We start from the raw sequence: 71,599 nt of genomic DNA, 5'->3' as shown, positions 1-71,599 counted from the left end.
TTGATTTTATTGATTTTCTCGAAGGACCAATCTTTGCTGTTATTGATTCTTTCTATTGTTCTTTTGTTCTCATTCATTTAACTCTGCTTTAATCTTTGTTATTTCTCTTCTTCTGTTTGCTTTGGGTTTAGTTTGCTGTTCTTTCTCAAGTTCCTTCAGGTGATCAGTTAAGTCCTTGATTTCAGCTCTCTCTTCTTTTTTAATATAGGCATTTAGGGCAGTAAATTTCCCTTTCAGCACAGCTTTTGCCTCGTCCCATAAATTGTGATATGTTGTATTCTCATTTTCATTCATCTCCAGATAGCTGCTGATTTCTCTAGCATTTTCTTATTTGGCTCACTGCTTGTTTAAAAGTGTGTTATGTAATCTCCATAAATTTGTGAAAGTTCTTATTCTTTGATGGTTATTGATTTCTAGCTTCATTCCATTGTGATCAGAAAAAGTGCTTTGAATAATTTCAATGTTTTAAAATTTATAAAGACCTGTTTTAGGCTCCAGCATATGATCTATCCTGGAGAAGGTTCCATGAGCACTAGAGAGGAGTGTATATCCTGGTGTTTTCTGGTGTAACAACCTGTATATATATCTGTTAGGTCTAATTCATTTACCAAGTTGTTTACCTTCTCTGTTTCCTTGTTGATCCTCTGTTTGTTCTATCTATAGAGGAGACCGGTATATTGAAGTCTCCTCCTATTATTGTTAAAACATCTATAGCTCCCTTCAGTTGTTCCAACGTTTGTCTCATGTACTTTGGTGCTCCTTGATTGGGAGCATAAACTTTATGATTGTTATTTCTTCTTGGTGAAATGTCTCTTTTATTAATGTATAGTGTCCTTCTTAGTCTCCTATCATATCTTTAAATTTAAGGTCTATTTTGTCCGATATTAGTATAGCTACTCCTGCTTTCTTTTGGTTACTGTTTGTGTGGAAAATCTTTTTCAATCTTTTCACTTTCAATCTATTTGTATCCTTGTGTCTAAGATAATTCTCTTGTAAGCAACATGTAGCTGGATTCTTTTTCTTAATCCATTCTGCCAATCTGTATCTTTTAGTTGGTAAGTTTAGTATGTTAACATTCAAAGTTATTACTGAAAAGTTTTTTAATTTTTAATTTTTAATTAATTTTTAATTAAAAAATATGACAACAAACAAATGCAAATATTCTTAACTTATGATCATTCCATCTACATATATAATCAGTAATTCACAATATTATCACATAGTTGCATATTCATCATCATGACCATTTCTTAGAATATTTGCATCGATTCAGAAAAAGAAATAAAAAGACAACAGAAAAAAAAACATACATACCATACCCCTTACCCCTCCCTTTCATTGATCACTAGCATTTCAATCTAAATTTATTTTAACATTTGTTCCCCCTATTATTTATTTTTATTCCATATGGAAAAGCCATTTCTTGAAGCCATCATCTTATCCTTAGGATTTTATTTATTAGAGCTATATATATTCTTTTCCCTCTTTCTCTTTTTATCCTTTAAGTTACCCTTATGGATACTCTTCAGTTCTGTGTGCTTCTCCAGACCTCCCTCTCTTGTCTTTTTTTTCAAATGGCAGAACTCCCTTTAGTATTTCTTGTAGGGCTGATCTCTTGTTGACAAATTCTCTTAGCATTTGTCTGGTTATGAACATTTTAATCCTCCCTCAGTTTAAAAGGACAATTTGGCTAGGTACAGAATTTGTGGCTGGATGTCTTCCTCTTTCAGGATCTCAAAAACATCATACCATTGCCTTCTCACCTCCATAGTGCCAGTGGAGTTGTCCAAACCCAGTCTTATGTGATTTCCCTTGTATGTAGTAGATTGTTTTTCTCTTGTTGCTCTCGGGATTTTCTGCTTCTCCTCAACATTTGACAAACTGATTAGTATGTGTCTTGGGGAAGGCCTATTTGGATTTACTCTATTTGAAGTTCATTGGGTTTCTTTGATTAGTATATTTATGTCCCTTATAAGGATTGGGAAGTTTTCCCCCATTATATACTCCAGTAATCTTTCTAGCCCTTTACTCTTCTCTTCTCCTTCTGGGACACCAGTGAGTCTTATCATTGTGTTCTTTGTCTTTTCCATCATCTCCCTGAAATCCAATTCAAATTTTTCCATCTTTTTTGCCATTTGCTCTTTTGTGTGTTTGCGAACAGTTGTCCTGTCCTCTAGTTCCTTTATTCTTTCTTCTACCTCTTCAAATCTGCTGTTATGTGTCTCTAGTATATTTATTATGTTGTCCATAGCATCTTTAATCTGTGATATCTGCTATTTTTCTCTTTAGCCTTTCAAATTCCTCTTTATGCCCATCTAGTATCTCCTTGATCTCCTTTATGTCATTAGCCATCCCATTGATTTTATTTAGTACAGTTACATGAACATCCTTGATTTAGTTATTCCAAAGTGCATGTCTCCTCCAATGTTTTAATTTTGTCATTAGGCTCAGCTATTTCTGCCTCCATCCTTATAAGAGCTTAGTGCTCTTCTGTTGCCGTGAGGCATGTAAATATCTTGATGAGGTTACTTTAAAAGTTGATTTGTATTTGCAGGACAGCTGTGGAGCAGGATGTGGGCAGGGCAAAACAGCGTGGTGATGGGTTGTGGTGCAGACATAGGCACGGGCCAGGCATAGACACGGGTCAGGGATGCTATGCTGGTGCCTGTGAGCATGGAACTCAGGGCTCAGGATTGTGGAGGTGCGGTGCGGTTGCCATAAGCAGAGTTCAGATCAGCAGACCTTGGAGCACGGACGCAGGGTGCAGTCTGGGGAATACAGAGGTAGGGCCCAGCGGGAGGTAAATGGGGGTCTGCACGGATGCTCAGGGGCTGGTGTGCAGGCAGGATGTGGGTGGATGCGTGGAGTACGGGGGTCATGGATATCAGGGTGTAAGGTACGGGTCACAGAGGTTGGAGCACAGGGAGGGAAGGAGCAGGTGTGCCCTTACGCAGGGGGACAGGTCCGGGAGTCCAGGATGCAGATACGCAAATGTGTAGGGGTGGGGCACAGGTCACAGGACATGGGCCTGGAGTGGGTTATGTTAGGTGGGCAGGGCCCTGGAAAGGGTGCACAGGTACACACATTTGCAGTGCAGGTGCTGTGTACCACAGTTGTGCACATGATCACCAGCAGGTGTGGGAGCAAGGTGCTTGTGCTGGGGGTGGGCACGTGTGTGGGGCCGAGGTTTGGGGTGCACGCACAGGTCAAGAGGTGGGAGCACGAATGCGTGGGTGCCTGGTGGGGAGGATGCGGATGTGTTCCCCTGCATGTGTGCGGGCGTGTGTCTTTGGGACGGGCGCTGGCGTGCGCATGCGCAGAGTTCAGGCACAATGGGGCAGGTTGTGTCTGCGTGGGCTGGGGGCAAGTGTGGCCCGGATGCAGAGGTCAGCACTTGCCCAGAGCTAGGGGGGTGCGCACATGCATGTCAGCGGATCTGGGTGGCCAGATGCTGATGCACGTGTGCGCAGAACTCAGGGGTTGGGGGTGGGTGTGCCCTGGGCATGACTATGAAGGCCCGCAGCCCAGATGTGCTCAGGACCACCTGCAGTAGGCAGGGAGGGGCAGGTGGGGGTGGAGCGTGGTTCTTAGGAAGAGCGGGGTGAGACTGTGCGACCCTGCAGGAGAGGTGGATAGGGCCCGGCAGGCATGCGTGCCTGGGCCGGGCAGAGTTGTAGGGCCGGTCGCAGGGTGGGTGGGGGCAGGGGTGCTTGGAGCACGGTTCTGTGCGGGGCGGGTGATAGGGTTCAGGTGCTCGGGGGTTGGTGGGAGTTGTGGGCCGTGAGGTGGGGTGGAGCGTGTGGGTGGAGCTCGTTCAAGGAACACTGCTTGGCTTACTTCCTAGTCCCTGTCTCCCTGTCCGCGCGCTCCTGTTAGGTGGAAAGTAGGTAGGGAGGGGTGGAGGAGGGTGCCGAGGTGGGGGCTGTGAGGTTTGGGCTGAGACTGGAGACAGAACATTCTGAACCAAACCACTGAGCCACACAATTCCATCGAAGACAAGATGACTTGGTCAGTTATTGCAAGGGGGAGCGATGGGGAGCATGCGCAGTACAGAAGGCCACTGTTGTGGGGCACACCGAAAGAGACCACAAACTCCAAAACTGCAAGCCAATTTGGAGTCTTTATTAGCCAGCGGGCAACTGCCTCAGAAACCCTCAAGAAGGAGAATTCAGAGAGCAGCACCATGGGGCTTGCAGGGTGGGCTTCTAAAAGCTGAAACCACAAGCTTATTCACCGAAGCAGAGAAGTGGCGTTAGTTTCACAGACCCACGTCCTAGTTTTGCAGCTGTAAGCAAGCAAACTTATCTATGGAAGCAAAAAGTGCTATTAGCTTTTGCAAAAACAGATTCGTGTGATTCCCACATTCCGGCCCATTACTGGGTGTTCTTCATGGGCCTGGGATGGATTTTCCACTCAGCCGGGGTTGAGCTCCTGATCCCTTACAGCCATGTCAGCGTAAGCATGTGCGGTACATGAGGCCACGTCAGGACGAGCACGCGCGGTACATGAGGCCAGGTCAGCACGAGCACGCGCGGTACATGAGGCCAGGTCAGCACGAGCACGCGCGGTACATGAGGCCAGGTCAGCACGAGCACGCGCGGTACATGAGGCCACGTCAGCACGAGCACGCGCGGTACATGAGGCCAGGTCAGCACGAGCACGCGCGGTACATGAGGCCACGTCAGCACGAGCACGCGCGGTACATGAGGCCACGTCAGCACGAGCACGCGCGGTACATGAGGCCACGTCAGCACGAGCACGCGCGGTACATGAGGCCAGGTCAGCACGAGCACGCGCGGTACATGAGGCCACGTCAGCACGAGCACGCGCGGTACATGAGGCCAGGTCAGCACGAGCACGCGCGGTACATGAGGCCAGGTCAGCACGAGCACGCGCGGTACATGAGGCCAGGTCAGCACGAGCACGCGCGGTACATGAGGCCACGTCAGCACGAGCACGCGCGGTACATGAGGCCAGGTCAGCACGAGCACGCGCGGTACATGAGGCCACGTCAGCACGAGCACGCGCGGTACATGAGGCCAGGTCAGCACGAGCACGCGCGGTACATGAGGCCACGTCAGCACGAGCACGCGCGGTACATGAGGCCAGGTCAGCACGAGCACACGCGGTACATGAGGCCAGGTCAGCACGAGCACGCGCGGTACATGAGGCCACGTCAGCACGAGCACGCGCGGTACATGAGGCCACGTCAGCACGAGCACGCGCGGTACATGAGGCCAGGTCAGCACGAGCACGCGCAGTACCTAAAGCCGCTCAGCGTATGCATGTGCACTGTGCCCAATGGCGACAGTAGAAAAGGGTCTAATTCTGGAAGGTAGGCGCTAGCTTGCTTGGGCTGAGCCCACCTGAAAGGGTGCTGTGCCTGCTGATGCCCGGCCTTGCCTAATAAAGCTGATTTCTGAAAGCCGCCTGCAAGACCGACAAAATTCTTTTTGCCGCTGCTTCACTGAGGTGCTCCTCCTGGGTGACACCCCTGAGGACACTGGGCCTCTGTTCGGAAAGGGGGGCATTAGGCTGTCTGCACCAGCTTGATGGGCTCCAGCTCCCTGCGTCTCAGGTCCTCAGCTTTTGCAGCCAGGGCTTCCCCACATGATACAGAAGACCCTCCCAGGCCACTTCCACCCTGGAACTGCCATCCCAGCTGCCTTCCCGTTCCTTCTCTAGCTGTTCTTGGAGCAGGGGTGAACCTGACCTATCCTATTCCACCATCTTCCTGGAACCCTTAACCATTTTTTTTTCTTCTTTTCATGTGAACTCTAGCATGGACGCACGGATCCAGATGGTATCTGACCAGAGTAGAGTCAAGCGCACGTGTGGTTTCTTGTGACTTGTACTCAGCACTCCTACTCATGCAGCCCAAATGTTGGCTTTTTTAGTGGACACGTTACACCATAGGCTCACGTTAAGCCTGTGATCAACTAAAAACCCCAGATTCTGTCCACATTGATGTTGTGGAGCCAGATTTTCCCCATTCTCTATTTGGGCAGTGGATCTTATTGCACCTCAGTGCTGAAGCTAACACATCCCCAATGGATTTCATCTTGTCAGCCTAGGCCCAGTATTGCCACCTGTAAAAATAATTTTTTTCTTAATTCTCTCATCTTACTTTACCTACTTGGTAGCCTCCTTTTTGGTACCGAAACAATCCAAAAGGGTGGCTTTTTGTTTTGTCTTTCTCGAATCACAATGAACTCATAATTTCTCATTAGCTACACAAGGATTCAATTATAATGCATGACAGTTTGTTTAAAATAAGTACCTCAAAAGCAGAACCAACATCATAGATCTATGTCTGTCATTTTATTTTTCACAATCAACACAGACATAGCTCAAATGCATAAAAAGTTGTTAAAAGTAAACACTGTCATTTAATTTTGCTTCATGGTTATAGCCACTTTTTAATGTATTTATGTTTAAAAAATGAGATTGATGAGAAGAGAAAATATACACAATATCACTGAAACTCAAATATTTCAGATGATAGGGTTTTCTGTTAAATTTTTATTCTAATTTCACTTTCAGTGGGGATTCTTTTCTGGAAATTCTAAAAGTGATTTATTGTAACCTTTATATACTAACTACTTTATTCATAATCCAGTCACATCCCACGTCTCTATTGAAAAGTCGTTTGAGTCTGCCCAAACCAACCCTGGTCTTTCCCTTTCCTTAAGTTTGGATGCAGAACTGCAGCGCCCGTTCTCCTCAGTTCATGGAATAGCCTCCTTAGTTTGTGCAAGATCTCTTTTCTCTTTCACCCTCCATCCCTGATTCCCACTTCCCTCCCTTCTCTAGCCTTGCCATGTCTTATGTATGCCCTTCCCAACCCAACGTGTATATGTTTATTTAATTAAATGTGCAGCTATAAAACCTACCTGTCTATGTTTTTAAATTACGTAAAAAAAACATGTGCGCTAAATCTTATTTCTTACTTTAGTTCTTCTCCATTATGGTTTCTGTGTTGATTTTATTAAAATTTTTGTTTTGAAATACTTTCAAACTTACAGGACAGTTTTAAAAATAATACCAGACCATGGTGGCTTAGCAGGCAAGGACACTTGCCTGCCATGCCAGAGGACCTGGGTTCGATTCCTGATGCCTGCCCATGTAAAAATAATAATAATAATAATAATACCAACCCATAGAGAACTCCAACATGACCCCCTACCTAAATATCCAGATCTGTGAACTCTGAAGTCCTATAGTTCTTGGGTTTTTTTTTAATTCTAGTAACATATATACCTAAAATTTCTCCTTTTAGCCAGAGGATAGATATAATTCAGTGGTGTTAATTATATCTGCAATATTGTGCTTCCATCACCACCCCCCATTACCAAAACTTTTCCTCCCCAAATAGAAACTGTAGTCATTGAGCATTAATTCCCCATTCCTTACCCCCACCGTAGCCCCTGGTAACCTACATTCTAGTTTCTGGCTCTATGAATTTGCTTATGCTAATTATTTCATATCAGGGAATCATACAATATTGTCCTTTTGTGTCTGGCTTATTTCACTCAACTTGATGTCTTCAAAGTTTGTCCACATTGTCACATGTATCAGGACTTCATCCTTTTCATAGGTGAATAATATTCCATTGCATGCATCTACCACATTTTGTTTATCCATTCATTGGGTGATGGGTACTTGGGTTGCTTCCATCTTTTAGCAATTGAGAATAATGCTGCTATGAACATTGGTGTGGAAATATCTGCTCTCCAACATTATGTTTTGAGAATTATCCATGAAATCGAGTTTAGCACTTCTGCGTACTGCATATTATCCCATCAAAAGCAGACACCAAATGCCCTTGTCCATACACTTCAGAATGGACTATCAGGTTGCCTCCAAAAACACTTCCGTGAACATCCTTGTAAATTCACTCTACTTACACTGTACTCAATGCCAGCTAGAGAAACTTTCTGTAAAGAGAAAGTTACAGTTTCTATATCTTATGGACTCTTTGTCTGAGATAGGTACCCAGGAGGGAGATTGTTGAATCATATGAACACACATATATAATTTCAATTAAACTTGCCAGATTGCTCCCTAGAAAAGCTGCAGCAGTTTCTCTTCTGTAAACACTAAACCTTTCCAGTTGTGCAAAGGTTTTGTTTCAGCTTATTCTTGTCAGCACTTGGTGTTGTCTGATATGTTTTTGCCGATCCCCCGGATGTGAAGAATAATCTCAGAGGTGCTCTACTGTGCTCTTCTCCCATGGCTGGTCAGGTTGAACATCTAACTCTTCATATGATTATTAGCCATTCAGGATCCCTTTCCGTGATGCTTGTGCATACCTTTTGTCCATTTTCCCCACCATTTTTCTTCCTTCCTTTTTCTTGCCTACTTGCATTCATTCCCTGTACATTCTGGATATTAACATCTTAAAGGTTTTAGGCATCACACATATCTTCTAGATGTCACCAGTCTATAGTGCCCTTCATTAAACCTAAATCTTTCACTTCTGATTAATTTTGAATTTATCACTTCTTTCTCTTGTTGCCTTGAGTTTTGAGACTTTATTTAAGAGATTTTTTTTTATCACCCATGGGAAACAGGTATTACCCTACATTTTCTTCTATTATCTCTAGAGTTTTATTTTCACAATTTCAAAATTTTATCCATTTGAGTTTTATAATGGGTCAAGATAGAGTTTCAACTTTATTTGTACCCATATCATGAGTCCACTTCTTCCAAAGTGTTTTCCAAATAGCCTATCCTCTTATTTACACATTTGACAGGCTGTGCCTATCATAAACTTATTTCTCATAAACATCTGGTTTTACTTGGGGACTTTTTATTCTTTCCATTGGTCAATTTGTCTGTTTGGTCCCTAAGCCTTATCATTTTAATTACCATATCTTTGTCAAATGTCTCATTTTCTCATCGAATAGTTCCATCTCTGGTTTTTTCTCTTTGTTTTAAAATTGCCTTGGTTACTCAAGAGCTCTTTTACTTCCATATAAAATTTAAACTCAGTTTATCAAAATCCCAGTAATTCCTGCTGTGATCTTGATTGGAATTGTAACGAACTGTAAAACAATATGAGGACAACTGACATTATAACAATGTTAAATTGCCCCAGTCATTTATTTAGATATTTTCTGTTGTCTTCTAATAAAGTTAGATTTTTTTTTTCTCAGCAATGGTCCTTTACAATCTTTATGAGGATAAGACCAGATTCTTCTATTGCTTTTGCAAATTTTATCTTCCTTTCTATTACATTTGAAGTTGATTTGTTGCTAGACTAAAGGAATTTAAATTTTTTAAATGATTTTATATACATAATCTCTACGGAAAGTTTTTTATTGGTTCTGGAGGCTTGTTGATTATGTTGAATTTTCTTGTATCACCTATAAATGTGGAGCTTTGTTTCTTTTTCAGACCTTATTCCTCACCTCTTTCTACTATTTTTGCCATTTCTATATATTTAGACAACAGTAAGCTTTACTAAATTTTTTCCTAACTTTCCTTCCTTCCTCTCTTTCTTCCTCCTATAGGGCATAAATGTACATAATATAGGGTAGTCATTGAGACCTGATCCCACTCACCATTTGCATGAATATGCCACTTATGAGCTGTATAACCCATGTGTTTTTCAGTTTCTTCATCTATAAAATGGGAGCTGATGGTCCTTATCTCATAGACTTGTGAGAAAATGAATCAAAATATGTCAGTGCCTAAAACAGCGCTGGCACACTGTATAAATGTTTCCTGTTATTAGTCATGGGCCTTCTTGAGCATATTCTCTAAGAGCTCCTTCAAAGAAGGTCCTGGTATTAGAAACTGTTCTTGACCTTGCAACCTGGAAATATTTTTTATTTTGTCCTCACCTTAACACAATTGTCCAGATAGTGGATATGAGACTATGTTCAAAGAGAAAACCTCTAGTGTTGCCCCTGGGGCTAATCTACCCTTAGTTTCTCACGGGGAAACTTCTCGTCCCTCTGCTGCAGACCCAACTATTAGTGGAGGCAGGACAGCCACGCACTGCCTTAACTGCCTGGCCCATGGGTTGGGGGCGAGAGGGAAGGAACATCAGGGACAAGACAGCCTGCCTGCACTCATCGCTATCAGCTAGATCACTTTCCTGAAGTACCTTCCCCTGGCCCGGCTACTTTTCTGTTCAGTAGGCCCTCTAGGCCAGCAATTTGCCTGGGGCAAAGTTGGGGAGACAGAAGGGCACAGCTGAAAGCTCTTCCTCAGCCCTTCATGGGCCAGTAGTCCCTGGACTACCCCCCACTCTCAGACCCTACCCTCACCCGTCTTCCCCATGGGTTCCATAGTTCTTAGGATGTGCTAAGCAAGAACCCCAGACCCGACAATTTTCCGACACTCCCACAGCCCCTCTAGGGTGACACTGAAGGGGAGGGAGCCAACAGCTGAAGGATTATCCTCTTGTCCCTAACCTTAATTAATCCTGCAGAGTCAAGTTCACCTTCAACGTCTTTAACCTGATGTTTTATCTGTGACTCATAGCCCAGTGCATTTATAATTTCAATTAAGATGGCCACTTGTAAATGATATTCCACATTGTTTTCCTCAAGACCTAGCCCAGTGCTCTATGCACAGACAACAGGAGAGAGAAGGCAGTGAATTTGGAATCAGAACATTTGAATATAATCCTCCCTCCACCTCTGACTCTGAACCAGCCTCATCCCTCTGAATCTCACCTTCCTTATTCTTATTTCAGGACTAATGAGATTGTCACAAAAATTAAAAAAAGGAGCTAGCTGCACAGAACTTGGCACATGGAAACAATGCCTGCTATTTGAATCTAAGGGCAAAAATTACTTAAATCAGCTACAGCCAAGAGAAGAGCAGTAGCAGGAAAGAATTATGCATTTTAAAAACTTCCCAATGATTAAAAATTGTTACCAAACTTACTCTAGGCCAGGACATCAAAGATGACTTATAACTGCGCCTTCAGAGACCAAGTGCTTTCATCAGAGTGTTTTAAATCGTGGCTGAGAGGGGAGGCTCTCACCCCCTTGGAGACTGCAGCTTACCCTGGACTTCGTTAAGCTGCCCATAAAATACTGGCTCTGGCGAGCTGGTCTTTTGGGTGGTGGAAGAAGCTGCTGGGGGCAATGAGATAGTCTTCCTCTGCAGAGAGATCATTTGAGCAGAATTCCAAACATTACCTAGAGTTACCTGCATTCAAATGCGAGTATGGCACATGTTTAGAAGTATAGTTGAAACAAATGAAAATCACTCTTCTCTCAACCTCATCTTATTGTTCCATAAAGGAAATACTGGGAGAAAAGGAATTAAAGAGTGAGTGTGTATTTGTAAGAGGTAGGACACCAAGGGAAGCGCTGCTAGGGGTCCCTGTAAACCCTTCCCAGCATACCAAAGCAGAAAGAGTAAAGGGCAGGCATTGAGGCTAAACCACACCAGCCATGGAAGGAAGAAGAGGGGTGGAAGGGGAGAAACCCCTTTAAAAAAAGAGAACTTGAAGAACAAGGCACACAGTTCCTGTGTTGAAAGACTCAAGTGCAATACTGGACACCTCCTCCAAGCAGCCGTCCTTGACTACCCTAGTAAAAGCATAACCTTCCCCTGCCCCTAGTTCCTCTATCATACCATCATGCTTTATAGTCCTCTGGGGACTTATCACTCACTGTCTTATATTAACTTGTTTATTTATGTGTTTGTTTCCTTATTGTTAATCCCACCCCTCTCATTTTATTTTTTGACAGAGAGAAAGAAGAGGATAGGATTAAAAAGGGAGGCAGACTTTTTCTTTTCTTGATGGACCGATAACACTAAAACCAGAAGGCTAAGCAGTTGGGGGTGTTAAAAATAAAATTACCACTCAGAAGTCGATGTAAATGTAGTTAGAGGCGATTACTGTATGTTCTTGGTGTCCCTTATAAGTGAATTGACCTTTAAAATAAAATTGCTCTCAATTTATTTTTAATCTCATTTTCTGTGCTTCTGAGATTGCTTGCAACTGTTATCTGTTTATCTATAAAATCACCAAATGTACCATTATGGATAGTGGTAACCAAAATTTTTTGGATTATTTTTCCCATGTATTTTAAAAATGTCCCTATTGCATATTTAACCATGGAGGCATGAACAAGCAAATTCTGGTATTGTCATAAAATAGAATATTATGCAGCCATTCAAGAATAAGTTTTTAAAGGATAGTTTAAGATATGTGGAAACGTTCATTATATAATCTTATGCTAAAAAATAAGATACAAAACCACACATAGAGAATGTTCTTCATGTGTGTTTTGTTATGCTTAAAATAATGATTGTGGGGTTGCGAGTGTGATTATAGGTGCATTTTATTTTCTTCCTTATACTGTGTAACAATTTCTTCATAATTTCTGAATTCTCTTCCATAAATATGTCATTTTTAAAATCAGGAAAAAATTCTTAAAATGTTCAGGTATCTTTTCAATAGACTTTGAGATACCTTTTTTGAGGTAGGCAAGGGAATGTTCATTATTTTTGTATTTAAAGTGGAAATATTAAGACGTCATGAAAAGTGCTGCCTCAACTCACATGATGCATGGCCAAGAACTGGAATCTAAAAGAGAAATCAACCTTTCCGATGGATAGGATTTTTCTCTGCCCTACTTACATAGGCGTGGAGAGGACTGCTCAGGGCTCATCTCTTCTTGATACCTCTTGGGAGCTGAGGCTAAGGGCTTACCTTCTTCTGGTGTGGAACCAGCCTCTTTGAGGCCCAGGAGTGAACTTGAGGCTCCCCCTTCCCTGGGAGAAAAAGAATCCTGAAGTGCATCTCTGGATTATCACAGTTTTCAAATAAGGGGATCTATCTGGTTGAGAGAATTTCAGATACAAATGCTTTAGCATAGGGTAACATTTCAGTTTTGAAATTGCTGCAAGTCTGACATCAGAATCTCAGGCCCCACTCTCTCCTTGAACTCTTCTTGAGAATAAAGACTATGCTTATTCTTTTCTAAGACTACTAAGCAAATGCTCTATCCAGAAATATCATGCTTGCTGTGGAATCTTTATAAATACTCATTAACTCACCAACCATCAGCCTTAGAACATAGGGCACTATTTCAAATTCACTCTGGATGTACCATATATATATATATATACACTATGCAACATCTTACACTCACCAAATGTGAGATCTCTAAGTTTCTATTTGGAGAATACATAAATCTTGTGATTTACTTTAAAACGGCTCTTGTAATGTTTTGAAGTACCAAATGACAGCTGTATTTTTAGAATCGTGACAAACAAATAAACAAAAATGATCTCTTGGGCTCCATGATAAGAGTTTTGCCTTCAACTGGTCCCAAGTTGGGCATTGGTAGTTTTAAAAAAATGCCCCCGGGCATTGGTGGTTTTAAAAAATCTCCTTTGACAATTCTATTATCTCCTCAACAATTCTGATTCTGGTTTAAGCTGTGAATCTTTGCTTCTACAACATATTTTGTATTATGATTTATTTGATGCCAAATCCTTGGTCAAGAATGCAGCATCCAATTATAACTCAGATCCCGTGGGAAAATAAAGTCAGTCTTAGAAATTTCCATGTGGTTTCAAGAAATGTATTGCAGAGAAGGGCAAGTATTGTTGGATATTTTATATTTTTCCAATACCCCAATACCTTCAAAAGAAGTTCCTGGAAAACACCCATTCCCTTGATGCTTTACAGGCTGTGGGCTGGATCCAGGACAAAAGACAATCTGGATCTCCTGCAAAAACCTAACATTTTATCAGTGAGGTGTGATTTAAGGTAAGAAGAACAGTCAGAAAAAGGAAAATAAGGTTACTGAAAAAATCACTGATACTTATAGTGAAGAGGGAAGCACTTTGCTGCTAGGCTGGCACCCTTCACCCAGGTGTCCTGGCTCACAGGGCCCCCCAGCCACCCAGCATCACTGTCCACCAACTGAACCCAGAATCAGTGCCCTGCCCCCCCCCACCACCACCCTATTCCCAAGTGTGGGAATCTGATTTTCTTCAGCATGGATCCAGATATTGGGAGACTGAGCCTATTCCGATTTGAGTTTTTGGAGGGGCCTGGAGGAAAGGCTGTTTAAGGTAAAGGGAGAGTCGTGGATAGAAGGATGCTGTGGGAGAAAGAACAAAGAGAGTTAAAAGACCATTTGGCAAGAAGGAAGAGAGTAAAAGAGACAATAATGCCTCAGAGGCCTGGACAAATGCAGGCTGTAAAATGTTAGTGATGTCAGATAAATACTGAAAGAGCCCTATCAGACAGAAACAAAGCTCAAGGAGGAAATTGGTGGACTTACTGCTTCAGGACAGGACATTGGACATGAAATAACCTTAGGGCACCTTTTCACATTTGGACAAGTGCCCCTTTACTGGATTAAGAAGAGAGATCCCGAGGCTGAGGGAGCATAAATGAGCCTGTGGAGAGTTGGAACAGGCTATTGAAGGCTGCCTCAGCTCCCTTTAGTTTAGCTAGCTTTAACTCTTCACTCTGTATTTCTGCAGTGTATGCAAACCTTACCCCATGGTCACACCCCCAACCTCCTGCCCTCCACAGAGTTTTTCTGCCCCACCAGCCAGCAGAGGGAGGAGAACCTTCCGATGACATGGGGCCAGGCAGCGCTGCCTAGGAGGCTGGCCTGCTGCGCAGTGCTGGTGACGGCCCATCACAGGAGGGAGGAGGGGCTTCCGGGAAACAGGCAGAAGGGCCCCTCCTGGGCCTACAAACTCTACAAGAGAGGGTCAACCTAATCGAACTTTGATGCCCTTTGGGAAAATGTGCATTCTCCACGATTCAAAGCTGTGACATGCAATGGCTGAGAGATTCCAAACAGAGTCAAGAGGTTATCCTGGAGGTTATTCTTATGCATTGAGTACATATCACCTTGTTATTCAAGATGTAGTGGAGAGGCTGGAGGGAACTGCCTGAAAATGTGGAGCTGTGTTCCAGTAGCCATGTTTCTTGAAGATGATTATATAATGACATAGCTTTCACAATGTGACTGTGTGAATGTGAAAACCTTGTGTCCGATGCTCCTTTTAGCTACTATATCAACAAAAGAGTAGAACATGTGGAATAAAAATAAATAATAGGGGGAACAAACGTTAAAATAAATTTAGTTTGAAATGCTAGTGGTAAATGATAGTGAGGGGTAAAGGGTATGGTATGTATAACTTTTTTTTCTCTATTATCGTTTTATTTCTTTTTCTAAATCGATGCAAATGTTCTAAGAAATGATGAATATGCAACTATGTGATGATATTAAGAATTACTGATTATATATGTAGAATGGAATGATATCTTATTGTTTTGTTTGTTGTTAAATTTTTTTTAATTAAAAAAAATAATAACTGAGGGCACTTTAAAAAAAAAAAAGCTGTGACGTGTCGCTACCCAGCAGCTGGACTAGGAATCAGCACCCCGCCCCCCACCACACCCTATGCCAATGTGGGGGTCCGGTTTTCCGGGGGTGTGCATGTGCCCAGATGCAGCTCTCCTGAGAAATGACGGAAGAGAGCTTGAGGAAGGTTTTTAAGATGAACCTACACGGTCACCTAAGACATCATGGAAAGTTCTATTTTAAAGAGCCAGGCCTTTGAAATACATGTTTTGGATAACCCCTGGTTTTTTTGTTTCGAAGCAAAACATTTCCGTACTTAGAGTTGATTCTTTCCTAGTAATATTCAGCTAAGGAAACAACACAGAGTGATGGAAAGGGAAGGGACACAGTGGCTTTGTCCCCTTGTGTGACAGCTTATTTCTGGTGTAGAATTCTCATTCCATAAATGCAGAGGCCTCTGTCAAACCAAAACTGGCCTAGGAATGAGATTCTATCCAACTCACTGCTCCCCTCCCTACTCAGCCGAGCTGGACTCTTAATGGCACTCAGCTCAGTTGTACACATTGCAGATACGTGGGAAAGAGACTCAAAGAGAAGCAACAAGACCTTGCCCAAGACCACACAAGCTCAGAGCAGTTCTGTTTCTTCTTCTATCTTGCCCTGGCCAATGCTCCCTCTTGGCATCAGCTCTGCCTACGGGTGGAAATGGGAGATGCACTTGGTCCAGGCAGCCCTGGCTGGTGAGTCAGGTGTGGCATTCCTGGCTCCTGTTCTCTTGGCATGCAGGGGGCCTGAGATAGGGGCACAGGGCTGCAACTCCCACAAGCCCGCCGCCTCCCTGATGTGCTCCTCCTTGGGGAACACGACATCTGGCAACCAGAGAAGGCAACTGAGAATGGCAAGGCATGGCATCCAAACCAGAGAGAGGCCCTCAATCTCCTTCCTGGGCTGCACAACCCCCTCTCCACTATGTGAGGAGCTGGAAACAGCCTCTAAAAGAGCAAGGTGATTTAAGTCACACATATTTCTGTGACATGGATGTCCAAACAGGAAGCCAAAGGAACCAGCTTCTCAGTTTTTGTTTTTCTAAGGGAGTACGTGGCTGGGACCAGATGAACCCAACCATTGCTGATATAACTCTAAATGTTTGCAGCCTAAGAAATCTACCAAGTATCGGGGTAACCTGATATAAAACAGCTTTCCGCATTTAAAAATTAAGGTTTCCCCACTGCTCATGGAATGTGAGCCTACGTTTCGAAGTCAACACAGGACCTTAGCTGACACTTCTATACCTGCCAAAAGCTGCTGATGTGAACCAGGTGGCCTGCTTCAAGCGGAATTCAATTACCCAGATGGCAACTGTTTCTTAATTCAAAACTTTAACAGTGCCTTTTTTTTCTTCTCCTTTATGAAAAATGAGATGGGGAAGAGAATACAATGAGCTTGAGCACTTCTGGTTTACGAGATTAGAGGCATGCAAGAGCAGCGGGTCTCCAGCCACCGCCAGCTCCCTACAGCTCCAGCCTCCCTCCAGTCACTCTACCTGCTCTGTGTGACTGCGGCTAATTCCTGAACAGAAGCAAGGGTCCTAAAATTCAGCCTCCTCTTGCCTGTTCTTAGGAAGCCCTCACTAATTAGCGACTGTACTTCTGTACTTGCTGATGGTATCTTTTTGTTTTTGTTTTGCAGCAAAAAGGAAAAATAAGAAAACATTTTAAACTGCATTTGGAAACAATGCTTGCTTCCCCCCCCCCGCCCCCAGGTGGTTGTGCTGCTTCAGCTACCTGCAGGGCAGATCCTGGAGGGTGAGGCTTCTCACTCTGAAGGTGAAAATCTCTAGGGTAGGCTGGAGCTCATGTTTTTGTAGGCTTCTTTCCCCGGCCCTCACCAGGGATTTGGTAATAACCAGGCCAGCTCAGATACGTGGAGTGTGGACTCAGCTACCCACCAAACTCCTTGCACGTGGCTGGCTGTGTGTTGGATAAAAGAGATTGGTGGGGGAAGAGGGAAGCTGGCATGAAGTAGACTATTTTCATGGATGCCTTGGCCTTCATCTTTCCTTCCCTTGGGTTTCTCTTTCCCAGGCCAAGTACAAATTTGAAATCATGACAAGCTAAACCTTTTTCTTTTCTTTTTTTTTTTTTTGTCTGCTGTATGGAGGGGTCACATTTTACTCTTTTTCCATGTATCACATTATTGCAGCATAATTTGTTGCATTTTTGTTCGTTGTTCATTTGCTTGTTTTTCAGGGACATACATGGGCTGGGAATCGAACCCAGGTATTCCACATGGCAGGTGAGAATTCTACCAATGAACTACCCTTGTACCCCCAACAAGCTAAATCTTTAAACTTTTTGAACAATTACTATGTCGGCAGGAAATGTTCCAGTGTTTTAACTGTGTCACGCCAATTGATCCTCATAGCATCCATTCGATATAGTTGCTAATAAAATAGATTTAAAAACTTCATGTGAGTAAGAAAAATGCTGTTGCTTGAAGGAGTTGCTAGGTTGGGACCCTGTCATTTGATCACTTGCTCTGGGACCATTTCTACTACCACCTTTACTATCCCTTCTGCAATTAGCACCACTGCCTGTGTCACCTCCACCTCCGCCTCTGTCACAGGGGCCAAATGTCATGCTGACAGGGCCTTGGCAAAAAAGCAAAGAGCTCAGATTTGTTGGCATGGGGACATCTTTCGCTTGAACTATCTGGACTGTTAAAGCTAAATTATTCATTAATTTAGCTTCATTTATTGTCTTATAGTCCCTATCTTTATATGTGAAATTAGGAGCCCAGTGGCTTAACATTCCTTTAGCCAGTGAAATTGTATCAATAACTGGTCTTGGAACAGTGAAAGCCAACAAGTCCTTTGGCTATTTGGGATTTGGTTTAGCAAATAAATAAATAATAAATTTCAATAACCAGATAAAATGCCTTGGCCTTTTACAAATTAAACAGTCCTGGGATCAGGGAGTTGTATGACACCAAATTGTTAAAATTCTGTCCTCATTTCAGTTTTTCATTCTATCTGGTAATTTCAAAGCCCCTGTTTGGGGAAAGTATGGATAATGGGGATTTAGTTAGGCTGCATGTGTGTGCACAAAAGAGGAGGAAAATAAAATTAGTGTTCTACCTTGAAGATGCACAGGGAGCCATAGATGTCTGAGGATACTTAATTGAATAACACAATCAGAGGAACTTTGATAAATGCATGGGTAGTGAAGGTTTATCCTAGAGTTTTGGTGCTGCCAGAGAAACCTTTCCAAAGAACAAATCTAATCATGCCATGCCCCTACTTAAAAACCCTGCAGTGTCTCCCTATGTCCTACAGAATAGAGTCCAAACCCTTAGAATGGCTCCCAACACCTCCACAGACTGGCCCCTACTCACCTTTCCAAGCTCATCTCCTGCTACCTTCCTTCTCACAATCTGTGCTCTAACCATTTTTAGCTACTGACCAGTCCTCCAATAAGCTAAGTTTATATCCTGAGTATTTTGCCCGTGCTGCTCCTTTTGCTTGCATACTGCCTCCTACGCACAAACTCACACGCACACACTGGCCCATTTGATGAACTCCTTTCCATCTTAAGATCCCACCAGAGAAGATTTTCTAGCTCTGCAGGCGGAGCTGACAACTTCTTCCTTCATGCCTCTGTGATGGCCTGCATGGAAGCAGCACCTCTCACTATATTATCACTGTCTCTTTGCTTGTGAGCCCTTCATACCAATGATGGTAAGCCATTTGAGGGTAGAGAATGTGTCTTAAGTCATCTTTCTACACCATTAGCAAGCACTGTCCTAGCCTCTGAGTAGATGACTATGCTTCTTTTTGCCTGAACTAGCTCTTATTTCTGTTAAATAGTGTAGGGTACCAGAAGTAGGGGCTGGAGAAGATTTACGGGGAAGGGGGGAGGGTGAGGAGGAGAAAGACAGAAGTTGTCTTAGGAGTATATCTGCAGGTGTCCACATGTGGAGGTCACCCATCTACCTTAATGGCTGCCTCCAGAGTAAAACATAAGCTGGTAAAAATGAATTGCACTGGTTACTATTTCTGAACCTGCCCTACTTTTTGGGTACTTTCTACTGCTGTTACAAAAACTTTCAGACTTCTGTAAATGAATCAAACCACTTCTTCATGCTTTTCTTGATTCTATTGTTAGTTCTTAACTCCTCTAAAGGGAAAGTCTGCATAGTCCCTGAAACCCAGTTTCAGTGCTGAGGCATCTACAAAAGAGGATTGTTCTGTGTGGGATTTTCTCAATAATTTTTCCATGGAACATTTTAAGGCCAAGAACAGCAAACCAATCCACCTCAACGATGGCACTAATTTCCTTAGTGCTATGGTGGAGTAACACAGAGAAGGTGGGGTTTAACAAATGAGGATGAGTGCTAAATCATTATACTGATATTTCTTTCTGGTAGCTTAGAGCAGCTAGAAGTAAAAACTCAAAATTGTGGAATTGTAACCCATACCGAACTCTGAAATCTGTTCTACAACTAATTGTCGTGATGTGCTTTGAAATTTATTGCTTTTTTGTATATATGTTATTTTTCAAAAAAAAAGAGAGAGAAGATAGGATTAACAAATGAGTATGACTGCGGAATCATATTGATATTTCTTTTGGTCTCCAATGTCTTGCAGTAGCTAGAAGAAAAAATGAAAAAATCATGAAACTGTAACTAAACTTTAAAATCTGTTCTATAACTACTTGTTAAAATATACTTGGACATTTATTGCTTTTTTTGTATATATGTTATAGTTCACCAAAAAAAAAAAGAAGTTAAAAAAAATTCTCCTTGGTGCTGAAAGCTGTACCTCCAGAAAGCAGGAAGGGTTAGATGACAGTTATCTCCCGCCTTTTCTTCTCTGCTTTGGGCTGGAAGCCCACTGGAAGCCAGGCCTCTGTTGTCGGGATGAAGCTGGGACTCCAGCATTAGACCATCTCTCTCAGTTCAGATTCCTTCTTGGTTGCCATTTGGCTTTTGTTCGTAATGCCCCAGGGCTTTTTGATTTGTGGAAAGCAAATAGTCAGTTTTGAAATGAAGGATATTATAGCATTTACTAGTGTTTTGAGTTGGGGTTGAAAGTGGGGTGAGAAGGAGTGTTGGGGAGAGGGTAACGCTAGTTAGAGAAGACAGAATCCTGGCTGGTAATTTCAGAATCCCATGTAAAACACGAGAAACAACTATATAATCCTTTGATACTGTTTTGATTACAAAGACTGATATTAATAAGAGCAAATTATTTAAGTGGCAGCTGTGTTCAAGGCATGATGAAAAAAAGACTAAGGAGGATTGACTTGACTCCATTTCAGTTCTAATAGCCTATGGCAGCCACCAAATAAAACACTGGCTTTTCCAAATTTCCAGAAGCAAAACTCAAAGTCTTCGAGAACCATTAACCGAAGAAAATGGGTTTAGGAAATTACTTGGGAGCTTTAAAGATAATTGAGAAATGAGTAGAAAATTGGGTCAAGTCGGAAAAGTTATGGAAGTCAGAATTAATCCGCCCAAGAAAACAAAGTCATGTTATGATCATGCTTTAGAGTTTCTTTATTCCTATGTGGTCTGATGGAAGATTAAAGGACTGAAAAGGCAGAAGAACAAGGTTCTAGATTGCATCTGCCATTATCAAAATCTCTTAACCAAACCTCAGTGTTTTCATCTTTTTAAAAAACATTTTTTTATAGTTAGAGAAAAGTGTCAATACTACCAATGTTAAAGAGTTGTCATGAAGATAAAAAAGAAACCAGAGATAACTACAAAGAAAATATAGGAGAATATATGAGCTCATAGAGATAAAAATGAGTGCAGGCTTCTAGGGATGGCGAGGGGGCAAGGGGCGTGGAGAGTTAATGAGTAATGGGTGTAGGAGTTCTATTGGGGGAGATAGTAACGACTGGTTACTATAGTGAGGGAACTGCAATTTTATGAATGTGATTGATCCCATAAAATGGTATGCTTGGGAGGGGTTGAGAAGGGAAAGTTTAGGCTATATATATGTTCCCACAATTGGAAAAAAAAAGAAAAGAAAAGAAATAAAGAGTAACTAAAGGGATAATGACAACTAAATGCAATACATGATCCTGGACAGGATCTAACAAAGGAGAAGGGGCTCAAAGCGGTATTTTTGGGGCATATGAGAAAACCAGAATACACACCATAAGCTTTATTTCAATGTTAAATTTCTTAAACTTGATAACTACACTTAAGGTGATAACATAGTGAATGTCCTTATTTTCAGGAAACGTACTTGCAGTAATAAGTGTTCAAGGAGCATGATGTATGCAACCTAAACTCAAATGTTTGGAAAATGGATTGATAATAGATAAACAGATAGGTAGATAGATGGGTGGATAGATAGCATGATATGGCAAAATGTTAAAATTGGTGGATCTGGGTATCTGGGAGCAGGGGGACAGGTAGGCAGGCGTTCTCTGTTTGAGGTCCGCATTATATTTGTCCGGTACGTTTGAAATTTTCAAAATAAAAAGTTTCTAAAAATGAAAAAAAAAAAAAAAAAAGGAAACCATAGAAGTGAAAGTGCTTTAGGACAAAGCAAATTTTAATCCTGTTATCAGCTGACAGATTTCTGATGATCAGTGCTGTGCCTAGTCCTGTGCTTTTTAAGCAGGAGGTAATATATTTGCTGCTATTCAGGGAAAATGAAAACATTTGGTATGGCAAGTGAGGGCAAAGAGACTTTGGTCCTTCCTGATCGCTAGCTCATTGATCTCCCCAAATTTTTTACTTCCTATGGAAAAGGCTAACTTGGGGTGGGCTCCAACTCATATTCTAAAGCCCTTAATTGTAATGGTGTGTTTATCCAATTCAGCGAGGACTTGCTCAAAGTGCCAGCATCCTTGGCTCTCAATACTGACTTGCATCATATTTTTCATACATCTGCTGACTGTCTCCACAATGGCTGGGCCAGCCCTCCAGAGTTCTGGTCAACTCCTCCTCGAAGCCATCTACACTTGGCAGCCTTGAGGTCTGTACATGCTGAGTCTCTGGGACAATCAATTTAATTATGCCTCAAACTAAGAGCTTAAAAAGAGCTGACAGGAAAAGAGGCAGATCGAAGACAGGCAGAACTTTCTCCCCACTAGCAGCCCCATCATCCCTTGCTCTGGTCTGGAAGTTAGAAAAGCTGCATGAAATTCCTGCCATTATACAGCGCCAATCACTCCCTGGGACTCAGTTCTTCATTGTAAAATAAGGGTTCGATTCAGAAACTTTTCCCAAGAGAAGAAGCCTATACCCACCGCCCCCCCCCCAAAAAAAATAATAAAGGACATTTTCTTCTTTGGTCACTGTGTTCCAAGGTATCTCTCTTGTATCTGAGACAGTTTATACCTGAGTCCTGGCCATGCTTTCTCATTTTCTGAATTCCACAGGCCTGTCCGGGGGGATTCTTTCCATAACCCTTTCGCACAAAAAGCGTGCAACTCCTGCTTCTTTCTCATTTTTTTCCCCCTTAACCTCTTAAAATTAGTCCTCAGTTCTTGGGGTTAATCTCTACCTCTGAAGACTAAACAGAAGTGTCTAGACCATGGCACGTGGGTGTAGTGTTTAGGGAAAGATGCAGCTTTAGAGAAGCAATAGGGAGGTCCTTTCTGGTTTTCTGAAATGTCTTCGTTGAATTATGTTTCTTTTGATAGGACTGAAATGAAAATGGCATTAGCAAACACCCTAAACATGGAATGGGATTCACCTCTAGAGATGGGATCAGATGATGGTGGGTGTTTGCTAATCTGCTTAGGCCATTTCTATTAGGTAGTGATACCTCTTCCTTGCAATGTTGCACAAACTAGACTGGTGAAGGATGGGAGAAAGTAGGGAGGAAAGGCTGTAGCCAAGATCCTTTTGGTCATCAAAGATGAGCGGCCCAGGAAAACCTTCTGTATTTGTGAAGACTGCAATTTTGAAAGCTATTGTTATTTCTCCAACCAAAGCTTCCTTGGTGCTTTGGTTAGAGGCCAAACTTCAGAAGTAGGAGGATGGTTCTAGTTTTGATATTTTGAGTCCAGATGACCCCAATCATTAGCTCAGTGACCTTGTGAAGTCTCAGACCTTCAGTTTCTCATTTTGTAAAGTGCGGCCAAAGCCCTTTACCTTGCAAACTTATGAGAATCCAAGTAAATAATACATGCAAAATCGCTATCTGGAGCCTAAAGCCAAATACAGATCTTAGTTAATAGTTTTCAAGTTCTTATGTCCTTTTCCCCACCCTGTAACATAGCTAGAACTCTGGGATCCTCCTGGAAGGACCTTCATCAACCTTCAGCTGCCAGGTAAACAGCTCCAGAGACAAGGGGAAATGCCTTGATATATTAGGGTTATATTGCTGAATGAATGAATATTTTACATACCAAGGGAGAGAAAGGAGATCAGTTGGCAGGAGAAATTTACATTGTTCAGACTTTTGCTTTCTACTTTTTTTGTTGTTGTCTTTTGTGTGCTTTTGCCATTCAGACCAGGGCCCAAGGAATAATTAATCTCAAAGCAGTTAAGAGATCTCTAGCAAGCAAAAGCCTCCTGCAGGCTAGCAGTAACAGAGGGCTTTAGGGTATGTAAATGAAGCATTTTCTGGAACCTCGGAGACACAGCCCAGATAACACTCTCTAAACACCTTCTATTAAATTAGCAGTGTTAAGAACTTTATTCTGGATTTGGGGACTCTAACCACAGCAGTCATGATTTTGAGTTCACTTTGTAATTCTTCTCTCCAGGTCCTGGCTTGATTTAACCATGCCTGTAGATCACTGCAAGAGACGCCAAACCTAATATATTCTTGGGTGAGAGGAAAGGGCTGTAAGAAACACTTTCTTCTAGGAAGGGGTGAGAATTATCTAACTGATAAGGCAGTGACTAATTTTTGTCTCCTCCCCTTCCCTTCCCCATTTCTTTCCTTTCCTCCCCCATTTGTTTCCTTTCCTTCCCCTTTCCTTTCTGATCCTTTCCCCATTTCTTTTGTTTCACATCCTTATTTGTTCATGTTGAATTAATACTTGAAGTTGATAAAGAGCCAGTTTTAACTTGCTTAAGAAGTTAATGTTTTCCTTAGGAATTCTCAGAGGCTTGCAGTGACTTTCTCTTGCGAATCCTGTGCTTTCCCAGAGTGTACTTGACTTTCTGAAAGCACTGTTAATAATAATAATATATATATTTTAATGTTGATCAACTTCAGCCATTGCAGCCTGTGCTAAGAAACAGAAGCTGTAATGGGAGGGAAGCCCAGCGGTGCAACCCGCCCGGGCTAGGGGTGGAGAGCGGGACTCTTCTTGAGCCTCTCGTCACCCCCCAGACCATTCCTAGACCATTCCAAGGCTGCGCTGGAGATGACACTGCTCTCCTCAGGTAGGAGCAGGGGGTTGGAGATGAACCAAACTGGTACCTAAACATCTAGCCCTGGAGTCAGACCCTTTTGCTTAAGATATGCTTTCTTCGGGGTTTCAAATTTCCCTGCTCTAAACAGCGAATCCGCAAACTGTACTAGTAGGTTTCATTCACACAATAGCATGAATGAATTCATTAGACACCCTTTAGATTGGCACTTCGGGACCCTGAAGCAAGGAAGTTGGAGGGGGGCGCCGAGGACCTCCGGCCAGGCCAGCGCAGAGCGGCGCAGGTGGGCGCTGGGCCTGGACTCCGGGGGAGGCGGAGTCCCTCCGGCCGGCGCAGGCTGCACGCAGCGTCCCCGGCGCGTCCCCTGGGGCCAGAGGAGCTCCCACATGTGCTGGAAAAGCCACTCCGCGCGCCGTTTCTGCCCCAGTCCGCAGAGATTGGGGGAACCCAGGTCCCGAGAACACGGCCGCACCCAGCGTGGACCTCCTGTGCCCTACAAAGCAGCCGGGCCAGCCACAGACAGCGGCGGGCGGAGGGGCGTGGGCGCCGCACGGCAGCCGCGCTCGGGCGCTGGGCCCGCAGACGCTCCCCCGGCGCGAGCGCGGCCTCCCGGGACGCGGGCCCGCGCTCCCCCAGGCCCCGCCGCCCTCCCGCCGCGGGCCGGGCCCGGCCGCAGCCGGCGCGCCCCCGGGCTGGGGGTGGGGCTTGGGCGGGGGCGGGGCCGGGCGCGAGGCCGGTGTCGGGTTGCTCCGGTAACGGTGACGTGCCGCGGCGTGGGCGGGGCCAGCACGCAGGTTGCATATTTTAGGAAGTGAGGAGGAGGCGCGGGCTCGAGCTGCGGCGGGGTCTGGGGCTCGGAGCAGCGGCGGGAGGAGGCGGACACGTGGCAGCAGCAGCCTCAGCAGCCCCGGCGGCGGCCTCGGCCCGAGCCGCCGGCCGCGCTCGCTCCCTCCCGCCCCGCGGCAGCCCTAGTTGCCTCCTCTGCGCTCCCCCGGCCCGGCTCGCTCGGCCGGGAGCTGCTCTTTCCTTTTCTCTTTTGATTCTCCAGTTGCCGGGGCCGGCGCCGGGCGCACACCACCGCCACCATGGGGAAGGGGGTAAGTGTCGGGCGAGCTTGAGGAGGGGGCGCGGGAAGCCTGGAGGAGAGGAGGGGGAAGTCAGGAGGACGGCGGGCCGGGCGGAGCGGCGGCGGCGGCTGAGGAGGAGGAGGAGGAGGAGGAGGAGGAAGCAGCGCGGCGCGGTACGGGTTGGCAAAGCCCTGAGGCTTAAAAGACGACGCACTTTGCAAACGGAGGGGGGGAGCGCTGTAATGGGGTGAGGGGCAAAGGGAGCGCGGGGCGGCGTGGAGACCCCCGAGGGGCTCGTGGAGCCCGGAGAGGGGCTGCGCACGCCGAGCGCGGAGCGGGCGGGGGTCCCGGCGCCGGGGCTGGGGGGTGGGGGAGGAGGAGGGCGAGCGGCAGATGGGTGGCCCCGGGAGGGAGCCGGCGGCCGGCAGCATCCCCGAGCCCGGATCCCCTCCCTCCCTCCGCCCGCCTTCACCTCCCATCTCTTCTTCCTTTTTGCCCTCCGCCCTCCGTGCCGGGAGGAGAGGCGCGCCCCTCCCTTTCCCCTGGGGCGCTGCGCCGGGCGCCCGGCTCGGGGTTGGGTGGCCTCCCGGGCTGCGGTTCCCGCCGAGGGCCGGGCGCCGTCGGGGTCCCCCGCGCCGGGGGACAGCTGCGCGGGGTCGAGGCTCCTTCTCCTGAAGGTGCTGGGGCTTAGCCAGCTCCCCGCAGAGGCGTCCGCCTCCCCCAAAGGAAGAAACAACAACAACAAAAAAACAAAACCAAAAAAAAACTGGCTTCCCCTTACTTACTGCGGAGCCGGTCGAGCGGGCTAGTGCCAGAAAGGGTGTGTCTCCAGCGCCCTAAGATGGCCCTTGAAGGTATACTTTTGAGCGCTTTAATGGGCCACTTTCCATAAATACTAGATGCGTCCGGGCAGCTGGAATTGTCAGCTGAACCTCTTGACTGGAGGGGTGTTAATTTTTTGCAAGGATGTGCCTTGGCGGAGGACAGGCAAAACCACCGGGGCCTCCGGATAAAATAAGACCCCAAAAAGGACCCGAGGCCCAGGGCAGCCCGTTTGTACTTTGGTAGGAATGCTCCTGCAGGCTCCAGCCGACTCACCGAAGGGCGGTCCCCAAAGGAAGTGAGTGGTCTCCAGGGCAGGAGCACCGTGGGAATACCATAACAACATCACCTTCCTGCCTTTCTGTAGCGCAAAGCCCTGATCACTCGTGGCCGCAGAAGACCGGTTCCGGCCCCGAAGGAGACAATGTCTAGTTAGGATCCACTTGACAAAAAAATATATATCCTCTTAAATGTATCAGTTCACGAAATAAAAATGACCAAGTCTTGAGACTGCTGGTGGCATAGGATCCTTCTCCGTTATCTCCGGGGCTTATTCTTAGCACATGCCCTGCACTTAGTAGGTCTTTGGGGCCCCTGGGTATGGATTAGGGATGGGGCCAAGGGGAGGGCCGCATTCTTTGGGGACTCTAAATGGGTTTTGAAGGTGGTGATTGAAAGGCTTGGACCTGGGAGGGAGAGGTGGAAATGCACAACTTGTCTCTCCTTGAAAAGCGCAAGATGTTGAGAGCTGGCACTAGCCAGGCAGCATTAGGGCAAAGCGTCTGTATTTTCCCGATGGTAATTGGGTTAGCGGCCTATGCCTGGACCACCCCATCAAACTGTAGGTCATTCTTGTAAACAAGCTTTTTCAAGCTCATTCTTTTATATTTTCTCCCTTTAAAAGCTTATTTCCGGAGGGAGGAGACATCACTGACGGGGGAGGAGGTAGGAGGTAGATAAGTGCCTGAGGCCTAGGAAGGTGAACTGGCTTGCTCAAGGTCAAGCAGCTGGTTAATGGGTTAGTGACAGCCCAGAAGGCCTGAATTCCTGAATGGTCCCCTAGTCTCTGCAAGCATGACTTGACGTTTACTGCTGAACATAGCCTCATATGCAGATCTCTAAATATCTCTCCAATGAAACTGGGGTTTTTGTGCTTTTTTAATTAATGGGCCACGTTGATGGTGTTCAGGTAAGTTATGTCTGTATGTCTCTCCCATAACCACACAGGTACAGTAGTGGCAAAAATAGCAACAAACTCAGGTAGTTAGTGGAGAATGTCTTATTACCACAAAATGTTTGTTGGCTAGTAAACGCAAAATTGAAGTACAACTGGGTTAACACAGGATGATATGCTTGTCTCCTGGGTTGTATTTAGTATTCTGAGAACGCTGATACATTGAACATCAAGTTGCGTGTGTGTGTGTGTGTGTGTGTGTTTGGTGTTGGTAAAGATTCTTCCAGGATAAAGTTGCCCCTTTTGTCCCCAGTGACTTACTGTGATAGTCCAAATGTTCAGGAAGATATTTCACGCTGAAATGTTGGGATTTTTCCACATGGGGATTAAAACGTGGGTGGAGTGGTGACTAAAGCCCTGCTGATAATTGGTTAACCAGGAAGCCTGTGCTGGCAGCTAATTTTTAAGGTCATTGTAAATTTCTTTCCCTCCTGCTCCTACTACAGTTTGGGACCTAGGTTTGAATGATATTGCAGGTAATTCTATGTCTGTTAAAAAAAATCAGTCCCCCAGCTTCTGGTAAGCAAATGAAAGAACAGCTCTTGCTGAATCATTCCTGGATGAAATAGGATTTTGTCCTTTTTTTTTTTTTTTTTTACTGGGTATTTTTGCCAGTAACTTGGCTTAAATCTTCAGTTAGGCCTACCACCCACAGCTAGTTAGCTCACCAAAGGTAAGCATCATAATTATTCAAAATTGTAAGAAACTCTCCTCAAGCTTAGAAAGAGTGGGGGAAGGGAAGTGTCACCAAATCTCTCAGGGCAGTTCTTGATTCAGTTTGAATATTAACTTAGTTGCCTAGAAAATAAATCATAGCTTATGAGTAGTGATTTAAAGAGGGACAGAGAAAAAAGGTTCAGGTGAAATTGCACAAGGGCTCCACATGTCAGCAGAAATCTTGGTTGTATGGTAACATTATCAGCTGCCCTTTTGGAGCTCAACTTGAAAGTGTGACTAACTATCCTCTGGCTGCTATAAAGTGAGTACTTTAGACTCAAAACATAGTAAGGCAGTGTCCTTACAGTGGAAAATTGCCCAAGCCTTGGCGAGAAGCAAGTGGTTTATGGGATAAACCAGCAGTCAGCAATGAGGAACAGAGAAATAGGGTTTGAGGTTGTATCACCCCCTCTGTTAATTGTTCAACGTGTTCGAGTGGTAAGAGTGCCCTGCCTCTGGGGTTCTTTCTGTACCCTCTTCTGAGGATGTATCGCCTTTTGGTAACTTTGTTAATTTATAGTGTTCTTTGCCAGTAAGTTTGTAACACTACCAGTGACTCACCTTTTAGTGGGAGGGTAGGAAAGAAGAGATCTGCATCATAAATCTGAGAAGTCAGAACAGGCACACACGCAAAAAAGGAAAAATATATATATACATATATCTGTATATATGCTTTCAGAAATTCAGTAAAATATTTATCCAGGTGACGACTAAAAACGTGAAATATACGGGTTCCTGGGAGAGTTATTCCTAAATCATATTTAAAATAAAAAGTGGAATTCCACATTACCAAGCACAGTACACTGCACACATCCAGACTCCATCCTAGAACCCTTCTAAGTCATTGTTTTAGAGTTCTGTTTTCTAATTATTTTAGCAGCAAATGAACAGATAAGTGACTTTCTGTTTAAATCAGACTATGCTTTTTTAAAATAAATCCAAATCCAAGAATGTGAAAGAAGCTCAGAGAATGAGAAGGGTTTTAATTAAAATATTTTGAAGGATCCTGCATGGAAAGTTAAGTGAAATTACTTCTTCATTTAAAAACAAACAGGAGCCGAGGTAAACACCTTGAAGCTTCAGTTTCTCATCTGCCTCCCGCTGGGGATCAAGTGAAGTGATCTCTTCTTTTTAGAGTGAGAACTAGGCAAGTCTTGAGTTATGAGGGTTTAGAAGGTAATTGAAACTGAGAGAAGAGCAAACCTTTATAAACTGGGTTTGCTGTTTCGAAACTAGAGAATAACTTTTCTTTCACTTGCAAACTTTTAAGGACAAATATTATATGGTCTCAGTTATATGAAATAATTAGGAGATGCAAATTCATAGACAGTAAATTACAGGGGAGGGGGATAATGCTTTATAGGTACAGAATTTCTGTTTGGGGTCACGGAAAAGCTTTGGTAATGAATGGCAGTGATGGTAGTACAGCATTGTAAATAAAGTTTACGCCACTGAACTGTATGCTTGGAAGTGGCCAAATGGGAAATTTTATGTTGATATATGTTACCACAATTAAAAAAAAAAAAGTGAGCCTATTAGGGGCTGAAAATAATGGGAAATACTATTAATTACTCTCTCAAGGAAAGCCAAGTGGAAGTAGCCAGCAGGCCTCCTATTTAGTTAAGAGTTTTCATCTACTTTCTCTTATGGTTGGTTGTCATTTTTACATTTTTTTAAAAGTCTTTCCAAGTCTTGAAAAACTGAAATGAGCTCTTCAGCCTTATGCGATGGGAGGAAGCCTGAACATTTGTGCTGAGGTGCCTTCTCGCTGCCCAGGGCTCCCTGCCAGCCAAAAGATCAGAAGAAGAAACTTAAGTGTCCGATCAGATGGGCTCACAGTAATCAGAGTGACTGCTGTTGGACAGCAAAACACTGGACAGAATGCTTCCCCATTGCTGCCAGAGCTGTCCAATTCTAGATTATGCTGAAAATACATGTCTAGTTAGTGATAATGTGGGGTACAGAGAATTTTAAAATCCACTAAGTCTGTTTTTCCTAAACTCTAATCGTTAGTTTATATATTTTTGGAAAAGATGTAACCAAGTCAGTTTTGAACTTTCTCGTGTTGCTATGATCGAGTGTATGAGTGGATGTGTGTTCTTTGGCTGGAGTCAGAGAGAGACTGTTCTTTGCATATGACTCATTTCATTGGTTGTGCTGAAATCTGTTGTCCGGAATCCACAAGAAGCTCTACATATTTATTCATCTGATGTTTGGGATGAATGCTGTGGGTGAGAAAAGAAGTCTTCCACATCCACCCTGTGATTTTTTTTCTCTGATTTGGATTCATTTGAATCCTTATCGGTGAGATTTGGGCCAGCAGGACTCATTCCTTTTACAGTGAAATGGATCTGAGCATTATCTCTATATCTGATTGTATTCAAACCCTGCTTAGTAACTACTATTGGGCATTTTGTGTTAATGATCCATAAAGCTGATTCTCGATGGCCTGTGCTTTGCCCTTGGAATTTGTATTGCTTGGGGACCTGATAATCAGATCTTTTGTACATTGATGGCCCTTGGTGTTAGATGTATCTTTCCATTCTGTTACCATGGAGAGGGCAGTGCCCTAATGCACTTTTTGGAATTGTCGTCTTGTGTTTTCTTTTATGGTTTTGCTTTTTGATGGTTTTTATTTGGTTTTGTTGGTTGGCTTTGTCTTCAAATCCCATCGTATTTCTTTATGGTCCTGTGAAGCCACCTCTTCATCCAGGCAGTCATTTTACTTTTCATCTTAGGTTCAGCATACCAACTGAGAAGAGATTGAGGCTTCCTGGGAATTGATTCATTCCCTTCATAGCAGAGTTTGTGCCGGTTATTAATCTGTTCTCTCTCAACTGACATGTTCTTTTGAGTAGCACTAGCCAAAGAGTGATTAGGCAAAATGAAAACAGGGCGAGAAGGAAGCAAATGGAGGGTACCAAGGAAGAGGCAGAAATTTTTAACTCTTCATAACCCAGGTACCAAATGTAGATATAGAAAACCTCATTGAAAAAGGTAAGTTTCATTTTTTTAATAATTGGGGAAACAAAGCACATATTAAAGAGGTAGTATATTGATCCTTTAGATATTTTAGAATTTTTATCAAATGAGCATGTGTATATACTTAACTACTGCAGGTGGGGTGGGCTAGCTGACTCGGAGAATTTACTTGCAGGCAGATGGAGAAGGGAGGTTAAGCCTTGTTCGTTTTGGGTTGAGGAAACAGACTGGTTAGAACTGCGGCTGTTTTCTCTGTCCCCTGCCGACTGACGGACTGCAGCCAAGTTTGGAGATACTGAACTGGGCTCACAAATGGGCCCTACTGCTTTGGCCGTGCTACATTCCCTGTCCCTCCAGCCTGCTGCCTGTTTGGGTGAGAGCCGGAACACGAAGTCCTGGTGGTCCCTTGGGGTCCGTCCTCTGCAGAGGAGAGCTGTTCCTTCAGGCCCCAAGTGCTGCTCCTGCAGTGAGGATGTGATCGCTTGGGGCTGGAAACAGCTGCAACATTATGGCAGCCATCTCTTAGCCCTCAGGTCCCTGGCTAGAGGATTCCTTGTAAATAAACTAAATTTAGGACCTATGTAGGTGTAATGAATTGGGCTTGATCATTTTTTTTTTTAATTTAAATTTTCTTCAAGTTTTAGTAAATGAGGTGAAATTTAAAAATACCCAAAATGAGGTTGTTTTAAAAAGGTCTCAATGATAGGGAAGGATAAGTGGTACAGGATGTTTTGGGTGTTCTCTTTTTTTGTCCCTTTTTTTTTTGGCTTCCTAGAATAATGAAAATGTTTCTACAATCAATTGTAATTAATGCACAACTGTGATGGTACTGTGCGCCATGATTGCATACTTTGGATGGATTGTATAGTGTGTTTTCTCAATAAAGTTGCATTTTTAAAAAGGGCTTAAAAGTGAGTTTTCAGAGTAAATTGGGAATGGCTGTAATTTATATGTTAATAAAAACCAAGTTATAATAAACGTTGTGGAACACTGCGCAGTACCTTTACATAATGTTTTTCATAATGATACTAATATATATGATCCAGGAAAACTAGAAAGCACTTTTTGACATAAAAATGTGGTACAGCCTAAGCAGTTGCCTGTAGACAACCAGCAAGTTTGGGGACCATTCCACAACTTCCTTGCTAATGTGGAATTTACCAGATTGAGTTTAGAAGTGAAATTTCTACAACCCTCTTGGCACTTTTGAAATGTGTTTATTGCAACAGTTACATTTACCATCCTTCTAGGCCCTCTTGCTAGCCAAAGATTTTGTTTGTGGGTCTTGGAAATACCAGTTTGAAGGTGTTTTCTTCTCTGATTGTATATCCACAGAATGCCTTCTCTAGGTTCTTTGATCTTATCCCAAGAACTGTTCCCATTTCATGGATGAGGAAACTGAGGTCGACTTGTTCAAGGGCATATAACTGGCACCAGCAGAGTAAGGATGATTTAGAGCTGACTTAAAAGTGCCATCAACAGTCCTTTATGAAGGACATAGAAATTTTGGCAGAAGTCTTGTGGGCTTCCAAGGGCCCTCTGGAGTTTTTCAGCAGGAATTTCAGAAGTCTAAAGAACTCTTGCCTTCCTGCTGGCCAATGGGCATTGTGCTAATGTAGTGGGAACCCTGGCCAAAACGTCCGTAATGCATAATTGAGAAAGCCTTCCGAGCCTGCCTGGGTGGAGGCTCGTGATGGGAAGGGTGACAGGCTGAGGTGGAGATACTGGTGGGGGGCGGGCAGCTTGTACAGACCACCCTGGATGCAGACCTTTAACTTCACTGCACTTGTTTGGGGTGGCTTTTTTTTTTTTCTATTTACTGCTTATTTTGGAATAACTTTCTGTACCTTTTGTATCTGCTCACCCCCACCCCTTAATTGTTAGTTACCAGAGAAGAGGAACTTCAGCCCTGGCATGGCTGGTCACTGTGAGGGTCCAGTATATGTTTTCTAAATGAGTGCAGGCAGCCTTGTTAATTAAATGTTTAACCTTGGGTCTTCCGTCAAGAGTTTTCTGTCCCATCTCTTGGGCACGTTTTCCCTTTATCCACATCAGATGATAGCACAGGTCACAGTGAATCTTTGAAAAGGAGGAATCCGTGGGCAGCGCAGGATGAATTAATGACATCAACTTTTAAGCCATGCCACACAGAGCAAGCCCCTACCCCTTGCTATGAGTGCCCAGTTTCTAAATTAGAATGGGGGAAAAAAAAGCAGAACTCAACTGACATCATGTGCTCAAGTAAGGCTGTAACGGTGCTTCAAGCTTCCAGAGAACCATGCCACAGAGACACTTAAAAGGGTCTGTCGCCTCGCCTCACTGTGGGGGTGAAAATTCGTCGCTCCTGGACCTCTAAAGGAGTGGGGAACATGATCTGAATCTTTTTTTTTATTGAAAAAGTAGAAATTGATGTCCACTTGAGTGGGAAGTTCGCTGTAGTCAGTTGAGGAAATATAGTTATCATTTCTCTGTGTCTTGGCCTTCTCCTCTCCCCAGACACTTTAGAAAGAAACAACAGAAGATGGCCTTACCTGTCCTTACCACTGTTCCCCTCTCCCACCTGGCCGCTTCCCCACCCCCGCACACACAGACTTTCTTTAAAAACGGCAGTACTTGCAATTCATAGGGACGTAAGTAACTAATATTCAGTTCCCACCAGAATAAGCTAGTATTGCACTATTGTTTTACATGTTGGGAAAGAACCAAATTGTGTTCTTCTGGGCAAACATTGCCTATTGAAAAAAAAAGAAAAAATGCACGTTAATATTTCTTACATGTCTTTCACAAACAGTCTTTAAAATGATGCCTTAAAGAGCAGGAATTGATTTTAAAGGGAATGATGGGTGGTTTACTAGGAAATCTGCATTCCCAATTAACTTTTTGCCATTGATAACTGTGAAGCTGTTGGCAAGACGTTTTGTAAATGGGCATAAAATTTTGGCAGGTGTCCAAGTCTTAGCTGCTCCAGTAACTCTCCTTTCTTGGAGTGGAAAATAATGGAAATCGAGTAATCAAAGCTTACAGATGGTGAAACAGAGGGATTTTAACTCTGATTTCCATATATTTAAATTAAATATATTTTAATGATATTCAACTTGCTTAAAGAGAATTTGTGAGCTCTGTTTTAAAAATCAATACAAACTGGCCACATAAATCTTTTAGAGAACCTTAATCAATGACTTTAAAATGATTTTTAAGTGGCGTGCTTTCCCACTAAATGTATAAGGGAAATACTACTTAATAGACTGTGGTTCCTCTCTCCTTAGAAGCCCTGTCTTCTCTTTTGTTTTAATTGTCTGTTTGCTTTCAGCCTGTGTGATTATTTTCCATTTTAACTCTGGCACCAAGTGCTGCACTTAGGGTAGCACTGACAAATGTGGTTGCTCCATAGTGGAGAGAATGTCAAGAATGCCAACTATCTTTAGACCTCTGCTCCATTCTTAACAGATAAGATAGAGCCTAAATAACTCTATCTTATTTAGTCCAAGTTGGAAGAAGCTAGTCAAGTAATGCTGCAAACATGACCCCAGAAGTTGAGCAGCGTGGATAAAGTAACTGTCTCAACATTGGACATTGTGGGCATAACCAACTAATTGGAAGCCAGATTTTTCTTTGCAGTCTTAAAGAGAGTATTATCAAATTCAATTGACTACTGCCTTAACTTGCAGCCTTATCAGCTCTGGCTGAAGCATACCTTTTTTTTTTCCTTTTGTTTTCATTTCAGCACAGTAAAATGTTTATAATCTGGACACATGAATTCCAAATTGTTGCTTTTGTTGCTGGCAGCATACTTCTGAAAGTAGAAGTGGGTAAGAGAGAACCAAGAGATAATGCATCTCAGAAATGCAGAAAAAAATAGTAATAGCGCTGTGTGTCATCCAGTTTTATGAAAATTGCAGATATATACTTTATTGCCATCCTTAAGTTGTAGTTACAGTGGGAAGCATCTCGTGGGCTGGAGGATATCTGGAATGAGGGGCCCCTTCTCTTCCACTGACGGAGCTCTGGGGTGCCAAGTTCAGGCTAAGCCTTTTAAACAGGGGGTGGGAGAGGGGAACAATCTAAATTTAAACTATACAATCAACATTTTTCTTTAAAAATTGTTCAGCGTTCAGGAGGCGTGGGTGGATCCTGTGAATTGTGTGATAATGCACATGCTTCCCGACATCCTCCTGATGTCAAAACATTTTCAGTGACTTTCATTTTGGGGACTTTATTTTCATGCTGTGGATTAGGGTGGGGCCCCCTTTTTCCCCCCTTTTATTTAAGGCATTATAAGGACTCTTAGGGTGGTTTTTTTTTCCCCTCTTTTTTTGTAAATAAAGAAAATGAAAGGACCGTGTTGTTATATGAGCATTAAAGATATTTAAATTTGGTACCTAGAGACTTCTTTGCAAAGCTAAGACTTTTAAAATAATAATAAGTGTAACCAGGATTTAGGTGTTTTATCATCTCATCCTCTGAAAAAACACTAATGAGGTAGGCACCGTTATTATCTATTTCCATGCTAAAAAAAAACCTGCAACTCAGGACTTGGTGATTTGCTAAAGGTTACACAGCTGTTTAGTGGTAGAGCCCAGGATTTAACTCAGACCTGTCTCATTCCAGAATTCAAACTCATAAGTATTGTAGCATATTCTTAAGTTCATAATGTAAAGAAGTTTCATTCTTTTCTGGGGGAATATGGAAGGGGACAATATATGGTTTTTTTTAACAGCACCACTGTTGAATGCTCTCCATCTCCTGAAAATGGAAGTGGCCGTGGTAGAGCCCATTCTGAGCTTTGCCAGGACTTTCCCATCGGTCTTCGCGCACTTCGGAGGCGATGGCACTTCTGAGCTAGTGATGACAGGATTAACACTCGATTGCATTGTTTAGCATGTGCCCTGAAGCACAGTTTCCATGCGTTATCCTGCTGGTTATCCCTAACGATGGCTGTCCTAGAAGCTATGAAAATGTATTGCTTCAGAAGCTTCAGTTTTTTCCATTTGTAGTCACACCTTTCCCACATTCTCCCGTAGGTCGGACGTGATAAATATGAACCTGCGGCCGTTTCAGAGCAGGGTAACAAGGCCAATAAAAAGGCCAAGAAAGAGAAGGACATGGATGAACTGAAGAAGGAAGTTTCTATGGTAAGTACTAGGAGGAAGGCTGCTTTTTGTCTTCCTTCTTTAAAAAAACAAACAGAAAAAGATTATAACATCTTTGAGTATAAGATGTTTTCCTCCCTGTACCTTTCAGTTAGAGACATGCTTTATTTTGAAAATAAGGAGATCGTAGCCATTGATAATTGTAGAGGTCGTTACTGGAAAATTTCATTTGAAAAACTGTTAGGGGGTTGGAAGAGTTATTCACCCACTGTGGCATAACCAAAGATCCCCAAAGGAGAACTGTGGTTGACATCACAGGCTTTTGCTTTTCGCATTCTCTGGGTTATGCTGAACGTTGGCGAACTTCCAACCTCTTGGGTTTTGGAGTCTTCACAGATTCAACCTGTTTGGCATCTGCCTGGTCATCAAGTGCGGTTTTACTAGATCACCAAGAGTCTCTGGATGAAGAGCTCTTAATAGATAGCTGCGTGGTTGCTAAGTCTATAGGCAATGGTGAAAACTTTAACTTCCTCGCTTAAAGAAAAACTTGTTTTCTAAGCTTAACAATAGTATTGCGTGATGTTGATGCTTTTTTAAATCATTGTTTTTATGCTGCCATGATTAATTATTTTGTTTTTCTGTGTTCCCTTAGGATGACCATAAACTTAGCCTTGATGAACTTCATCGTAAATATGGAACAGACCTGAGCCGAGTACGTTCTGATTGGCAGCTTGTTTTACAGAATCCTATCACAGTCTTGCTCTTATCACGCATCAAATCTTGGGGTCTAGTAGAAGAATAATGACAGCTCTCACCTGGGTGCCTGCTGTGTATCAGCCCAGACCTTGGCTTTTGTTTACTACCATTGTGTTTTCCCTTAACTTTTTTGAAAGCAGACCCCCCCCCCCCTGTTTTATAGAAAGTGAGAGCCAATAAATGGGAACACCAGGATTTGAACTTGAATGCATCTAAAGCCACACTCATTGGTGATCTTTTGTTTGCAAATCTTTATTTTTCTGCATGTGTTAAATTGAGTTGGCTGTTTCCACCAGGATAACTCCAACAATTAACATTTTTGCGCTTTTCCCAGCTAGCTCATTGTAGTATGAAAGAATCTTGGTGGTGGTTGTCAAAAACAACCATAAACTATATAAATGTAAAAGTCAAAAGTGTATACAGGGCGGGCCACGGTGGCTCAGTGGCAGAGTTCTCACCCAGGTTCATTTTCTGGTGCCTGCCCATGCCAAAAAAAAAAGATATACAGACAGTATGTAAGTAAATAATCTTTGGGTGGGAGGAAGTATGTTATTTTGACATAAACACTAAAAAGTCTGTGGAATAACTTGAATGCCCAGCAAATCAGTAGCTGTCAGTATTTCAGTAAGGCATCAAGAGGTTCTACAAAGACCTCCTGGCACGGGTACCCTGAGGTCCGGGAAGACGACCCCGACTCCACTAAGAACGAGCTGACGGTTCCCACATGCTCAGTGCATGCCAAGCACTTCACGTGTGTTATCACACTCAATTTAAATAGAAATTTTATTTTGGTAACGTATATACAACATCAAATTTCCCATTTTAACCACTTTCAAGTATACAATTCGGTGGTGTCAGTTACATTCATAAGGTTGTGCTACCATCACCAATATCCATGACCAAAACTCACTTCACTTTTGTTAGAATCCTCGGAAGTAGGTTCTCAGTTACCCTAAGTTGATTACTCAAACACTGTGGGATCTGTTTCCCCACTTGTTAAATGAGGTTAATAATAGCGAAGAAAGGGTCGTCATCAGAGTGAAGCAGCCTAGTCCATTTAAAGCACTTAATTAAGTGCCTGGTATGTGGATGATGCTCCAGTTTCTGGGAGCAGTTGTTTGAATTGCTCTACCTGGAGACATCTGTACTGAAGATGGAGTAGGGTTCTAAATATATCCTTTTTCCCTCCCTACTTGATTTCTCATTCCCCTTTCCCATACTCTCTAGTTGGCCCCTATATTTAAGTCAAGACAAACACAAAATACATATAGCCAAATCTTTTAGGCTCAAAGGTGTCTTTTGCTTAGATTTTGATAGTATAAAACGTATTTTGCCCTTCTTACTAGAAGCAGCAGACAGCTGACTACCGTCAATGAATTTTGGTTTTAAAGACCATTAGAAAATAGCAGGGCCTCAGTACAGCGGACTTTTGCAATAAATACTTTTCACACTTGATAGCTTTACCATGATTAGATAAGGCGTACATGTATATGAGCCCTTCCCCGCCAGACAAGTATTTTAATTGTCATCCAAAGTATGAAGGTCTGTACGTAGCATTTCGCTGCTAACCTAATAAGAGGCTGGATTCCTGCAGATATTTTTTTTTTCTCCTCTGATGTCTATACAAGTTTTTTTATTCTTCTTTTCCTTGACAGATTAAACAAACTCAAAAGCTCTTCATTTCCAAAACTGAAAGAATTAAATATATACCACTTTGGTAACAGGGCCAATTAGGCATGGGTCGCTTGACCTGAAACTTCACAAGCAACCAGACTGGATCCAATCTGTCCGTGGACCAATTTAAAAAGAATTTTAATCTGTGGAGGTTTTGCGGGTTCCTTAGGAAACCTGGGCTCCTGCTTGCCTTAGCTGTGCAGGCGTTGACCATCAGAACTGTTCACGGAGGAATTGCCCAGGTTTCACCTTGGCTTCTCTAGCTTGGGAAATTTTTATTCCTCCCTGGATTACCTTACAGCGGCTTTCCAGCTGTCAGGGTGGGTGTATTAGCTTGTACGCATGTCTCATTAATATTCCTCTACTTCTCAGGGCTTAACAACTGCCCGAGCTGCTGAGATCCTGGCCCGAGACGGCCCCAATGCCCTCACCCCCCCTCCCACTACACCCGAATGGGTCAAATTCTGCCGGCAGCTGTTTGGGGGCTTCTCCATGTTGCTGTGGATTGGAGCAATTCTTTGTTTCTTGGCTTATGGCATCCAAGCTGCCACGGAAGAAGAACCTCAAAATGATAATGTAAGTTCTGGAGTTCCTGGTTTGGATTAGCAGGCACACATCCGGCATTCTCTCAGCCTTCATTTCCCACTTATCTTCCTTTACCACTAATAACCTGATGTTTTTAAACATGGCAGGGGGAGCAGTGGGGAGTTAGAGTCAGCAGCTGTTGCCTTCAGTGCCTGTCCGTCATTCCTTCTCCATCTCGAGTGTCTCCCCACCTCCCACCCTCTTGCCGGCTTCACCCTGGGTGTTGGCCCCGTGAATGAGCCGTTCTGCTCGGAGCCTGGCCCAGGGCTAGGGCTGCTCTCTACAAGTTAGTGACCACGTGTCTGCTCCTGACTCCTTTTCTGAACCCCCCCCCATTGGTCTCTAGACAGATGAACCTGAAGACATGAGCTCTGTTTTTGTGAAGACTTGGTCTCTGTTAAAAATCTGGTTTTAATTCAGTCCGAAATTAACTGACTGCTCCCAGTTCTTTACCCCAGCCGCCCAGTCCTAACTTGTTTGCTTCCTTCCAGCTGTATCTTGGTGTGGTGCTGTCAGCTGTTGTCATCATAACTGGTTGCTTCTCCTACTATCAAGAGGCTAAAAGCTCAAAGATCATGGAATCCTTCAAAAACATGGTTCCGCAGGTACGTGGTGCTTTGTTCTTGCCCCATCTGTTGACTCGACAGCCCCACGAGTGTGGAGTCGCCATGTTCCAGTTATTTAGTGACTTTTCCAGAGAGATGGATGCCTCTGATTTCTGCCCCTCCAAACTAGACCTATTTTTCTTACACCGCAGAAAGTGACAGCCTTTGTTCTAGACGGAAACTCTGAAAGCGCAACCACCAGTGAGAGCCGTGTCTCTCAGAACTCCTGCCCCTGCCGAGCATGCTTTTATAACTTACATAAATCAGAAGATGAGTGTTGTCTTTATGTGTTCAGACAGTTGGGATTATAGATCATTTTGTAATTTGGTTTTCTCATTTTGACACTTTGCTCTCCCCGTTGGAATCCACTTTTATCTGATTTAATGGTATGTACGGTTTTCTTGTACAGCAAGCCCTTGTGATTCGAAATGGTGAGAAAATGAGCATAAACGCAGAGGACGTCGTCGTTGGGGACCTGGTGGAAGTGAAGGGTGGAGACCGAATCCCTGCTGACCTCAGGATCATATCTGCAAATGGCTGCAAGGTAGGTCACGTGCACAGCACCTCTCCTCGCGGGCTCTGCTCCCTGGCGGGATTGAGTTGAGCACGCAGTACCCCCTAAGGAGTCTAGTGTACTCACGCGGCACTTCTGACTTTTCTCGTGTGCAGGTGGATAATTCCTCACTCACGGGTGAATCTGAACCCCAGACCAGGTCTCCAGACTTCACAAACGAAAATCCCCTGGAGACAAGGAACATTGCTTTTTTTTCAACCAACTGTGTTGAAGGTAGACAATATAAGGTGGTGGCATTTCTCTCAGGCTCTAACCACAACAGTAAAGTCGTAGACATGATTCTCTACTTGTTTAACTGGCTCCATGTCTTACAACCTCAGTCAAGCACAGAGCAGAGGTGGTTTACTTGCTGGCAGGAAAAACCCAGGAAAGCCTCGTGGCTGTTTTTCCTTTTCCCCTCCACCTCGAGATGCCTCTGCTGTTGGCAGCGCCAATCTAGCATGGATTCTGGAGCTGCTGTCCTCTGCTAATGGACAGAAATCCCATTGCTCAAGTCTCTGGGTTGTAGACAAACAGCATATACAACCAAAGAGCTGGGCCTTAGAAGCAGTGTGTTTGTTTCTGTTTTTTTTAACCATGCCGTGTTACTGTGCAAATTCTGCGGCTCCTTCCTCCTTTGGTAAAGCTTGGTACGATTCCCGTCCTCCCTTTCTCCAGGCACTGCACGCGGCATTGTGGTGTACACTGGAGACCGCACCGTGATGGGAAGAATTGCGACGCTGGCTTCCGGGCTGGAAGGAGGCCAGACTCCCATTGCTGCTGAAATCGAGCACTTCATCCACATCATCACGGGCGTGGCCGTGTTCCTGGGAGTCTCCTTCTTCATCCTTTCTCTGATCCTTGAGTATACCTGGCTCGAGGCTGTCATCTTCCTCATCGGTATCATTGTCGCCAACGTGCCAGAAGGCTTGCTGGCCACTGTCACGGTGAGGGGCACGAGTGTGCGCCCCATCCACCATGCTCCCCTCGGGGGCTCCCCTCGGGGGCTGCCTGGTGATGGTGTGGTCCGTGTGTTTGTACAGAGCTGCATCAGAGCCGCGTGGTAAGGTCGGCATTCGGGAAGTGAGAAATCCTCCGTGCGCTCTTATAGGGAGGATACTTTCCCCAAAGCATATACTTTGATCTTAATTTTCCAGTTATACTGCAAGTATATCCCCAACAGTGTAGCAGAGAAAGGAGGAGAACTTGGGGGTTGGGGTGGAAACAGCACGTAGTAACTCCTGGCAGCTGTTTCTTTTCTTAGTATAATGCCATTTTGCAGGAAAGGTAAGCCCGATGCATTTTACCATTATTGTTTCCTCAGATTTCCAGGGAAGGTGGGAAAAATTTTAGGGCTAGGCAGATGTCTTCCATAGTAGGGCGTAGCAGGGCTGTATGTAGAATCCCAGCCTGGCTGCATTTGAAGTAATCATGTTCTTAACTTTCTCTTAGGTATGCTTGACGCTTACTGCCAAACGCATGGCAAGGAAAAATTGCTTAGTGAAGAACTTAGAAGCTGTGGAGACCTTGGGCTCCACCTCCACCATCTGCTCTGATAAAACTGGGACCCTCACTCAGAACCGGATGACCGTCGCCCACATGTGGTTTGACAACCAGATCCATGAGGCTGACACTACGGAGAATCAGAGTGGTAAGGTTAGGGGCGCCTCATCGCACCTCAGTCTGGCCTATTCATCCTATCTTTTTCCTTTTTTTAAGACTTTAGTATTTTTAAAGCCCCTGGTAGTTTTTTGTTTGTTCTTTTTTGTTTGTTCTTTTGTTTTTATCATTTGGTTGATGTCAGTACAAAAGTTAATTTGTCTGTGATGGAAAAATGCCTAAAAACTAAGGCATTTCATTCATTTGGAAATCAGTATATCATTTCAGTTTGTATGGGACTTTACCTGGAGAACTGAGAACATAGCAATTAAAGCGGATTACTGACGTTATTCAAAAGTTCAGTGCTTTACTTGCCTCTTATTTTTCTTGTCTCCAATAGGCGTCTCATTCGACAAGACCTCAGCCACCTGGCTTGCTCTGTCCAGAATCGCAGGTCTTTGTAACAGGGCAGTGTTCCAGGCTAACCAGGAAAACCTACCTATTCTCAAGGTATGCTCAGAAGTTCCTGATGTGCAGTTGGGCTGCCTCTAGGAGCTGTAGTACCACATGAGAACTGGCATCCAGTGTGCCTGTTAAATAACGCACTGATGTTCATGGAAGGTACTCGGAATGGTCTTGTGTGGTACTTTGCTCCCTTTAACTTAAATAGCATTGCATGTAGATCCTGCAGTAGTGTGGTACCTTGCCTGTCTGTACAGTTTGGAGAAAGGGAAGATAAAGTAAAAACCGACCAAAGTGACTGGGGAGAGATGGGAGGCAGTCTTTACTGGTAAAAAGGCTAGTTAGGAAAACCTTTGAGACATCCAGTTTGTATGATCTAATCTAACCTAGCTGACAGTGGGGGCTGCTTTCATGACTCCATAATCATATTTGCCTATCAGGGTATGGTAGATTCCAGTAAATCCCTGAAGCCATTTATTTTCTCAAAATAGCTCAGCTGTTTCTTTTATCTTGTTTGTCTTTAGCTTGCTTACTAATGATGCAGAAATAAACTTGAGACAAAAATAAGATCAGGGTGCCTGGACGGTTCAGTGACAGAATGTCACTTCCATGAGGGAGACCCGGGTTTGATTCCCAGAGCATGCACCTAAAAAAAACAAAAGTAAGATCAGCCTCATGGAATTCTTATGAATTTTGAAACGACAGACATTTTACCATTCCCCAAGGGAAGACACAATCTCAGAAGGGGCACGAGCTGCACAAAGTGCCTTAGGAGGAGAAAGACTTGTGTGCAGCTCTCTGGGTTCTCTTGTTCTTGGCAAGGCTGTCTTTAGTAGTTGTGGATTTAAACCAGTTTCCAAAGGCAATGTGGCTTACGTATCCTGAGATGGCTTCTGTGGTGCAGATGGGAATCTTTAAAGGAGATTTTCTTGTCATTGAATTGATACTGATTTGAGGATGCTGGTGTTTATCTTGGGATAAAACGTGAGATGCCTGCTTTGTGGTTTTCCTCACCTTAAAGTAAAAATTTTCTAGGCTTTGAAAGATGGGGACCCGTAAGACTTTAGTGTGAAATCATCCTGATTTAAAAGCCCCAGAACGGTAGCAGGATGGTAACTCATCCAAGCATAGGCCATGTGGTTGGGCCGTGCAGTTGACAGGATTAAAAATAAAGGAGCCTGCAGCCCTTAGTCTGCCTTAATAACTGGCTTTATTAGAAGTGAACCCACTTATTTTTGTGTTTCTTCCCTAACTTTACTACCTTTCTTATCATACAGGATTACTATAAGTAGCCGTTAATTTGCCATTCTACATATGCAGCCTTGCTGTCAAAGTTCTAAAATGGTTATCTATACAAACAGTATGTACAAGAAAATTTTTTAATATATCAAAATATGTGTATCACACAAAGTAGAACTCTGTGTCCTGGGAGTTTTAATTAAAATGTTGACCACTTGTATTATGGCATTAATGATAGTTTTCACTTTGCATCCTTCAGACCCAGATAATTTTTCACCCTTGAGTTATGTTTAAAATATAATGTCCTTTACTTGCCCTGAGAAGGCATTTTCTTCTAAATTGCAGGGCAATGAAGAGCGCTGTAAATATTTACTTTCTCGGTTGGAATTCTCAAATTAGTACTAGAAATAGATGCACTGTGAACTGCAGTGGCTCTGAGCTGGAGTGACTCTTGTCAGTCCTAGCAATGCTGCTTTCTCCTTACCCATCCTCTCCTTTACCTCTGACGAGACTGGAATATAGTCCAGCTTATTGTCCCCATCTCTCAGTGATGCTTTCTGTTTCAAGGTGATTAACAGGCGATGTCTCTGTTCACAGCGGGCAGTTGCTGGAGATGCCTCTGAGTCAGCACTCCTAAAGTGCATTGAATTGTGCTGTGGTTCTGTGAAAGAAATGAGAGAAAGATATGCTAAGATTGTCGAGATCCCCTTCAATTCCACCAACAAATACCAGGTCTGAAGATTTGAGAGAGAGTGCGGGGTGGGCCACTGGGGAGAAGGGGTTGAAAATAGCAACTGTTAGAAGAAATACTCTCCTCCCTTTTTTGATTCTGCAAGCTTAAATGTTTTTTTAAAGTTAAACCACTCCAACTTTTACATAAGTTTTAACTTTACATTTTACCCTTGGCCTACAAGGAGAAAATTGTAACATTTTGAGTAATAGTAAGATAAATGAAGCCTCTTCTGAAATATTGTTTGGGCCCCCTTGAATGCCCATTTGTGATTGGGGGGGTGTGTTTGCACGTGCGTGCCAATCCCTTTGTTCCCGAATTTTCTTCAGTGGAGTCTTGATACGAGCATGCATCACAAGTTTATGAATGTTATCACCATACTGGTTTTTTCTGAGGCATTCAAAGTATGTTACAAAGTATAAGACCCTTCAAAGTTCAGAAGGGATCTGGGGCTTTCTTAACACAAATCCCAAATATTAATTGGTGTTTCTCATTACCTGTTGTGGACTGCCACATCCAGCCACCTAGTGTTCACATGTGCACCATCCTTTACAGCTGTCCATTCACAAGAACCTCAACACGTCCGAGTCCCGGCACCTGTTAGTGATGAAGGGAGCCCCCGAAAGGATCCTGGACCGCTGCAGCTCTATCCTGCTGCACGGGAAGGAGCAGCCCCTGGACGAGGAGCTGAAGGATGCATTCCAGAACGCCTACCTGGAGCTGGGCGGCCTCGGGGAGCGAGTGCTAGGTAGGTGGGAGCGGGAGGTGGGGACAGCAGAGTGCCCAGGGCCCACCTCGTTTTCTGCTAAGTGGTCTCATCTCTTAGACGATTACAAGTTGCATTACTGCTCTTTGTGACTTACTTGTCCTCCTGTAAGCTGTTCTGGAGGGCTCCTTCTTGATTTGCCTTCCCGTGGTTTGAAAACAATGTTAGAAATGTTGGGCTGTGGGCGACCAAATCCTGATGGTCTGATTTTGCGTCATGCTTAGACCTTTGGTCTCATGCTGGCCAGTTCTGTTTGTTTAGAAAAGTAGAGGGGTGGGGGGGGAGTTTTATTATCTAACTTAGTTATGATGACCATGATCTGTTAATAGTACATCTAGAATGCAGCCGTTTCCTGACCACCATAGAATGGTTGTGAATTTACATGAGAACTTACACAGTTAACTCATAAACTAGGTTAGCAGTAAACTTTTAGACAAGGATGCCATCTATCTTTTCTAACCTGTTAGCGACCAAAGTTGGGAAGTTCATTTCACCTGTTTTATAATGTAGTGGGGAAGGTAGCATTTAATAGTATCTTGTAGATTGGCAGATACAAATTCTTTATTTATGTAATCCTTTCTGTTCTCCTGAGCTGAGGTCAAACTGATTGCCTGGTCCCACACTCTGGTTCACCCCTTCTCCCTCGTGTCTGACTCCAGGCGTCTTTCCTATATGTCTGCCCTACTTAAAGATCCCTGTCTTCCTGAGTTTTTTGTTTTCCCACCTGCACCACGCCAAAGTGGAAGCTGTCTCTCTTTGAACTCACGTGGTACCTTGTATCACTTTTAGGGCCCTTGTAACCTTAACGCAGCATTGAAAGGAATGTCTTCAATAACTTGTGTTCATTACGATACTAGACGATAAAACCCCTTGGACAGAACGTGTCTGATTCACGTTTGTCCTTTAAGCACCAACCACAGTGCTCCACATTGGCCCACGGTATTAGACTTTGGTTAAATGACCACGTGGGCGCAGGTGCTGTCCTCCATTTTCCACCTGGGGAAGCTGAGACACGTTACTGCGTGCTTTGCCCAATCAAGTAACTTACTCTTGGTGGCCAGGTTGAGTACCTCCGAAGCATCATCATTCAGGGCTCTTCACAATAAACAGTTCCTGGTTTTCCGAGACTTGGTGATGGTCTTTTTGTGGGGGGTGCAGGGTCTGGGAATCGAACCAGGTCTCCTGCATGGAAGGCGATCATTCTACCCCTGAACCACCCGTGCACCCGCTGAGGTTCTTTTAGAATTTTTTTTTCTTTCAATAATTGTCACTTGTAAATGTTAAAACCTTCATTCTGTTATAAAACCATATTTTAGAACAGTGTTCCAAGCTGCTCCCCCAGCCAAGGTAGGCAGGACGGATGGCAGGTTGCTCTCGTTGTTCTGCTGGCTGCAGGACTGAAATCCTCACGGGTCCCCTGGCCCTCCTTGCAGGTTTCTGCCACCTCCTTCTGCCAGATGACCAGTTCCCCGAAGGGTTCCAGTTCGACACCGATGATGTGAACTTTCCTGTGGATAATCTTTGCTTTGTGGGGCTCATCTCCATGATTGACCCTCCGCGGGCTGCTGTGCCTGATGCCGTGGGCAAATGTCGAAGTGCTGGAATTAAGGTGAGGTCCCGGCCGGCTGCCTCGGTTCGCCACTCACGGCCATGGGCACTTCATGAATGGGCCGCCAACTTGGGGTCCAGGTGGCCAGCCACATTTCTCACCTGGAGCATTGATTTTTCACCTCCAAAGCTTTAGTGGACGCCAGAAGAGACCAAACAGTATCAAAATGTTGTAAACATTGTAAAAGTCGTAAACATTAAATAAGAAATTAAAAAAGAAAGTTAAGTTCACAATGTTGTGCTACTAGTCTCACCATCCATTACCAGATCTTTTCCTTTAAAAAAAGAGAGAGGGTGGGCCAAGGTGGCTCAGCAGGCAGAGCTCTTGCCTGCCATGCCGGAGACTTGGGTTTGATTCCCAGTGACTGCCCATGCAAAAAAAAATTTTTTTAAGTATGTAAGCAAAGTTAAAGGAGGAAAAGATTTGGTGTTTTTTTTAAATACTTGCATTATCTAACTTGAATTTTTTCTTTATTTTTAGGGGGGAAGTTTTGGATTTACGCCCCAAATCAGGATTCTCACATACCGTGCTATTATTAATACCTGGCATTGGTGTGGTACATTTTTTAGAATTGATGAAAATATATTTGTATAATTGTACTGTTAACTGTAGTCCATGGTTTAAGTTAGGGTTCCCTGTGCTATGAAGTTTCCGTGTATTTTTTTTTTTTTATTTTTTTGTTCTAGCGATGTATACAATCTAAAATTTCTCCCTTTTGACCGCATTTAAATTTATAACTTAGCGCTGTTAAGTTCGCAGTGTTGTGCTCCCATCACCACCATCCATTACCAGATCTTTTCCATCATCCCAAATAGAAACTCTGTACACTGTAAGACTTAACTCCCAATTCCTTAACCTCTACCCCATCCCCTGGTAGCTTGTTTTAGATTCTGATTCTTTGAGTTTGCTTATTGTAATTATTTCATATCAGTGACATCATACAATATTTGTCCTCTTGTATCCGACTTGTTTCACTCAGCATGATGTATGTCTTCAGGGTTCATCCATGTTGTGTATATCAGGACTTCATTCCTGTTTATGACTGAAAAATATCCCATTGTATGTATCTACCACATTTTATTTATCCATTCATCGGTTGATGGACTTGGAAGCAACTTGGGTTGCTTCCATCTTTTGGCAATTGTGAATAATGCTGCTTATAAACATCATTGTACAAATACCTATTCAAGTCCTTGGGTTCAGTTCTTTTGGGTAGATGCCTAGAAGTCGGGTATGGTAGTTCTGTACTTAGCTTTCTGAGGAACTACCAAACTGTTCCACAGTGGCTGTACCATTTACGTTGCCACCAGCAATGAATGAGTGTTCCTGTTTCTTCACATCTTCTCCAACACTTGTTTTTTTTTAATAGTAGCCATTCTTGTGGGTGTGAAATGTTATCTCATTGTTAGTTTTGATTTGCGTTTCCCTAATGCCTAAGAATATTAAGCATTTTTTCATGTGCTTTTCGGCCTTTTGAGAGATGTCTATTCAAGTCTTTTGTCCATTTTGAATTGGGTTGTCTTTTTGTGGTTGAGTTGAAGGATTTCTTTATATATTCTGGATATTAAACCTTTATTGGATGTGTGGTTTCCAAGTGTTTTCTCCCATTGTGTGGAAGGTTGTTTTACTTCCATGATGAAGCCTTTTGAGGTGCGAAAGTTTTTAATTTTGGTAGAGTCCCTATTTACCGTTTTGCTGTTGTTGTTTTGCTTTGGGTATGAAGTCTGAAAAACCGTGGTCTAATGCAAGGTCCTGAAGATGCTGCCTTATGCTTCTTCTAGGAGTTTGATAATTTAGGCTCTTATATGTGGGTCTTTCCATTTTGACTTTATTTTTGTTTATGATATGAAGTGTGGGGTCTTTTACAAATGGGAGTCTAGTTTTCCCAGCACTGTTTGTCAAAGAGACTGTTCCTTCCCAAATGAGTCATCTTTGCTCCTTGTCAAAAATCATTTGACCATATATGTGAGGGTTGATTTCTGATCTCTGTTTGATTCCATTGGTCTGTATGCCAGTTTCATGCTGAGTTTTTTTTTCCCCCCATGTAAAAAGAAGTTCATTTAAATTTCATAATCACCTAGCCCATGCTGTTTTATGACTGAGATTTTGTAATTTTTTAAGATTGGGAAGTGTGAGGAGTCCTCCAACTTTGTTCTTTTTTTTTTTTTTTTGGCATGTTCAGCCTTCCATGTAAGTTTGATGATTGGCTTTTCCATTTTCAAAAAAAGTTTGTTGGAATTTTTATTGGGATTGCATTGAATCTGTAAATCACTTTGGGTAGAATTGACATCTTAACGATATTTAGTCTTCCAATCCATGAACATGGAATATCCTTCCATTTATTTAAGTCTTCTTTCATTTCTTTTAGCAATGTTTTTAGTTTTCTGTGGACAGGTCCTTTACATCCTTGGTTAAATTTTTATTAGAACTAAGAGCTTTGTTGTGGATTTAATGAACTTTTGTTCATACGTAAAATGGTTTGCTCTGTGTCCCTGCCTTTCTAACTAACCAAATATTAATTGGATATGGTAATGCAGTGTGGCTGGTTTGGTGTCCCCCTCGTGTTGGGTATTTGATAACTGCTTTTTTCATTTTCATAAGTAATAATGCCCTAAAAACTGTTCAAATTATTTCCCCACCAATTTATTTACTATACAGTATATTTTAAGTAACATCATTGGGTCAAAAAAGATAAACCATATCTCTCCCCCCAGAAGTTGGGCCAATTTGATAGTGCTAACTAGCAATATGCGACACAGTCCCACTAGCATCAGATTTTTATCTTTTTTTTTCTGATTTGAGTACGTTTGAGCATTTTTGTGTGACTGTGTAAAAGGGAAAACAGATATTAGGCTTCCTAGGCAATCTTATACCAAGAGAGAATCTGGGTATTGGCTTTATATTTTCTTTCCATATGTTTATATTTTGGCTAGTTATTGATTTTCAGGTTTATATTCACATTCCTTTCCTTTTGATATTTCAAGCTGCATAGTCCTCAATATTTACTTTTACCTACTTATATGAGACTTTTTAACCTCATTTTGCTTGGCAGCTGCATTCAGTAAATTGTCCTCTTTCTTGTTGTAGGTCATCATGGTCACAGGAGACCATCCAATCACAGCCAAAGCCATTGCCAAAGGTGTGGGCATCATCTCGGAAGGCAACGAGACCGTGGAGGACATCGCTGCTCGCCTCAACATTCCAGTGAGCCAGGTGAACCCCAGGTGAGGCCGGAAGCTCAGGTCACAGCCTGCCTTGAATGTGCAATGTTGGTAGTTTGAAATCTTAAGCTAGCTTCTGTAGCTGGCTTGCTTCAGGTTTGCCCCAGGTAAGCCAGAGCTTTGTGCTCGGCTCAAAGTAATCATGTAGTTTCTAGGTTGGGTTTTAAATAAGCAAATCATGACAGCCAACACTTAGACAGTGCTTACTTTTCTAAATGCTGGATATATTGACCTATTAAGTAAGCGTTCCCATTTTGCAGATGAAGAAGTTGAGGCTTAGAGAGGTACACAAAGAAGTGATGAGTCACGTAATAACCTTTGGTAGTCTGGCTTCCAGTTTCATGCTGTTATCCTCTAAGCTACAACACCCAGCATCTAGTGCCTCATCAGTTTCCAAGTAAAATGAGGAATAAAATGAGGAAAGGATAGCTACAGGTAGTTCAGGCCAAAGCAGGAAAACTTTGGCAATAAAGTAAAATACCTGATGGAGGCAAGTTAGTTTTACTTTGTTTCTTTTCTTTTTTTTTTTTTTTTTTTAAGTTTTAGAACCCCTCCTGCTACTTCAGGTGGGAGTGGAGGGTTTTGTTCTTTGTCAGCTCTGCCACTTCCTAAAACAAGGTCTTATTATTTAAATGAGTTCTTTTACAGAGATGGGAAGGGAAGATGGTAGTCCTGTCCCGCATGTGGTTGTGAACCCTGAAATAATATATGTGCAAATGCTTAAAAAAAATTGCTTTGCAACCTGTAAAATGGGAGAGAGTCCCTCTGGCTTTGTTTATAAAGTGTTGTGCACAGTGTAACTCAGCATCCCCTCTTGAGGTGACAAGCACTGTGCCGATGAAGTAATGTTGGCGCTGCCCTGGTCTCCTAATTCTCCCAGAGACGCCAAGGCCTGCGTGGTCCATGGAAGTGACCTGAAGGACATGACCTCCGAGCAGCTGGATGACATTTTGAAGTACCACACTGAGATTGTGTTTGCTAGGACCTCTCCGCAGCAGAAGCTTATCATTGTGGAAGGTTGCCAGAGACAGGTCAGTGGGCAGCCAGGGGGGAGTGAGAGAGCCGCTCCACACTCGGGCTGCCTCATGGCCTCTCCCGGGACTGTTCCAGGCACTGCTGACCCCACTTTGGGGTTCCACTGAGCACAAAGCCACACTGATGGAAACACTACATGGCTGTTTTCAGGCTTGGCACATATATGCCAGGAAGATGCCTATTGTTTAATAGAGAAAGAAGCACTTTACAATGCAGGAATTCCTGTGGCCCAGAGTTTGAACCTTCAGAAGAATTGTCTGGAATAATAATATGGGGCCTACGTTGGAGATAGGAATGTCCAGGAGTCTCTCATCCCCTACCTTGAAAAGGCCAGGGGCTGTACATAAATGAATGGGATTTTCCAGAGCCCACTCATCAAAACATTGATTGCTTTCAGGACCTCTTATTGAGGAAGGGAGAATGTTTGGTGCTGCTCCTCAACCCTGCTTTGGGATCTTAGCTGAGGCAGGTTCTGAGATGACCCACAGGCTCAGGGGCACAGGCACAGCATCTTTAAAGGGGAGGGGCATATGCAGGCGTGCCGCTCACTTATTTCCCTCCCTAGACTAAACAGTGTTTATGAGCCCATCTCCCCCCCTTTCCCCGGGCAGGGCGCTATCGTGGCTGTGACCGGCGACGGTGTAAATGACTCTCCAGCCCTGAAGAAAGCAGACATCGGGGTTGCCATGGGGATCGCCGGCTCAGATGTGTCTAAGCAAGCAGCTGACATGATTCTTCTGGATGACAACTTTGCCTCAATTGTAACTGGAGTAGAGGAAGGTGAGAACAACGTGGTGAAGGTTTTCCCCTAAGAACTCAGCTCAGCCCTGCTGATCCGACTCTGTTTCCATGCGCTTGCTGAAATGTGCCGAATGGGACAGAGTCTGTCCCTCTCTTCCGCTGCACAGTAAGATCATCCCGCTCTCCTAGGTCGTCTGATCTTTGATAACTTGAAGAAATCTATTGCCTACACCCTAACCAGCAACATTCCGGAGATCACCCCCTTCCTGATATTTATTATTGCAAACATTCCACTACCCCTGGGGACCGTCACCATCCTCTGCATTGACCTGGGCACCGACATGGTAAGTGGGCATTGTGATTTGCACATGGCACATGATGCCAAAGAAGGGGCCCCATACCCTCACACGCTGGGGTTGCTGGTCACAGCTGTGGCCCCACGAGTCCCATGGCCGGCGTTAGGACGAGGAATTAGTGACATGCCGCGCGTGTCCCAACTTTGCAGCCTCAAGGGATCCGTGAGCTCATCCTTCTGTCGTCACCTGTTTATCAACCAGGAATCTCCCCCTTTATATAGTTAATTTTGTAATCCCCTTTTGTCCTTCCTGCCCTAGGTTCCTGCTATCTCTTTGGCTTATGAGCAAGCTGAAAGCGACATCATGAAGAGGCAGCCCAGAAACCCCAAAACGGACAAACTTGTGAACGAGCGGCTGATCAGCATGGCCTACGGACAGATCGGTGAGCGAGCCACCAGCCCCTTGGGGCACAGAGCAGAGTTGTCCCGTCACGTGAGCTCTGGGGGCTGTGTCTGCCCCAGACTGTGTGAGGTGGATTTCTGACTTCAAATCTAGGGTGCACCAGTAACATAGGGTGAGACTCTGGATTTTTCTTTCAGATTCTCTTTCATGTGAGAAGAAATTTATTGTTGTCAGCCTGGTAACTTTTTTGTCAAAAAGAATTCTTTAGACTTCAGCCCCTCTGTGGCCTGGCTAAATTCTGCCTGAGAACCAAAGATGACTCTTCTCACAGAACCTTAGTGAACGCTATCTGTGTAGCCTTTTCTCCATGCCAGGCATTGTTCTAATGAAATGCACTTCTTAACTCAAAGAAGACAGACACATGGCATCTGTCGCTAATATGGACTAGAGAATTGAGCTTTGAAGAAATTATACAGGTTTGCAGATTTGGCTAGTAGGTTACTCTGTACCAACAAATGGTCACTCTGCACACCCCTCTCTTAGCTCAGCACTTGATTTCTGCTCCACCAGTTGTGCAGGGCCGGCTAACAGGTGGTCTACGTGCTGGGCAGTCGAAGGCCTTTTGTTTTAAATCCTTGGCCAGTCTCCTTCAAGAGAAGCCTGGTGATGCCCCCAGGAACAGCTCATTCTTCAGTGTTAAAGGGTGGCTGCTTTGAGAGCACTTGGGTAATCTGGAGCAGATGGGTACGTGAGGGAAGGCATACCGAAGGTTCACTTGGCAGTTGCTGACCAGAAAAGCAGTTGGCTGATAGCCCGTCCTGACCTCATCCAAGGAGGCCTGATTTTGAGAGGAAGGTGAACTAGAGCCCAGAGCATAGGTTGAGGGGTGGCCCTGAGGAACTTAAGGCAATGGGATTCCGTGGGATGCCAGGGGAGAAGGATCCTGAAAACAGGTTGGGTTGGGAGGGGGCTACGCTCGTCATTTCCACAACGGCTGGCAGAATGGTAATGTATAAAAGTTTTAGAGATGATAATGCAAAAGTGTGCAGAGATTCAAAGTAGGGAAGTTGGCTTTCCCTTACCCCTACCCCCACTGCCAAGCCTGCACCTGATGGAAGCAGATGATCAACTACGAGGTGGGTGTTTGCTGGCAGGACCCATAAGCCTTCATGTAGGCTCTGACAAGTGACTCAGAAAGTGGAGAGAGCAGCAGACTAGGAGCCGTGCCCCTGGGGTCATGCCACCTGTCGTGAGTGACTGGGCAAGTCTGACCCGTGCCTCGTGCCTCGTCAACCAGAAATGACGATGTCCCTACAGCACCATCCCCTGGCCAGCTGCGGTGTTCCGATGACGTCTGATCACCAAGTTCTAGCATTCAAGTCGTTTTCTCACCTTCCAGGGATGATCCAGGCCCTGGGAGGTTTCTTCACTTACTTCGTGATCTTGGCCGAGAACGGCTTCCTCCCGATCCACCTGTTGGGCCTCCGAGTGAACTGGGATGACCGCTGGATCAACGATGTGGAAGACAGCTATGGGCAGCAGTGGGTGAGTGAGGGCCCTTGGCCTGACCGGGGCCAGAGCTCTTCCAGCCCTGCTGGGGCCGTGTCGTGCAGCCGCCAGCCCCGCGGGCAGAGAGCACAGGCTCACCTGTTTGCCTTCTGGGTTGCAGACCTACGAACAGAGGAAAATCGTGGAGTTCACCTGCCACACAGCCTTCTTTGTCAGTATCGTGGTGGTACAATGGGCTGACTTGGTCATTTGTAAGACCAGGAGGAATTCTGTCTTCCAGCAGGGGATGAAGTGAGTAGTAAAGGACAAGTTGGGGGACCTTGGCTCAGAGGAAGAGATTTGGTGATTCTTAAGCCCTTTGCAGACAGCCTGACACTTGACACATGGCAGTTTCTGTACTGTCTGGTTCTGCAGAGATTTAGGAAGCAAAATGTAATTTTCCAGGTTTTTCATCTGACCTCGGAGTGCCTAAGTGTAACAATACATAAAGACGGCAGCCTGCCACTTAATGCATAGCACCAGAAGATAAACGTATGACCTTGGTGTCCTTGCTCTCCATTTGCATTTTTTTAAAGCTTTTATCCCCCTTTCATTTCAGGAACAAGATCTTAATATTCGGCCTCTTTGAAGAGACTGCCCTTGCTGCTTTCCTTTCCTACTGCCCCGGAATGGGTGTGGCCCTGAGGATGTATCCCCTCAAGTAAGTGGATTCTCTTAAAGTTCCAAAAAAATGAAATGGTATGTGTGGCCTTTTCCCTTGCAACATGCATTAATTGCCGTTATCTTCAAAACTTTCGGGGTGGCTGTATACAAGAGCGCCTATGGATTAGAAAATTTAAGACTCCAGATGCAACACATCCAGAGGCTGGTATGGTTTCAGCCAGTGCTCAGGGTTTGGCCCAAGATAGGGCTAGACGGGCTTTTGAAACCTCAGAGGAAATCGCTCAACCGGTGACCACCTCAATTGACTCGAGTCCTCCGTGGCCAGGTCCCAGCTGCCATTCGATGTCCACCAGGTGTGCCCTGGATTGAGGGACGTGGGTCCACCGAGTGTCCTAAGGCAAAGCTTCCCCACCTTTCTGGTCCTCCAAGTCTTGTGCTCTCAAAGGAAAAAGGCAGGAGAAACAGACCAAAGGTCCTTTTATTTTAACAATCTGTTTTGGGTCAAGTTGATCCGAGGAGACAGACCGCTAGGTAAAAGTCTTTGCTCAGAACCAGCTCACCTTGAACACTGAATATCTTTGCACTTCTGATGAACTTGAATTCTCCTGTACAGCGGGTGCCACAAACTGGTAGGTTTTGGAAACACCGGGTGTGTCTGGTGATGTCTGGCACCTGGGCTCGCCTAACAAGTAGATGAGATGTGCTGATCCACAGGAACGGGACCTGGGACAACACAAGTTCCTTCAAGAAAGCTTCTGATTGACAGCATGTGTCAGTACCCACTGCCCCCATCCCTGCTCAAGCCCATCTGGACCATCTCAGAAGTAGACTGTTGGCAACACCCCCTCCTGCTACTCTCACCCTATCATTGACTTCCTGGCAAATGATGTGCAAAGTAAGCCTGGCATGCAGGGTCTGGCTCATTATTGTCCCAGAGCATATTTCTAGCCTCCTCTTGTACCATCCAAGCTTATGTTAAGTAAATTCAGTGTTCTCTTCCTCTGCTTATGGATTTGGTGAGGGTGTTCCCTTCCCCCCTGGAATGTCCCCTTTGTCCACCCCACCAATCCTGATAAATCCTTCGGGGCTGATTTTCTTGGAACTTGCCCCCATGTGATCCTGCCTTCCTGGACCCGTGCAGTTGCATGTCTTTTTTTTTTTTTTTTTCTGTCTTTGCAGCCCCAGCACTCTGTACAGAGCTGCCATGCAGCAGGGACAAGACATGTCCAAGTTGGGTTATGTTAGCTTGAGCCATTCTTTAAGAAGAGTTGGGGCTAGGAGAGGTCACAGTTTTCTGAAAGGCTGAAATGGACAATCACACTAAAATAAGGATAGTGCCTCCGGACATTGTGATTTTCTGAGTCCTTCAATCTTTTGCTGCAACTAGAAAACTTGTTCTTGATGAGTTCTACTCAGCTTGAAAGGAAGGTGGCTTAGTTACTCTGGCTGCTGTGTCAGTGTCACCATGTGGTAGCTGCTGTCGAGTAGAGGTAGGTCGAGAAGAAGAGACTTCCAGACTTGTGCCAGGAGCAGCCTTCCTCAAATGTTAACTGAGAGCAACTGGTGCTCAAGAAAACATATTCCTCGGACTAAGGCTGCCTGGGGCCTGTCTCCAGGCGGGGGTCTTTGTACGGATAGCCCCCTTTAGGACTCCAGCTTTTGCATTCCCCAGATCTCGGACTCAAAAAACAGCCAACTATCCTGTATTCTATTATAAACCAGCATTAGAGGATGAACAGAACTGGTTTTAACCCACACTGGCAGTTCTCAAGCCTCACAAACCAGAGCATTAGACACATACACTCAAGAGCCTCTTTTAAAACACTTTTTTAAAAGAAGGGGGGGCGGCGAAAGTCCACTCAGAGATTGTCAACAGAAAATACACTCCCCTCATCCCACAAACCGATTCTTAAAACAAAGCTGAAGGTGGGTTACATCTTAATAATAAAATCCATAATAAAACCCACTGTTTGATTTCTTCTGTATTCTAGACCCAGAGAACATGCAGCAACAATCTGTTTTTAAGGCATTTCTCCGTGCTCTGTGTTAAATGGCTTCAACGTTAGCCATGGCTTTACTTGTATTCTCCTTTCAGGCTGTTTCATTGTCGCTGCAGCGATGTGCAATTTCTCTCTCTCTGAATTGTGTTCATGTGTGTACAAATCATACCTAATTGTATTTCCAGACCTACCTGGTGGTTCTGTGCCTTCCCCTACTCTCTTCTCATCTTCGTATATGATGAAGTCAGAAAACTCATCATCAGGCGACGCCCTGGCGGTAATTATAGGCCTTTTAACTTGGGAAGGGAGATGGGGTGGGATGGGGGAATAGTTCTGTTGGCTTTTGTTACGTTCCTGTGTGAAGGTCTGGGCTCCCTCGATGGTCAGTCTGATGGACTAAAGCCGTCAGACCAGCACACGGTAAACTGAGTCAGCCACTGTCACATCTTCTCAATGCAGCTCTCATGGTTTGAGAATTGGTCCCATCTCAGACTTTAAAGTACGAACCAAATAAGACAGACCAAAAACTTGGTCAGAAACCTAAACCATCCTTCCAAGACATTTAAAGAAGTAACGTTTGTCCATATTGAATTGGGGTGTCCGCCCGCTCCCCAGGGTCAGTTCTCAGGTAGACTCTTAGCACTGCTTTCCCCTCTGCAGCGGTGGAGCAGGAAGGGCTCACTGCAGTGTGTCTTTGTCTCTCTCTCTGCTGCCCACAGGCTGGGTGGAGAAAGAAACCTACTACTAATGCCCCCTCCTGCACGCTGTGGGACATCCTGCCACACTCTGCACCCATCACCCGCCCCTCTTTGTGTACTTCAGTCTTGGAATTCAGAACTCTACCCTGGTAGGAAAGCACCGAAGCATGTGGGGGAAGAGGCCCGTCCTGAAATGAAGCATGTGGCTCTGGGGGGCGGGGGGGGGGGGCTGCCTGAAAAACATCTGTCCATGGGAATGACCGCGGGGAAGGTTTTTATGTGCCTTTTTGTTTTTGTAAAAAAGGAAAACCCGGAGAGACTGAAAGAATACATTTTATATCTGGATTTTTACAAATAAAGATGGCTATTGTAATGGACTTCGCTGGTGTGCCTTTGCTTCTTTGGTGGAGAGGTCCGTGGGTCATCTCTCAGAGCTGTGCATCTCACCTTGTGACACCGCCCCACACCCACACACACACACACACACACACACACACACCCCAGCATCAGCGTCTGGTCCGTGGGTCATCTCTCAGAGCTGTGCATCTCACCGTGTGACACCGCCACACACACACACACCCCAGCATCAGCGTCTGGTCCGTGGGTCATCTCTCAGAGCTGTGCATCTCACCGTGTGACACCGCCACACACACACACACACACACACACACACACACACCAGCATCAGCGTCTGGTCCGTGGGTCATCTCTCAGAGCTGTGCATCTCACCGTGTGACACCGCCACACACACACACACACACACACACACACACACACACACACACACCAGCATCAGCGACTGGTTAGAAATGCAAACGGGGCCTCCCTGTCGAGGCAGAAACCAGGCCGCAGGCTGCATCAAGTTCTCCAGGTGATTCTGATTCACGTTCAAGTTTGAGAACATTGGGCTGAGAGGAAACGTTCTGCCCGTGAGCTTTTCTTCTTAGGGAATGAGCCTTCCTGTCCCATGACCCAGTCCCCCGGGGGCATGGCCTAACTCCGCCCACTGCCATGGAGAAGCTCACCTAGAAGATTTCCAGGCCCGGGTGGGGGCGGGGTGGGAATATCACAAACTTACAGCTGATTTTCCTCTCTCGCAGTCACAGGCCCTCAGACCTTCCTGCTCCCTCTTTCCCATCCAGGATAGCCCGAAGTGCCTCTAGACCAGGGTTTGTCTGAGAAGCAGAAATCTCTATATACACCGTCTTTTAGGACATGCTGTGCATTAAAAAGTGGTTCTATTCCATGTAATTTGTTCTTAATTTAGCATCAAACAGCACCATTTCAGAAAGTAATTACGTGCCAGAAGGCACTCAAGAAAAAGGTGAAAGAGATCTATTTACTTCAGGGCCAAGTCTCAGAACACCTCCTGCTTTCAAAGAGTTTGTGTGAAAGCCTCACGTCTGCCTGTATCACTGAGTGTCGTGAACCAGGGGCTGTCACCGCCGAGTGTTGAGTGTCAAGGTCAAGTAAATGCGCAGAGTCTATCTCTGGCACTAAACTAAACGGGATCTGCCAGATGATCATAGATTGGGTTCAAGTGTTACCCGAGAAGCTTGGTTCATTCTCTTGCCTCTTTAGTGCCACCCCTAAGCTGTGGGGGCTGGGAAGAGGAGCAAAGGAATCCACCCAATTCCTCGGCTGAGCTGGCCGCTGTTGCCCCCCACCCACTCCAGTGAAGGTTTCTGATGGATGCTGGAGGTGGTGTGGGACAGGATGGTCTGCAACTTCTTAGTTGTCCCAGTTCTCCCCTCCTTTCTTGGCTGTGTTTTCCTCCATCACGCTTTGTGCATGTAGGCGAGTCACCTTTCAAGAGAGCCATTCATTCTTACCAACATCAGGAAACTAGGAGGAAGCCAAAAGCACGAGCAGATAATGGCCTCAGGAGTAGAGGGTAGTAAGACCACTGGCAAGCAGGGCCTCCTTGGCCTTCAGTGGGAATCGGTTGACTCAGCTCTACTGATACCTCATATGCTTGTCCTGCCATGGGCCTTTTCAGATAATCGGGAAAGATGTTTTGGCCGTCACCACCCCTGTCCCTGTGTGCCTGCTTTCTGGTGCCTCTGGAGAGTTGGTCAGGGCACCTGCGATTGTGACAAAGGTTATGGGTATTCCCTGATGTAAAAGAATTTTGAAACGGCCTCAAACTGAGCTCTGGAGGGTGCCCCCAGGTTCTCAGGTTCTCATGCTGCTCTCAGACTGCTGGGAGATACCCAGAGTAGAGAGCGGGAGAAAGCAGGGCAAAAGGGAGACTGAGCCTCCCATCTCTTTTTCCACCAGAACTCTACCTTTTTCTGTTTGGCTGTCATTTGAATGAAAAGTCCTCCAGCCAAGCATTTGAGCTGCATAAATCAATTAAGTGACCTGCAAATATGGGGTAAAGTTAGTACCCAACCCCTTCCTAATGGACTCAGGCTCTTTTTGAGCTCTCTAAAAGCAGCAAAAGTGCTTGGATTCTCCTGTCTATCTCTTCACACAAATGTCATTTTAGCCCTGGCAGTAGTAGCTAAATACCACCCCAGAACAATAGCTGAAACATCTGTGCAGTGACCCCCAGCTTCTGCCTGTCCCGTCATGTTTCCCTGCACCTGATCCCATCCCAATAACCTTTTCATGTTCTCCTGGGGCCTTTGATCCCTCACCTCTGGGCCACCTTAATATTTGAACTCCCACTGGTTATTTTCAACTTCCTTATTGGTGTCCTGTCCGCATTTAAATTTAAGTCTCATTCATCTCTTACTTCCTTTGCCCCCACCTCCCTCCCACATCTCCTTCCTTTCATAATCAAGCTTCTAAGAAGAGTTACTGTCACTTCCCTACTTGCTCACCTCCCAATCATTCCTCAGCCTTCTTCATTCTGGCTCCCACTGAAATAGTGCTGGCCGAAGTCACCACTCACCTCCCGACGGTTCAACACCGTGATGTGTCTCAGTCCTTCCTTGGTCTCCCTGGCGCTTACATCATAGGTCACACAGCCTCCTGCTTGTCTTTCCATCGTGACCTCTGGCTACTCCGTCTTGCAGCCTCCTTTTCCACTTGCTCCTTTGGTGTTAGTTTCCCCAGGGAGATTCTAACTGCCTCCTTTCTCTCCCCATCAGACTCTTCCCGGTGTTTACATCATGCATAACATTGCTGCCTATAGGAGATTTCCAAAGCTCTCCAAACTACTCCTTTTTTCTGAGCTCCAGACCCATAATTCCAGTTGTCTACTGGACATCTCTATTTATTCAGAAAGAGCACAGGGCATTGGAGTCTGAGCCCTAATGACACATCTTAAGCTTGGGGTCTCTCAAAATGAACATGCCCTAGGCCATGACACCCATCACTTTGTTACCCAAGCCAGGAACCTGTGTGTGAAACTCCCCACTCCCTTTCCGTGCTGTGGCTGCCACCACCCACCACCAGTCCCTATTGCTTCCAGGTGAAGGGCTAAGAACAGGGGTTTTGTGACTTAAAAGCCTTGATGCCGATGTTGGTCCTTTATGTACAGGGTGATCACAGGCACATCACTCAACCTCCTTGCACTCCATTCACTCTAGAGATGATGCTTCAGAGTTGTGCAAAGAATTAAGTGAGATTATGTGTAAAGGATTAGCACAGTCACTGGCCCAATACATCATTTCCTCTACTGCCACTGCCCATTACACCTGGACCTCAGCCAACAGCCCCTTACTTTTTGCCTTCCTCTCACCCAGCGGTTCTCAAAGTGTGACCACTGGACAAGTAGCAGCAGCATCAACTGATCCTTGTTAAAAATGCAAACCATTAGGCTCCACCGCAAATTTACTGAACTGAATTCTGAAGGTAGTGCTCATCAATCTGATTTAGTACGCCTGCTGGGTGACTGATGTGGGGCAAAATTTGAGAATCGTGGCTCTAATCCCTTTTCCAAGCTCCACCATCCATATGTCTTTCCCCCACTACTCCAGCATATAAACTTGACTGTGCTCAGCCATTCTAACTCCTGTGTGGTCCCCTAACGTGTCACACCCTTTCCTCTACCTGCCTGCTGGGTCCCCTTGGCATACCCCTTTCCAACACACCCACCCTGCCCCAGTGTCATTCACCTGAATAATCCACTCACCTTCGGATACCACTCATGCCTTCCCTCCTTGGGAAACAGGCAGGTGCTCCACATTTTTGCATGTCTTACTTTCTGTAGCACTTATTTATGTGTCCTCTGATGTACTGAATTCCTTGAGGACAAGGACCCGTCCTACCTACTCCCCCAACATCTAGCACAATTGTTGAATGAATGAATGCTTCTCATCAGACTTATTTTTTTGCTGTCCAAGTAGTCATATTTTTAATATTTCCTCCACAGCTGCAGCCATTGCTTCTTGAATCAGGGCTGAAAAATTTACTCAAGGGAAGTCCATGCCCAGGCTTGCTAGCTATCTGTGAGTTAGGGCTGCTCTTTCTTTCTCTCAAAACTTTAGAGCTGGAAATTGGAGAGTGTAGGAATGAGTCATGCGTGGAATGGGGCTGTCCTAAAGTTTAGGGGGAGTCCAATGGCAAGTGAAGGTAGAGGGTAAAGAAGACGGTCTACAGAGATAGAAAGCTTCAAGAGGGATACGGGTTCTTAGACTTGCCTAGATTCCAGAGATTTTCAGTCCATGTCCTTGGTCTCAAGTTGTCTCACAAGAAACTCTGCCTGCCCCCCAACCCTCCTCCAATTTGGGTGAAATCTCCCGTTAGATAGTTAATCCTACTCTATAGTTCCTCGTAGAACTCACAATTCCAATTATTCATGCTAATTGATTATGTAACTCTTAGTTTAAGATTCATTTTCTCCTGCTAATCTGTCAGTTTTTTCCCCCATTTTATCTCTAGTGCTCAGCTCTGTGCCTTACAAAGAGAATTTAGCATTTTGCACATTTTTCAATACTCCCTAAGAACGGGGCAAAGAGGCAGAGGGACTTGCCCAGGAAGTCAGACACTTAAGAAGAGACGGCAAGGCTACTGTAACTCCCGGGTCTTCTGCTTCCAAGTTATACGCTGTTGACCTGCGTGTCCACCTCCCAGAGGCAACCCCCGCCAGGAGCAGATGTGCTCAGGGTGCAGGTGTCTCCTGGGTGGGCTCTGGCTTCGTGGTTGGGCCTGCAGAGGATTTTGGCCCGTGGAGTTTCAAGGGTCGGGTGTCTTCTTCACTCTCTAGGCCCCTCACACTGTGTCCCTGCAGAGACCTCAGCAGTGGTTTGGGAATGCTGGTTCCTCAGCTTATCCACTGGGCAATTGGGACAAGTTATTTACTTTCTCCAAGCCTGTCTTTCTGTCTATAAAATAGGGGAGATGCCCATGGCTGCCTCATGAGGCTGTTGTGAAGGTTAAATGAAGGAAATGTGGAAAGTTCTTGGCACCGTGCCTGCCCTTCATAAGGGTCCATAAAAGGTAACTCACATCTCCATCCGCCCCCACACATATCTCCGCGGTCATTGTGGGGGGAATGCTTTGTGCTCCCACTTAATAGAAATGGCTACTTACCGTACAGCGATTGCCATGTGCCAGGCAATCTCCCAACCTACAGCCATCTTACAAATGAGAACACTGAAGTCCAGAGATGTGAAGCAATTCGCCCAAGGTCACACAGCTAACAAGCAGCAGCGGTGTGCAAGTCTGCCCTGAGCCCAGACAGAGGGGCTTGGAGTTCAGGCTGTTAACCATTTTGTGCCTGGGGCATAGAAGTGCTCAGAAAGTGCTGGCTGTTGTGGTAGAAAAGGCTGAGATGGGGGAGGGGGGTGGGGTGGGATGGGGTTGGGGGGCTGGTCAGCACCGGTAAAGGTCAGTGTTTTTATGAAAAACAAAGAGCTGGGAAGGTTAGTGTTGGTGTTAAAACATCAGATCATGGAAAGTTTCTTGGAAATTAAGCACATGCTTGTTGAACAGTGACTCAAATGGATTTGCCCCCAGGAGCTGCTGGGTGATCAAGCTGCAAGTTGCATAACTAGAAGCACGAAGGCAAGCTGCTCTAATCCCAGGCAAGCTCTGCACCCGTCTGGCCAAAGAGCAGGTTCGCTTCTCAGGCCTCGGCTGCCTCCAACCAGGGCTGCAGGTATGGGTGGCAGGGACCCTCTCCTCCTGCAGGCTGAAGAAGCACCTTCTCTGTGTTGATTGCTTTTTAGTAGTGAGTTTCTAACACTGGGTTTCCCCGCCCAGCCTTCTCAAAACAGGAAGGCCTTGCCTTCTAGAAAAGGCAGGATCCTTTCCCGTATTTAGGACATGGACGAGGTATAGCTAATCTGTGCATAAGAAGGCAGAATTGTTTAAAGAGGTTCTTTGATAATGAGAAGAATCTCTTTGTTATTATGAGTAATTGCTCCACTTGAAACTGGCTGTCAGTTTCTAAATTTTTTTCTCAAGATGATAGACATATGTAGGCATTCTTGCCAACTAAATATTGTCCCAGAAATGCGGTGCCATTCTTAACAACAATGAGAGTCCCCTGTGTGTGAGTTCTCTCCCAAAGAATAGACAGCACGTGCTCAAAGCCAGCTCTCCATCCCACGGCCCCTGCCAGGAGAAGCTTCCAGCCCTCACGGATCACACACTCCAGTCCATCTCAGATGCTAACAGAGCAATGGAAGGGAGAGGGAACTGACATTCACTGGACACATATCATGTGCCCACGGTACTGTCTTTGGCCTTCATATTTATTTCATTTAATCCTATGAGGTAGATAGCTTTCCCACTTTACAGAGGGAGAAAATGGAAGCTCAGAGAGATGCATAATTTAGAAAAGGGGTAAGAGGGTGAGCAAGGGTTTGAACACAGCTCTGTAAATCCCGGGTATTTCTGCCATGTCAAGCTGCCTCCCTCTACGGACATGAAAGGATCTGATGCTTCCAGTGATGGTTTATACTTCAATGTTCTCTCCCTAAAGGCAGAGACCCACACACAAACACAGGCACACCGAGGATTGTGGGTTCACCTGCATGGGTATCTGTTATGGTATTCCAGTGTAGCAGTAAGTGGGTAGGTAGCAACGGGCTCACTGTTCAACGAGCCATGCCCCTTTCCTCCCGAGCTCACAGCTGGCCCACACTTCCCAGCCTCCCTTGAAGATGTGCAGCCACGTGCCTCTTCTGGCCAACAGAATGTTAGAGGACCTGACAGTCACATTGCTTCTGGGCCTGGTTCCGATGGAGAAAGACCAAGAAAGGATCCTTGTTCTTCCTCTATCGCCCCTAGCTGCACGGCAGGAGAGACAGGAAGGCCCCAGAGCAGTGACTCTTAGCCTTACCTACATGATGAAATCATCCGGGGAGCTTAAAAAAAATCTCATGCCCAGGCTGCATCCAAAACCAGTTAACTTAGTCTCTGGAAGTGGAATCCAGTCATCAGGATTTATTACTCAAGTTCTCAGGTGACTCCTATGTGTAGCCTACATGAAGAGCCATTGCCTCAGGACAATGGTTCTCAGAAATGTGCCTCCCATCCAAGCTCCAGCAGCAGCACCCGAGAACTTGTTGGAAATGCAGATTTTCATGCCCCACCCCAGACCTACTGAATCAGAAAGTCTGGGGAATCTTACTTTAAGAAGCTCTCGGTTCCTGATGAACCTCTACCCTAGAGGGAGGTAAGCCACAAGACAAAAGCTGCCTGGGTCCTGAGTTACTGCTTGGAGGAGGGCTAAGAGGACAGGAACGCCCACCTCGGACTATTTTATGGGCTAGGAATGAGGTTTTATTGTGTTAAGCCACTGATTCAGTCCGTAAATGTAGGAACTTCGTGAGTTGGCTGACAACATTAGAATCTTGAAATCAGCTGAGATGAGAATATTTATACCAAGGACAAATGCTACCAACCAGATGTGTTTTCCCAGAGAGCTGGTTGTTAAACATAAACCAGTCACACCACTGCATGCATCTGAGAGTGGAGGGCAGCAGGGTGCAATGTCCCTGGACCCTAATGAACCATCAAAGGAAATGCCACCTTGTGAGGTTCTCCAGCCCCTGTCAGCACTCAGGCTTCTCTTGCTGTCATTTTGTCCTTGCCCAGTCCTTGTCTTTGGAGTTCCCAGAAGCAGAGAGAGGAGGGCAGTAGGAAGCAGAGGCGGTGAATGGTCAGGAGAATTATGTTGCAGGTTAAAAATGGCTGATGGGTTTACAGCAGGGCTTTCAGCCCCAGCATTATTGACCTTTCGAGCCGGATAATTCTTTGGCATGGCTGTTCTGTGCACACTGTAGGATGTTTAGCAGCATCTCTTGCCTCTACTCACTAGATGCCAGCAGCTTTTCCACACCCACCCCTGCCCCGTTGTGACAACCAAAAATGTCTCCATATATTGTCAAATGTTCCGGGGTGGGGGTGGGGGCAGGGAGGGCAAAATCACCCCCGGTAGAACTACCTAAAAGGGAAGAGACACCCTCAGGATGGAGGGCTGGGCCTCCATCTTCCATCTCAGCCCCCACAATTTAGGGAAGACACTCTTTGGCTCAAACACAATCACATGCCCTCCTTCCACAGCTTTTATCAGTGTCTTTTCCATGGCTCCCCATCTTCCATGACCACGCCATCTCTTCTCAACCACAGAGTACCCGGAACCTTTACCACCATTTCAGCTCTTGGTTTGGGGGTGTCTGATGGTGATCTCTAAGTGCTTGAGGTGTGTCAGCTTCTTCCCTCCACACTAACAGCCTAGACCCCTCCCTCAAGGCAAGATGGTTAGGGATAGAGAATACTGGTTCTAATGGAAGACGGTCTGAGTGGATCCTGGCTCTGCCATGCTTCACCTGTATAACATTAGGCCAATTACCAAACTTCTCTGAGCCTCCGTTTCCTTCTTGTTCAAATGGGAAAGTATCATTTCCTACTTCATAGAGTTGTGGTGAGGATAGAATGAGATAACGCTCAACAAGCCTTGGCTACTGTTGTTCATTAAACTGATTTTGCAGAGTGCACCCAGGATGGTGGACAGTGTGCCAAGGCTGGGGATGAAGTATTGGGCAAAGCACAGCACATTGCCCAGTCCCTGGTGCTCACGGAGTGGGGAAGGCAGTCCAGGGTGCTGGTGGTCAAGAAGCTGTGTGATAGGGTCAAAATGTGGGGAGGCGGGGGAAGGCTCTCTAGAGCCCTCAGAAGGGGTCCAACAAACCTTGGGGAGAAAATGAAGGTGGCACTATGGAGATACTGCTGGCTGGCTGCCAAACAGACAGACAGACAGCCCTCCCCTTTGTGCTCACCCACAGAACCCTGTGCTCCACTGCGGGCTTCCTGGTTTGCTGGGCCTTCCTGATAGAATACCAGATCTTTTCCCTATTTTCTCTTCCCTTTTCTTCACCACATCCCACCCCAGTTCCCTTCTTCCACCTCCTTGCAACCATTTTAACCTGTTGATGTACATCTTTTTATTTGAATGTGTTCTTGCAACATGTATATTGTTTTTTGTGTATGTATTTTTAAACTTTTATTATGAAAAATCTCTAAAGTACACAGAAATAGTGGTAATAATATAACAAGCCTTCCTGGAGCCATCACTGGTTTCGACAATTACCAATATCTTTGTCAATTATTTCCCTATTCTTCTCCCTTCACCCTTCACTCTTTTCTTTCAGAACTAAGGAAAATTCCAGACACCATGTCAATTCACCCACAGATACCTTCAATAGAAAAGGCCGTTTAAAAAAAAATCATAATGGCAAGAAAGGGGGAAAATTCAACTTCCCCATTTGGAGAACTCCTGAAATTCTCTCAAGCAATGTGGACAACCAAATCAATAGGTCAAGCTCTCCCTCAATCTTGGGGTTTGTTCATATGAAACTTATCCCTGCAAAGGATGGATAAGGCCTACTTAAAACTGGCCTAAGAGTCACCCCCAGAGAACCTCTTTTGTTGCTCAGATGTGGCCTATCTCTCTCAGCCAACATGGCAAGCAAACTCACTGCCCTCCCCCTCTCTACATGGGACATGACTCCCAGGAGTGTAAACCTCCCTCACAACGTGGGACAGAGATCCTGGAATGAGCTGGGACTCAGCATCAAGGGATTGAGAAAACCTTTTCTACCAAAAGGGGGAAGAGAGAAATAAGACAAAACATCAGTGGCTGAGAGATTTCAAACAGAGTCGAGAGGTTATCCTGGAGGTTATTCTTATGCATTATATAGATATCCCCTTTTTAGTTTAAGGTGTATTAGAGAGGCTAGAGGGAAGTGCCTGAAACTGTAAAGCTGTGTTCCAGTAGCCATGTTTCTTGAAGACGATTGCATAATGATATAGCTTTCGCAATGTGACTGTGTGATTGTGAAAACTTTGTGTCTGATGCTCCTTTTATCTATGGTATGGACAGATGAGTAAAACATATGGATTAAATATAAATAAATAATAGGGGGGAAAATCATAACACCAAGGAGATTTTTTATCTTGTTTTGGTGTTACAAAGCATTTTGTTTTTAAAGTTTATGTGTACATGTGTTATGTATAGTTCTGATGTGTCACCTCCAACTGCAGCACCCTGCCTTGCCACATGCATCCACCACATTTTACCTCTTCTTTCAGTGATGGACACTCGGGTTGCTGCTCCAGTTTCCCTCCACCACAGATAAAGCTGGAGTGTACATCCTCACACGTGTCTCCTTGTGGCCTTTTGTGAGACCATCCCTGAGAGCAGAATTGCAGCATCACATGGTCCCCATTTACGTAACTAGACCCAGGCCAGACTGCCCTCTAGATGGATGGCACCAGTCCACACGCCCACCATGACAAGCATGAGTGGTCCCGGAACTCCATGTCCTGACAACGCTTGGCATTCTCCAGTTTTCTGATGTCGTCTGTCTAATAACGGCGAAGTTATGTATTGTTTATATTCATAATTCTCTGATGGTTACCAATGATTTCTTGAGATTCTTTTTATACGTTTGTCAGTTTTGGGGGTTCACTCTTCTGTAAATTGCATGTCCATATCTCTTTTTTATTGATATATATTGTATATTCACATACCATGTAATCATCCAAAGTACACGATCAATGGTTCACAATATCATCCTATAGCTGTGCATTTATCATCACAATCGACTTTGTGTGTGTGTGTGAAAAATAACACATATGCAAAAAAGCAATGCATTTCAAAGCACATTGCAGCAATTAGTCGTAGAACAGATTTCAGAGTTTGGCATGGGTTACAATTCCACAATTTTAGGTTTTCACTTCTAGCTGCTCTAAGCCTTTTAGAGGCTAAAAGAAATATCAATACACTGATTCAGCATTCATACTCATTTGTTAAACCCTACCTTTTCTGTATAACTCCACCATCACCTTTGATCTTTCTCCCACTCTTTAGGGGTATTGGGGCTATGCCCATCCTAACTTCTTCATGTGGGAAGGGGCTGTTAATAATATGGGACAGGGGATGGAACTAGCTGACGTTCTGGAGAGGCTGGCCCCTCTGCATTTCAGGACTTATCATGTCCAGGGCCCCATCCGGAGGTTGTAGGTTTTTGGAAAGTTACCCTATGCGTGGAACCTTCACAGACTCTCATACAAGGCCCTAGGCATTCTTTAGGATTGGCAGGAATGGTATTGGTTGGGGTTTGGCAAGTGATGATAGGTACCAGACTGCATGTCCCTATCTTTTACCACCTACTTCTGTTAGGTTTGCTGGCTTGTTCTTGATTCGCAGGAATTCCTTGCATAGTCTAGATATTAATTTCTGTCCATTTTAAACATTGCAAGGATCTTCCCCATTCCATTATTTTGTCCGTGGTCAGAATCCTATTTTTGACCAGGGACCCACCCATCCTTCCCTCCCATCCCTAGCTCCAGGGAGGAAATCCTGTTCATCTGTACCATATTCCCCCTGCCAGTGGTAGGTTAAGAATGGGGTTGTGACCCAATTCTGGCTATTGAGATGGAGAAGTCAGCCAGCAGGCTTCCAGGAATTTTTTTATTCTTGAAAAAGAGAAGAAGGAAGAGCCAGTCTTTCGTCCCCCAGGTGTGGTCTCTGGATGTGACAGAGAGTTTCTATTTTGCTACCAGCCTGAGCATAAAGCCAATGAGGAGAGTTCAGCATCCTTGACTGACACAGGTTTAAGCCACCGTATCAATGACCCTGGCATCTGTCCCTCCTCTAGACTGCCTTTTAAGTGGGAAAATAAATGTCTTCCTTGTCTAAACGAGCATGAGCCAGGGTTTCAGACACTTGCAGTGAGAAGAATATGAGCAGATATCACCTTAAGCCAGTATGGCTTTTGAACTTTTTGTCCACAATCACCCAAAAGCTGTATTCTTTTTTAAAAAATATAGCGATCCAACATATACAACTAAAACAATACTTCCCTTTATTATGTCTGATGTGTTTGGATACTCGCTATTCTATGCCATTTCTTTTCCATGCTGATCCACTCAATTGATTACAGCAGCTACTAATGGGTCTTGACCCACAGTTGGCAAAACACTGCCCCAGGTCTCATACCTCGGAACTGAACCCTGAAGAAATAATGGGTGTTAAATAAGGTGGGAGCAGGTTAGGGGTGAGTGTGAGAAGAACGATTTCTCCCAGAGAACACAGTCTGAGAGACCCTCAGTGGGTGTAGCCTAGGGGCAAAGAAAGGGCCTGTGTGATACCTCCCTCCCCCAGGGATGACCAGGCAGTGAGCCGTGCATAAGCCTTTGTTGGTTGACTGTGTCCCCTCCCACAGCTCCCCTCCTCCCAAGATGCCTTTCTGCAGCAGCCCTGTTCCCTGAGTACACAGAACCAGGGTTCTTATCTTACCTCTGCCTGGCCCCGGGCACCCTGTGGACCCCAACGCCTGCTAATAAGAGATCCTGGAAGTGTTATTAGGGCCCTGCTCTGGCAGCTGTGTCCCCGCTCTAAATTCAATATTCAGAGCCCCACAGCATAAGGGCTCACCTTGATAACCCCCTAAGTCCAAGCAGGGGGACAGACAGAGTGTTCTTAGCAAAGAACCCACTCTCTGAATGCAGTTTTTGTTTAAGCCCCAAGGCTGGGAACATTCCATGACCTGGCGAACTCACAGTCTCCTCAAGGTCATTCCTTCCTTGGCGCTCCTCTTTGGAAATCCTCTCCCACAGCTGGCCTTGCTCCTGCCTCCTGGCTTTGGGGGGCAGTTACATAACTCTTAGGAAGACCTAGAAACGCAAGCATATGGTGTCCTCGATTCCCGGCACAGACGGGCTGCTTCACATTTTTAGCTGGTGCTGAGAGACTGGCTTTCACACACACAAAAACACACACGTACCCTGAATCATAACCACATTTCTGCTGCAGTGTTGCAGAAATGTCTTTTTTTTTTAATTAATTAATTTTTTAAATTAAATTCAACATCTAGAGCCACACAATGGTGAAAGCACAGCCCATTTTGCCCCAATAACTTCTGGGCAACTGGAAGTGCATTCACGACACAGGGGGATAGAAAGGCCCCGAGGAGACCGTGTCTTGGTGTCACTCCAGAGCCAGGGTCCATCACCCCTGGATACATCTCTGAGAGTTCGGCTAAGCAAAGGGTGGACTGTAGCTCAAGTCTCTAACCAAAGCCTGCCCAGCCAAGTGCTGAGTTCACAAATTATGCACCTGCAATGAAAGGTTGAGGAAGGAAGCCTGGCTTCCAAGACGGGGGTAAGATGGCAGAAGGAACTAGAAAATGTGTTCTGCAAAACTCTTTACTCCAAGACCCTGAAAACTACAATACAGAAAGCATTTGATCTAAAGAAGAACATACGGTAAGTAGAAGCAATGCACTCTTTAAAAACAATGTGTCTCCCTACAGATATGCATTTCTATATCTATACGTACAGTCACACAAAGGCAGGTATGTGATACATATACCACTGGGAATTTTGTTCACAAGCTCTTTCTTTTGAGGCATTGGGTAGGAATCAAACCCAGGTCTCCCACAAGCGAGAAGGTTCTACCACTGAACTACCCATG

At 44.8% G+C, this 71,599-nt stretch overlaps 1 protein-coding gene across 1 annotated transcript; it reads left to right on the top strand.

Annotated features, from left to right (window-relative positions):
- The first annotated feature begins 25,596 nt into the window (after positions 1-25,596).
- On the top strand, positions 25,597-58,094 carry ATP1A1 (ATPase Na+/K+ transporting subunit alpha 1). The gene is made up of 23 exons (XM_077119783.1): positions 25,597-25,759; positions 36,506-36,616; positions 37,227-37,286; positions 39,377-39,580; positions 40,081-40,194; positions 40,604-40,738; positions 40,864-40,981; positions 41,426-41,694; positions 42,200-42,398; positions 42,747-42,856; positions 44,645-44,779; positions 45,333-45,525; positions 46,977-47,152; positions 50,240-50,376; positions 51,254-51,404; positions 52,020-52,188; positions 52,339-52,493; positions 52,764-52,887; positions 54,247-54,392; positions 54,517-54,647; positions 54,955-55,056; positions 57,205-57,296; positions 57,739-58,094. The coding sequence occupies exons 1-23, from the start codon at positions 25,748-25,750 to the stop codon at positions 57,765-57,767; spliced, it is 3,072 nt and encodes a 1,023-aa protein (XP_076975898.1). The 5' UTR covers positions 25,597-25,747; the 3' UTR covers positions 57,768-58,094.
- The last annotated feature ends 13,505 nt before the right edge of the window (positions 58,095-71,599 follow it).

The sequence above is a fragment of the Tamandua tetradactyla genome, chromosome 11, assembly GCF_023851605.1.
Source record: "Tamandua tetradactyla isolate mTamTet1 chromosome 11, mTamTet1.pri, whole genome shotgun sequence".
Taxonomy (NCBI): Eukaryota; Metazoa; Chordata; class Mammalia; order Pilosa; family Myrmecophagidae; genus Tamandua; species Tamandua tetradactyla.
The sequence above is the reverse complement of the archived record's forward strand: the minus strand, read 5'-3'. Positions and strand labels throughout refer to the sequence as shown.

What these genes read in the sequence shown, in the direction of transcription:
- ATP1A1 (XM_077119783.1), top strand. An exon ending in TTCAACCAACTGTGTTGAAG is followed by an intron (nt 40,982 to 41,425) that starts GTAGACAATATA and finishes CCCTTTCTCCAG; the next exon opens with GCACTGCACGCGGCATTGTG. An exon ending in GCTTGCTGGCCACTGTCACG is followed by an intron (nt 41,695 to 42,199) that starts GTGAGGGGCACG and finishes ACTTTCTCTTAG; the next exon opens with GTATGCTTGACGCTTACTGC.